Source organism: Rosa chinensis, chromosome 5 (assembly GCF_002994745.2).
Source record: "Rosa chinensis cultivar Old Blush chromosome 5, RchiOBHm-V2, whole genome shotgun sequence".
Taxonomy (NCBI): Eukaryota; Viridiplantae; Streptophyta; class Magnoliopsida; order Rosales; family Rosaceae; genus Rosa; species Rosa chinensis.
The window spans coordinates 72,403,901-72,473,110 of record NC_037092.1 but is presented as its reverse complement, the minus strand read 5'-3'; the positions used below and the strand labels follow the sequence as shown (position 1 = coordinate 72,473,110).

The 69,210-nt window shown below is 38.6% G+C and overlaps 7 protein-coding genes and 1 long non-coding RNA gene across 12 annotated transcripts; 4 read left to right on the top strand and 4 right to left on the bottom strand.

Moving 5' to 3' along the window:
- Positions 1–9,871: 9,871 nt before the first annotated feature.
- Positions 9,872–12,683, bottom strand: LOC112168224 (protein PLASTID TRANSCRIPTIONALLY ACTIVE 16, chloroplastic). Its single transcript, XM_024305351.2, has 5 exons — positions 12,107–12,683; positions 11,162–11,614; positions 10,979–11,047; positions 10,638–10,696; positions 9,872–10,520 (listed from the first exon to the last, which is right to left on the bottom strand). The coding sequence occupies exons 1-5, from the start codon at positions 12,554–12,556 to the stop codon at positions 9,998–10,000; spliced, it is 1,554 nt and encodes a 517-aa protein (XP_024161119.1). The 5' UTR covers positions 12,557–12,683; the 3' UTR covers positions 9,872–9,997.
- A 1,718-nt stretch (positions 12,684–14,401) lies between these two features.
- Positions 14,402–20,220, bottom strand: LOC112168222 (serine/arginine repetitive matrix protein 1). 3 transcript variants are annotated; one of them, XM_024305349.2, is made up of 14 exons: positions 19,945–20,220; positions 19,695–19,784; positions 19,421–19,543; positions 18,988–19,155; positions 18,828–18,902; positions 18,555–18,691; positions 18,219–18,269; positions 17,131–17,895; positions 16,692–16,874; positions 16,444–16,575; positions 16,140–16,343; positions 15,187–16,041; positions 14,872–14,907; positions 14,402–14,693 (listed from the first exon to the last, which is right to left on the bottom strand). In XM_024305349.2, exons 1-12 carry the CDS (start codon positions 19,963–19,965, stop codon positions 15,417–15,419), a joined length of 2,574 nt encoding a protein of 857 aa, XP_024161117.1. In that variant the 5' UTR covers positions 19,966–20,220; the 3' UTR covers positions 14,402–14,693; positions 14,872–14,907; positions 15,187–15,416. The 3 variants fall into 3 exon arrangements, with proteins under 3 accessions (XP_024161117.1, XP_024161118.1, XP_024161116.1); XM_024305350.2 differs by having other exon boundaries at positions 14,872–14,935; positions 15,187–16,023; XM_024305348.2 differs by having other exon boundaries at positions 14,479–14,693; positions 14,872–14,935.
- A 9,595-nt stretch (positions 20,221–29,815) lies between these two features.
- LOC112165968 (transcription initiation factor IIA large subunit) lies at positions 29,816–34,364 on the top strand. The gene is made up of 11 exons (XM_024302694.2): positions 29,816–30,172; positions 30,421–30,585; positions 30,682–30,861; positions 31,518–31,569; positions 31,644–31,702; positions 31,924–32,049; positions 32,809–32,937; positions 33,313–33,376; positions 33,503–33,666; positions 33,829–33,912; positions 34,004–34,364. Exons 1-11 carry the CDS (start codon positions 30,062–30,064, stop codon positions 34,025–34,027), a joined length of 1,158 nt encoding a protein of 385 aa, XP_024158462.1. The 5' UTR covers positions 29,816–30,061; the 3' UTR covers positions 34,028–34,364.
- Positions 34,365–36,126: 1,762 nt separating this feature from the next.
- LOC112203205 (D-xylose-proton symporter-like 3, chloroplastic) lies at positions 36,127–40,131 on the top strand. Of its 2 annotated transcripts, none has more exons than XM_024344201.2 (14): positions 36,127–36,372; positions 36,578–36,678; positions 37,265–37,343; positions 37,427–37,486; positions 37,602–37,668; positions 37,764–37,888; positions 37,963–38,064; positions 38,149–38,526; positions 38,658–38,705; positions 38,823–38,885; positions 38,981–39,061; positions 39,188–39,286; positions 39,584–39,721; positions 39,824–40,131. In XM_024344201.2, the coding sequence occupies exons 1-14, from the start codon at positions 36,295–36,297 to the stop codon at positions 39,956–39,958; spliced, it is 1,554 nt and encodes a 517-aa protein (XP_024199969.1). In that variant the 5' UTR covers positions 36,127–36,294; the 3' UTR covers positions 39,959–40,131. The 2 variants fall into 2 exon arrangements, with proteins under 2 accessions (XP_024199969.1, XP_024199968.1); XM_024344200.2 differs by having other exon boundaries at positions 36,128–36,492.
- Positions 40,132–40,848: 717 nt separating this feature from the next.
- Positions 40,849–43,689, top strand: LOC112203207 (ribulose bisphosphate carboxylase/oxygenase activase, chloroplastic). The gene is made up of 7 exons (XM_024344202.2): positions 40,849–41,014; positions 41,266–41,588; positions 41,723–41,828; positions 42,091–42,176; positions 42,264–42,736; positions 42,896–43,177; positions 43,393–43,689. The coding sequence occupies exons 1-7, from the start codon at positions 40,970–40,972 to the stop codon at positions 43,506–43,508; spliced, it is 1,431 nt and encodes a 476-aa protein (XP_024199970.1). The 5' UTR covers positions 40,849–40,969; the 3' UTR covers positions 43,509–43,689.
- Positions 43,690–47,291: 3,602 nt separating this feature from the next.
- On the top strand, positions 47,292–48,047 carry LOC121053125. Its single transcript, XR_005810845.1, has 2 exons — positions 47,292–47,381; positions 47,710–48,047. It is a non-coding gene; the product is annotated as an uncharacterized LOC121053125 (long non-coding RNA).
- A 5,413-nt stretch (positions 48,048–53,460) lies between these two features.
- On the bottom strand, positions 53,461–56,552 carry LOC112166855 (flocculation protein FLO11). Its single transcript, XM_024303776.2, has 5 exons — positions 56,274–56,552; positions 55,651–56,000; positions 55,248–55,514; positions 53,986–55,116; positions 53,461–53,684 (listed from the first exon to the last, which is right to left on the bottom strand). The coding sequence occupies exons 2-5, from the start codon at positions 55,754–55,756 to the stop codon at positions 53,641–53,643; spliced, it is 1,548 nt and encodes a 515-aa protein (XP_024159544.1). The 5' UTR covers positions 55,757–56,000; positions 56,274–56,552; the 3' UTR covers positions 53,461–53,640.
- Positions 56,553–56,676: 124 nt separating this feature from the next.
- Positions 56,677–59,322, bottom strand: LOC112166856 (chaperone protein dnaJ 20, chloroplastic). Of its 2 annotated transcripts, XM_024303777.2 has the most exons (5): positions 58,813–59,322; positions 58,032–58,200; positions 57,621–57,653; positions 57,386–57,480; positions 56,721–57,248 (listed from the first exon to the last, which is right to left on the bottom strand). In XM_024303777.2, the coding sequence occupies exons 1-5, from the start codon at positions 59,158–59,160 to the stop codon at positions 57,015–57,017; spliced, it is 879 nt and encodes a 292-aa protein (XP_024159545.1). In that variant the 5' UTR covers positions 59,161–59,322; the 3' UTR covers positions 56,721–57,014. The 2 variants fall into 2 exon arrangements, with proteins under 2 accessions (XP_024159546.1, XP_024159545.1); XM_024303778.2 differs by lacking the exon at positions 57,621–57,653 and having other exon boundaries at positions 56,677–57,248; positions 58,813–59,320.
- Positions 59,323–69,210: the final 9,888 nt, after the last annotated feature.

Sequence of the window (69,210 nt, the reverse complement as noted above, 5' to 3'; positions counted from 1 at the left end):
TAGCTGAACCTTCCTTGTGTTTCTTCATCGAAATGAGTTTAGGATTTCCGCATAATAAATCATCCATATTCATTTTTGAGCAGTTTAGGTAATTGTTGCTAAGTTCATTTATTTGGGTACAACTTGGAGGTAAACTAGATGTTTCAATTTTATTTGCTTTATTAAAAGGATCAGTGGTGTTCAGCTGATTATCAACTTTCCATGTTCAATCACTTTTGGATATAGATCTAAGGATGAAAAATAAAACAACTCAACATAAAAATATCTATTTCCACCATTGGGCTTGGATGTAAAGCCAATGATGGTTGAGCATAACTTTCTTGATCAGTTACTGACCAATGAACATTATTGAAAACTGAATGAGAGAGCAATTCGGTATTTCACTCAATTACTTCTCCGCCATTTTTGTTTTGGGTGAGGCTATTTCCACCCTACCAAATGCTTTGTTTACCCTACAATTAAACTTTTACCCTGAAACTTCCAATTTCACCATCAAATAATTTAGAAATAGATATATATATATATATATATATATATCACTATTGAAAATGTAAAACAGGAAAAGAAAAAAGAATAAAAAGAAAAACACACGATCGTGGTGCAACCCCATGCCTTCTAGTTTTTTTTTTTTTTTTGACTTTTTCTTTTTTTTTTCCTCTTCTCTATCTTCTCCCTTCATCAGCTATTGTGACGTAGAATTAAACATGCACGAGTCACATGAAGTAGAACAAAATAATACTAACCAACAATTCTTTTCACTTGCTGCTATAGCTTGAAAATTTCATCTAACTAATTAATTGTTTGGTAGACTAGCGATAAAGAAGCTGATATAACAATTTTTTTTTTTGGTATAGAAAGCTGAGATGATAATTGGAATGTTTGTTGGGTAAAATTTTATTTATCCATAAAATTGTGCTTAACTACAATTATTTTTTCTGTTAATAATTGTACTTAAGGACAATTTTGAAATTTTAAAGAAAAAAATTAATTGTAGGGTGAACAAAGCATTTAGTAGGGTGGAAATAGTCGCACGCTTTTGTTTTTTGTTCAAGTACTACTATTGTGTCTTAGAAGGACTTAACTTTCTGAATTCTTGATGCATGTTACTTAATAGCTCAAGTGATTGAAGCAAAACAATTATTCTTTACTTTCAAAAACAAAAAAAAAAACAAAAAAACAATTATTCTTACAGATATCTGGCCAGAGTGTGGAAAATGAATCCCAAAGTGTGGAGCTAAGGCAGGTTTTTATATAGCAGATATCTGGCCATATTGTTCATAAGTAGCTAGGTGGAACAAAATATAAATATGTAAAATCAGTTTATATTAAGAACTCAAGGTATTTCTGAATATTGTTGTCTCTACGATTAATGTACAAGAGGTTTTACATCTCTCAGTTCTTTTCTTCATAAGGAAGAAATAATATTAGAAATTATGCCGTACCCCTTAATATTATTTGATCGACAGCTAGCTTTGGTAAGACTGTCATCCCAACTCTTTTCGTTAATGTCCAAGACTCTAAGCTGACAACAGACGGCAAGAGTCAGAAACTGTGTAGCAATTTGCCATGCCAGCACTAGTATACCAAAATTAAGTACTCTACCTTTGACATTTTCAATCAGAATTTAATTTTGTTTAATTTAGGACTGCATACAAGTGGCAAAGATTTAGAAGAACAGTAAATAAGTAACTAAATAGATTTAGATTAGTCATTTTAACTTCATTCCGTGTCGATCGGAAGTTCAATACTCATTGTTCTTTAGAAGAGTTAGAAGATCAGAAAAAAGTAAAGGAAAAAAAATATATTTTAAAATTACCACACTGCATGAAAGCTAGAGACTAATTTGAAACAAGAAGTCAGCTGAATGGTAAGTACGTAGTACAATTTAACCAGGTTGGCCATAAGAAAAATACACAGATGGTTAATAGTAAAAAAGAAAAAGAAAAATCATCAACCATTTTATATGGATCGGCCTATTCCAAAGTGAGGAGGGTGTAAATTTACCTCAATTTCATAAAATCTAGACTCTCTGTCTAGTCTAATGGTCTTGACAATTGACACATCACTCTTCCCATAGTTTTTTGTTTTTCATCCAAACGTAACCCTAGTTAATTTGCCGTTAACTCGATCTAGAAAAAAAATATTAGGAGATTTCTCATCGTCAGTGTTTCTCGTCTGAGACAAGTTCCTTCTTTTTACTTCCATAGTTGTGCACTACTTTTTTGCAGTCCGATTCTTTCCAGCCCCATCATCAATTGCATCTTCATTAATTAAAATCACCAATAAATTTGAAAATAAATCTAGATTACATTACAGTTCCTTCTTCTTCTTTTTTCTGAACAGAAAATCTGAGAGTTTTTTGAAGAATACATGAATAAATAACTAATGTTACATAGTTCTTTTCATGTCGATCTCATCCTATTCTTTGCATTTAGTCGTGTTTGGTCCTGTAGGATTTTTTGTTATTGTTATATTGGCTATGCCTTTTGGTTAATAACTTCAGTCCTTTATTTGTTTGGAATCTGCTTGCTTCATCTTCTTTATTTAATATTCTAGCTTGAATTGTTTGGCCATGGGATCTCTTCATCCTCATGATGAATTTACTTCGTGGGGGTTGAAAATCTGAGATCATGAGTACCTGTTTGTTTTACTTTTTTGTAGAGGCAGTTATTTTGAAATATTATCTCTCACTCTACTTGGGTCTCAATCTCAACCCAAAAAAAAAAAGGGTCAAAAAGTCATTCTATGGTTGGTGCACAGCCATAGAAGAAAAGAGAAATAGAAAAGGAAGTAAAAAGAAGGAACTTGAGTACTTGACGCTGAGGAGAAACGTCTGACAATGAGATTTTCTAGAGTTAAGTAGGGTTTAGATGAAAAACCAAAAATTGGTGAAAAAATAATGTGTCAATTGTCAATACCATTATATTAGACAGAGAGTCCAGATTTTATGAAATTGAAGTAAAATTCACACTCTCCTCACTTTAGAGAAGCTAGCCAGATCTGGCCGTCTTGTGAACTGAAGAATCATCTGATGACTCAATTACATGTTGTCTGCATAGGTACGTATAATCACGACTTTTACTTTATCACCTGAATCCATCGTGCAATATCATGACTTTTACACTGGCCATCATCTCTGATGAGCATATACAGATGCTGAAATCTCCTTCAACGAATTCCAAATCCGCAAAATATATATAGGATCTGCTCAAAACTACATCATGCATGCATTTACAGTACTGATTGGTTAGCTACAGTGTTGGTTACTGAGGTCAGTAAGATCGATTATACAAGCTAGTCTTAAGCTTGTAATCTCAGACCTTGTACAACACACGTACACTAGTCTCTTTTCATTCTATAGCTCTTGCTTTTAATTTGCCTCCCTGGCCGGCCTGTTAGAATTGGATAGTAGACTAAACCACCATTCTCTGTCGTTGGTTATCATTTGCACAAGAATTTAGCCCAAAGTCCCAAACAAACTGTCCAACTATTCCCCATTGGCCGTTAGGATTTCACTTCCAGTCCTTTTTCTAATGCCAAAAAAAATAATAATAATAATAATAATTCCCAGCTGGTCATGATTCCTGAAAATTATGTGTATAAGCCTACATAAAATTAAGACCCTGCAGCCCACTCTTATCGATTTTTCTCCTACAAAATACAGTTAAAAAGTCTGTGTCGGCATGCAGCTTTACATTAAGAGATCACTGTATTGTCGAGCCGTAGGAAGATCAAGGTGGATGAGGGCAACTCTAACAATGAAGTACCATATGGGGGTGTTATAAACTCATTTTGACACCTCATTGGAGCACTAAATGAATATTTTCATTTCAATCTCTAACAACGAAGTGCTATAAAAGTATGCTATTTTCACTATTCTCATTTTTCCTTTCTTATCGTTAATTTTAAAAATTATTATTTGATAAATATTAGAAGAGACAGAAGATGTTTGGTGTGAAGAATTGATGCAGAACGGATGACAGCCCAATTCAAAGAACAGTTTGATCGTGCAAAAGGAGGAAAACAAAAAATTACTAGTAGCTACGTCGTAGCTTGGTGTCCGATTGGAGCGCGCCATAGCTTTCCGAAAAGGGAATCGCGCCAAGAACAAAATTGGTTGCTATGCCACGACGTGTGGGCTTTTCGGGCTTTCGGGGTCGTTTAGGGTCTCAAAACTGCAATTTACTGTTTTTTCGAATTTTCGGTTTCCTAGTTTTTTTTGGGTTTGTTTTATTTTTACCCATGGGCTTTAGGGTTTCATTGTTAGTCGCCCTAGGGTTTCTTTTCTCATATATATGCAACCTTAAACAGCTGCAGAACTATCTTTTATCATTTTAATTGAGATTTATCTCGTTTATCTCTAGTGGACTCCAGAACCTTTGTTTTAGGTTTATTGCTTGTAAACCTAGGTGATCTTTTCCGACTGCGTCAAGAATTAGGAAAAAATGAGTTTAATTCTCCAAAACTTACTCTTCCCACGAGCATATATTTTTTAACAAATTACATATAAGTTATTGACAAAAGATGACTTAACAAATACATCCATTAAAGATTGAATTAAATATATAAGGACTAAATCTTACAAATAAGGACAATATGCTCATGTCATGAGTTAATTTACTTTTTTAACCTTAATTACTTCTTTTGACTTCTAATCTCTTTACAATGATTAAATCTTACAAATAAGGAAAATCTGCTCTCCACTTGCCACATGTCATGATTTAATTTATTTTTAACTACTTTTTTTTACTTTTAATCCCTTTATGTAACTTTTTTTTTCCTGAGAATAATCAATTTATGTTACTTTTTTCTTCTTCTGAGAATAATTCCTTTATGTTACTTTTTTTTTTCCCTGAGAATAATCCATTTATGTTTTTTTTTTTTTTCTTGAGAACAATCTCTTTACGATACTTCACAAAACCTCACTCTCCTACTACTCTCATCTCATCACCAAATCTTACTACTGCACTCATACTCGTCCAGTTTTGCTACTGCACTTGTACTCGTGTTCTACTACTGCACTTGTGATCGCCTAATCCTGCTACTGTACTCGTCCAATCTTGCTATTACACTCATACTCGTCCAGTTCTGTTATTGTACTCGTCATTGCCCAATCCTGCTAATGCACTCGCTACACTCATACTCGTCCAGTTCTGTTACTCGTGTTCTGCTACTGCACTCGTATAATGCTGCTACTGCACTCATACTCGTCCAGTTCTGCTACTCGTATTCTGCTACTGCACTCGTCATTGCCTAATCCTGCTACTGCACTTGTCCAATCCTGCTACTGCACTCATACTCGTCCAATTCTGCTACTCGTGTTCTGCTACTGCACTCGTCCAATCCTGCTACTCGTGTTCTGCTACTGCACTCGTCCAATCCTGCTACTGTACTCATACTCGTCCAGTTCTGCTACTGCACTTGTACTCGTGTTATGTTACTGCACTCGTCATCGTCTAATCCTGCTACTGCAATTGTCCAATCCTGCTACTGTACTTGCTGCACTCATGAGTAGTAGCAGTAACAGGAGCAAGAGCATGAGCAATAGCAATAGTAAGAGTAGAAGCAAGAGCAAGAGCAAGAGCAAGAGCAAGGGCAAGAGCAGTAGTAGTAGTAGTAGTAGTAGTAGCAGGAGCAATTAAATTTGTCAATCCATGAATGAAATAAGCAAAAGGATACCTATCCAGATGTATCACTTGCAGATATTCCACGATATCGCCTCTTAAAGTGACTGCGTACACCAGTGGATATATCACTCCCTGTTATTACACCAGACTCAGAGTTATTTTCCTCCTCCTCTAGAGATGCGGCAACAGACGCAACCCTTTCTCTTGGAGTTTTGAATCCACCCTCAACCTTGGACTCTTCCCGTTTTGCAATAGCAAGGACATCTAAACTTGTTAGATAATACATCAACATCGGAAGAAAGGACACTCCCACATGTATTTGGAGAGAAATTTGGCACTATTTCCACAGATAAAAAATTAAAGAAACACGTGACCAATGGTGTAAACTCAAGGGTTGATTGGGCACAACTCTTAAGATGAGCAAAGCAAAAGTTAACCAACAGAAAGATAACTGAATATTTTTAATATCATTCATTATAATCAAGAAACAGCAAAGTTGAAAGAAACAAAACAAGGTTAAGCCACGAAAATGGGAAACAGTACACAAACTACTAAGGTATGCACAATTGGCGTTTTGGAAAGGGCAACTTGCCAATAACATTGCAGCAAAATGTAATGGCTAGGAGGAGGCCTACGACCTCTACGTAAGAACTATTATCGCCCTAATTGTTTACTTTTCAGCTGGATTTTCAAGTGGATTGGCTCGAATTTCTCTAAATTGACAAGTATCAACACTAGAAATCTAGAATAATAGAAAAATGGTAATGAAAATCTCATCTAAGAGAGATTTCCTCTCGGGAGGTCTATACACGACTCGATCCTTCCCAGGAACAAATAATCCCCCACCACTGTTATTCTCGGGTTCCGATGTCGCCGTCGTCTTGTCTAGCTTAATAGCTTCAGGGTTTCCTCTATTCTGTACATAACAATAAAACAACATCAGCATAATCAAGAAATCACCATAAGAGCAAGAAAATGCTAGCAATCGAAACAAAGCACTAACCTCCATCGCAAACAGTGAAATAAAACGCGCGGGGACGAACACGATCTTATTGAGGGACCAGAAGATCCTGACGATGAAAGCCTCGGTGGAGGTCTCGGAGAGAGAATGGACAGTGGGGATTAAGAGTCCGGCTATCTGAGAACTCGGGATTCGGGAGGTGAGGAGATCGACGATGAGGATGCGGGGGGTGATGAAGAAGGGATTGCCGGAGGAGTAGAGGGAGTTGCGGTGGGTGGCCGGGAGGTCAGCGGTGATTTCAGGGATGGGTTTAGGGTGGAAGTGGTGGAGGAGTTGGGGTTATGAGGAGAGAGGATGGTGCCCTGAGAAGGAATGTGGAGGAGGAGAAGGGAGGAGATGAGTTTGGGGAGGGAGAGGCCGGAGGAGAGGATCACCAGGCCGGTGCCATTGGGCGTAGATTGTGAAATCATCTTTTGTCATGAGTGGCAATGCTCGTAAATTGTGATGAAAATCGAGCATTTATATCATTTTTTATTAAAATAGAGAGTCAGGCTTGCATCATTTAACTTTTGGGTCTGGGCTCATGTCCTTATCTGTATAAATTTTTTCAAAAATGAGTTTTCTATATTTATATCTTTGGTCATGTGTTACTATGTAATTTTCTATATATTTTTCTATAATTTAAGTTAATAAGGCTTGGTTTAATATAAGCCGTTCAATTTTTATTTCAATAAAATCTCAGCCGTCAGATTTCAAATATAACTCTAGGAAACCCAGCCCACTTTCTGTGGGGCTCACGGTTTCATTTTGAGATTGCTCTTGGATTTGGAACAAATTTGGCACCCAGATTAGCACTGGTTCTCAAATTTATGAGACCAACTCCCCCTCAAAAGACTCGTTGGATAGTGCAGGTGCTGTTTTGGTCTCAAAATAAGACCAGCCCCACCTTTGTTGAGATGAAAACGACTCCAGCCAGAAAGAGAAATCATTTCTACACTTGATGATACAAAACCGAATGTATCGTTTAAAAATAATGAATTCTGCATCAAATGGGGTGTTGGTTTGAACTTGTCCATAAATATTTCAGCATGTACAGTAGAAGACTAGAAGTAAGAATAGAACAAATGTTCCCGTCGGAATGCAACATAAAATTGTGGGTTCCAAAATGTATATGTTTCGGCTTTTCATCTCAAACCACCGTGCTGGCAACCTGATCCTCTCTTCATATGTTGAGGCTGCGGAATATTATCATTTTAGTGGTGATAGTGATGATACTGATCAAAAAAATATCCAAAGATGTCCTCGGCTTTCGTCATGCCCCATCGTCTGAATGATCCTGAGATTGGGGGTAAGAAAAGACTGCGCGGACATATTTTACCACATTGTGCTTGATGATATGATGTGCATTTTTCCCGCCTACGTTCTCTTTTGACTATGGCCTCCATAGATGCAGTAACAGCGAGCTTCGCTGCCTCGCTTGCTCTTGCTGATGGGCGTCGTGCCCCAGACCTGGGGAAGATCGGTGGAGGTCCTGTTCGCAAGTCCTCCCAATTTTTTCTCCTTGGCAAGCCTTTGACCCGAAAACCTATCGACCCAAAGGCATTCATGTCTCACTTCAATCGAACTTGGATGGTGGATAAGGAGTTTCGGATCCAAGAACGGGCTGGTGATCTTTTCTTGTTCTCCTTTGCTTCTGCACGTGATCGTAACAAAATTCTTCGGGGGGGGGAGTATGGTGTTTTGATCGTGCCCCTGTCTGTTTTGAAGAATATGATGGCGTTAAGCCATTGCATGAGATTCCTTTTAAGCATCTTCGAATCTGGGCTAAAGTTGCTGGTATACCTCCTCTGTATGAAGAACCCGAGAATCTCATGTTGATTGGCAATCTGTTGGGTGGATTCTTGGACTATGACAAGAAGGAGTTTAAGAAGGGGGTGAATAGGGTTTTGTTCACCCATGACACATCCAAACCGATCCTGCTTGAAAGAAGAGTCTTTCTTGATACCGGAGTTGAACCTATGTTGCAATTCCAGTTCGAGCATCTGCGGGGGAGATGTTCTCAGTGTGGTTTGGTCACGCATGCCGGAATTGCTTGTGAGGAGCCAACTGCAATCAACCCTACTTCTAGGGTTCTTCACTTTCCAGGAGGCTCGACCTCAGGGAACTCTTTTGCCTTTTCTGCCAAGAGCAAAGGAGACCTTCTCTATCCTTCCCCGGTCATTCCAAAGAAGAAGAGACCTGCTTTTCGCCGAGTGGAGCGTCTGAACTCTGATCCTCCTTCTCCCCTTGATCCGGTTCCAACTGAAATCAGTCCTCCTTCTGCGGATAGTCATTTGGAGCACAGGTTGGAGAGTACTGGGGCCTCAGGTGAGGAACTTGTCATGGAAGTTTCTTGTGATCTTGTTGTTCCTACAGGTATGCAGCAGACGCAGATTGATCTGGTTTCCAAGAAACGAGAACGGAGCGGTGCTAACCACCCTTCTCCCAAGAAGTTCAAAACAATCTTGGGTGGCAAGATTCCTACACTGCAGGCGGAGGCACTTGGCCTCATTGAAGAGGATGGTGACCTTACTTTGGTCAATTTGAAAAAGAGGTCTGGTAGGCCTCTTGGAAGCAAGAATAAAGCTCAGAGTGTCAATAAGAAGCTTGGCGGTACTCCTCTGAAGATCACTTATCCTACTAGCATTGGAACAGTTCCCAGCCCTAGCGACAAGGGCAAAGGAAAGATTTAGTCTTTCCAGATTTCTCTGCCTATTACTAGAAGTTTTAATCTTCTACTACTTGCATCTTAGTTTCTCTAGTTGTACACCAATTGAGGTCTCTAGGCAACTAGGTTACTAGCAAACGGAAGTTGGTAGGGAGGATTTTCTTTCTTGTGGTTAGGCTCAATAAGTGAGCGAATGTGTTAACAGTGAAGGTCACATGTCCTTTGTCTGATAGCTTAGACCATTTATGATTTTGGTGTAAAACAGTATTGGATGTACGAGCCTTCTGGCCTTGGATAATTGAATGAAGTTATCTCTTTTTCTCAAAAAAAAAAAAAAAATATGATGTGCATTTTTCCTAGGAAGATATTTAAGGTGTAATAATCAGAGAGGTTAAATGAAATTTACTCTTTTAACTTTTTCTGAAATTAATATTACTTCATCGCTTGATTACTTACGTAGGTGTCGACTGCCATGCTTGCTTTTCATCATGATATGAAAAAATAATTGTACAATAAATCAAAATTGAAATGTTTAAATTCTATGCTGATTTCCAAATTTGCAGTAAGCAGTCCAAATGCTAAATTTCCTTATCCACTGAGAAAAGACTTGAACCAGTGCATAAAATTATTACTTGGTAGAACTCATAAAACCATCTTTTAATAACAACAAAAAAACACAAATAATACTTTGATAGTCATTCTTCAGTCATCATCAACATACACAGTCTCTTGTGTGAACAAGCCACCAAATACCTTCCTCACTTCAGTCTTCGCCTCTGTTTGTTTGGATTTAGGCTTTGCCTCCTCCTTTGGTTTCGGAGTTGCAACTTTCTTAGCAACTGCTTTCAGCGGAGGCAGTTTCTTAGCCTTGGCCCGTCCCCTTACTGTAGCAATCTGAACTTTTGGTGTCTCCATGGATTTTGAAACTGTGTCTGCAAGTTGTGAGCTAAACTTATCCCAAGACAGCCCTGAGCCAAAGTCTTTTGCTTTGCTTACGAGGCCATCAAATGAGGCCCCTGCAGCCTCAGCCTTTACTTGAGCTTCTTCTGCTAAACTTGAGGCTTGAGCTTCTTGTTCGGATAGCTTCTTTACTTCTTCTTCAAGTAACTTTGCTGCCTTGGCTTCTTTGCGAGCTCTCTCAGCAGCTATTATTGCCTCTTCTTCTGCCTTTGCCTTTGCAATCGCTTCTGCATAAGCTTTCCTTCTTCCATCCTCAGGGATTGTACTAAAGGCAAATAAAATATGCACAAAAGTTAAGAGAATTAATTTCAATCAAACTAAACAGCTAGCTAACAAGGATAAAGAGACAATTCTATATATAGATTCATAACTTTGGTTGTACCTGAAAAGTTGATCTACAGGCCTCAAGGGTGCTGATGGATCAGTATATACCTCCACAACCTGGAGTCACAAATAAACATCCAATTCATAGTTAAGCCAACTGCAAAAACAAGATATTGGAAACCAGAAAATACATGAAGCTTTTGAGTACTTCCCAAGAAAAAGGAAAAATACCCAATACACTAGGGCGGTCAAATTGTTGATCACATCTTTGGCCAAGGCGAAACCCCCCGGATTTCATATTGGTTATAAATTGTCAAATCCGATCATAAAATGTAGTAGAAAGCGGTCCATTTTTTATAGGCAAAAACTTTGAACTTAGCAGGAGCAAGAACGATGTACCTTATTTTCTGCCACAGAAGTGTTTGAGAAAACATCTGCCACCAGGGAAGCAATCTGAGACTTGGCTACCTAATAGTGTCATGTTGAATATCATCAGCAAACACTGAAACTTCAATGACCAAAAATAGGAAAGTAAAATGAAGAGAATGAAAGCATTACATATTACTGCATACATTACATTACTTTGTAGTCGTTAGCACCTCCGTTTCCTTCAGCTGACACAACAACATTATACGAGCTCTCGGGCGAAAAATCATCCGTCAAACTTGTTTTTATGAAAGTGTAGCTAACGTCTGTTTGAATGACTTTTTGCAACAATTCAGTAATGCTCAAAGGCTGAGATCGGGAGAAGATGTTGCTAAAGAATGAAGATACGCCATCTAGTACATTGTAAGTCGATGCACCTGCTAAGTTCCCATCATAGACGATGGCCACATGACCGACACCGGCGAGCTGAGCAGCTTGGATTACTTGTAAGGCGTCTGATGGTGTGACTTCAGTCGTTGGACCATTCTCGAAGGGGCCAATTGTGACAACAACTTTGCTGGCATTTCCGATGGCTTTGGCGATAGTCTCAGCATCTTCGAAGGTAGACCCGACAGCATTGAGGCGTTTGGATTCCTCATTTGATAGGATCTACAGTGTTGAGGGAAATTGGAGTAGAAGTATAAGGCTTTGTGCTGCAAAACGATCATGTAATAGGATGTACCCGTTTTGGATAATTTTTCTATGACAGTGTACTTAAAAAATCAATCTTACTAGTTGCATGAGGTTACATAATACAGTAAATCATCACAGTTTCCCAAAGAAAAAACCTCCTTTTTTTTATTTTTTTTTTTAAGAAAAAACCCCTGAATAAGTGGACAAATTGTGGGGAATGTTACTTGTATCACATATACTTGCTATATCGTTATTTTTACTAGGTGAAAGAGTGGGAATGGTTGCAATACAGTCGATAAGTATGATGCAAAGAGTTTGAATAATGAATTAGATAAATTGGGGTAATTTCCTTATTTCTTCATGTTTCATATGATTTTCATTTTCTTCTATGCACAAAGTAGGCTAATCCCACCATCAATATTCCCTACCAGATTCACATTGTTCATTAGTTTGGTTTGAGAAGCTAACCTTGTATTTAGAAGCAACAAGAGCCAATTCTTGGGCATCACCCAGTTCAGGCACACCAGCCCTCACTCTAAAACCTTCACGCAGAAGGGTCTGTGCTATTCGGACCCCAGCCTGCCCTGTTGCACCAGCAACAAACACAGTCCCAGGGTCCTTGCTTCTGGAGGTCCCAAATGAAAAAGAAGGCCTACTCGCAACGGGGATCAAAGACTTGACATCGGGTAATTTCCCGAAATTAAACCTGAATGGACTTGAATTGGAGTCATCGGCTTCGCCTTCGCCGGAGGACGATGAACCAACATCCCCTGATGACTTGCCAAGCCGAAATGTAGAGAAGGGTCCAGCCTTCTTGGCAAAGACGGTGAACCTTCGGGGGTTCCTCAGAGTGGTTGTTGCTCTTGAATTGGGTGAGGAAGTTAGAACGAATGAATTGGAAGTGAGAGTTGCAGCCATTGGAACTGCCGCTCAGAATTTCTCTCCCTTCACAACTCAGTTTTTGTGCATATTCATGAATCATGACTGCTGTACTTCTCGACTGGGTAAGTGGCATTCTGGATGGGAAGGTATGGGAGCAGCCGAGCAGGCAAATGAAATGGTGCCACGCGGCGCATTCTATCTACTGCGGATAAATTGGACACCAGAGAAATTTAATGGGGCCGTTGAACCACCAGAAAATGACGTACGAAGATATTTGAGCATTTCCAAATCATACATGTTCTAGTTCAACAAAATTTTATCCACTCATGCAACCACAGAAATAATCCGATAGGCATGGCCCATATTGGCTCCTGTCAATAATATTGCCAAGCTAACTGAAGCACACACCATGCCACGGTTTGAAATTTCTAAACATGAACACAGTAAATAGTAAAAACAAATAAAATTCACACTTTTTATTTTATAATCCACACTTTTATTTTTATTTTTTTAGTTTATTAACATCACATGTTTTACAATCCACACTTTTATTTTTATTTTTTTAGTTTATTAACATCACATGTTTTACAATCCATTTTATAAAAAGACAATTTAAGATACTAAAAAAAAAAACATAATGTGCATTGTAAATTAAGGAGTGAATTTCACTTCCCATACTAAATAATGCATACAAAACCTCACTAGATAAATAGCAATATTGGCAAAACTTGTAAACAAAGCACAAAAAATTGCAGACAACCATAGTAAATCTGACTCATGGCACGTCAGGAAAACGATGGTATTCAAATACAAGCACATGGATCCCGGGAGAATTTATAAACAAGGCAAAATGAAAGCTAGTCTTCACTTTCATCTCTCATGGAAAGTAAAGGTCCCCAGGCTGAATGGCGGATACAAATGAGCCAGATTATCAGCAAGCCTTGAAAGGCATGGCTGTGTAAGATTCAGGAAACTCTTTAACAATTCCAAACAAAAAGAGGGGGCGAAACTGGCCCATACCAAGCAATTTCATGCTGATAGTAACTAAAAATGTATCACTAATGTTATTCCTATTGAAACTAATTGTGAGAACCTGCTATTAAAAGGAGAGAGAGCATTCTCGTCACACAACATAACTCATGTTTGTCACTGAGAAGTTTCCAAAGATAGCCAAAACATAACCAGGAAGGAAATATAGAAGAACGAGAATTTGAAGTTATACAAGAGATTTTTCATCACAACAGGTAAGCTTTGCTAGAGCAAACCCATCTAATGAAGGAAGATGATGGAAAAACAGGTGAGGATAGGAGTAATTTATGATGCCAAATTTTTTTTTTGAATTAGAAGTAACATAAGATACAAAATCTAAAGTCTAAACACACCAAATATAGCAGGCAAAATAAAGAATAGATCAACCCTCCTTCTCACTGAGATCTGAAACAAGAAATAGATCGGTCCTCGAGTCAACAAAACAGGAAGCTGATGCCTATCTAAATTCAATTTCTCTGCCCATCTCTTCATTGAGAAATTTATCAAGGAACCAGCATCAAAGTCAGCAAGCCTAACTTGCATACTTTAGCCATGTCAAACAGATTATGATCATGTTTCACATCTTTAACAAAACTCTCAGAGAATCATTTGCTACATGCAAATGCCTAAGCATATGCAGAAACATCCAGCCTCCATTCAGAGGAAGAATTACTATCACTAGCAGCCTAAACTTACTAACCTTAAAGTTAAGGCATATAGAGCACAAAAGTTTTTATCTAAAACCGGGTGATGACTCCTCAAATTGGATGTAATTTTCAAGTATGGAAAATGAAAAGAAATACATTGCAAGCTTATTCATGCAAGGTACACCATCTACATCTAAACAGTAGATTGAAATCAAAATATTCATCAATACTGCAAGAGGATGAAGTAAATAAGGTTATAAATGATCCAACCAACAAACTCTCTCTATCAAAGTTGAATGCTTCACAAAAGATGTGGAGCCCGGTAAGAAAGCAAGCTCCATCGTCACACAGCATTAATATTTCATATACATACATGATATACTATCCATGTTAACCTTACAGCTGATATCAACATCAGGACCAGAAAAATCCATGAACCAATCACCATGGAGAATTTTAGAAAATAAAGTCCCAGGAAGAACTCTCAAGCTGCCAACCTTAAAATTTAAACAAAAATAAAGTAAGAAAGCAGCAACAAAATACAGATTGAGAGAGACAGAAAGACATGGAGAGAGAGAGAGAGACAGAGACATAGACAGAGACATGGGGAAAGGATCCACCTAGGACACTGAGTTGTTCCGCTAAAATAGCCTGTAAAAGCATAGAAGACTTTACCTGAATCAATGGTCAAAATGCGAATCTGCACATGATCTGCTCAAGTAGTTGACATAAATTTCATCTATCAATTAACCAGAAAGCTAAATTTAGTTAATCCGCATCAATGAAACACACAAGACCTTTAGGTTCTTTTTGGCGTAAGAAACAAAGAATATGAGCCATTCATAAAGAATGTCTACCTAATCAATTTAAACTAAAGCCCAATTCAGAAACCCCAATCAGACAACCATATATTGATATATATAAAGGCAAATTAAGAGCTTCACACCCATGTGATCAATGAAACAACAAATCAAATTCACAGATTATTACCAGAAAATCTAGGAGCAAGGTCTGCTTAAAGTTGAACTCAAGAGAATAGCTCAGGAAATCCTCATTTATCCACTTAAGCTGCCAGCAGTAAACACAGACTACATCAAACAGTAACCAAAACATAGAAACACTATTCATAGAAAATATATTCCTAACAAATCTGAAATGTTACTACTTGATAAGATTAAAAAGATTAAATGACATCAGCATATTTAAACAAAGTAACAAATTTATTGACTGATGCCCTTTTTTGCTTTGAGTGATTCGATAGCCTTCTTGCGCAATTCAATCTCAAGTTTCTTCTGAACAGCCTCTTCTTCATTGTCACTTGAATGAAACCCCCTTCCGGTGACATGTTCACCATCTGAACCAGAAGCATCACTGGAGTTCTTCACTTTCTGCTTCTCTGCACGACGTTCTTCTCTTCTGCGTCGTCGCTCCTCACGTCTTCGGCGCTTCTTCTCCTTCCGCAACCTCTTTTCCTCTTTCCTCCTCCTTTTAGCCTCCTTTCTGTCCTCAATTGCAGAATCATAACTGTAATCATCATCTGAAGTCACTTCTTGCCTCTCTGATCTCTTATTCTTTCTCTTTTCCTTGTCTTCGCTTCTGCCTTTGTCACTGTCCTCAGAACCAGAATCCAAACCGCCACTCTGATTACTATGATCAATCATTTCAACAGATGAGCGTAAAGATCCAGGTTTACGATGTTCGCTGTCCTTGGTATTCTTTAAATGAGAGCGGTTCTTATCATCAGCTTTTTTACCTTCACCAGGATTTGATGCCCGTTGTGTCTCACCTGGCAGAGAGTCTTTATGGACAATTGGTACATTTGACCCCCTCCCAGAGGATTTTCCACTGTCAGAAATGTTATAATATCAGCCCCTCAAACTGTATCATGCAAGTAATCATAATTCATAAATGTGATAATAAATCGTGTCACAGGCTATGTTTACCTCTTCATTTCCTGCTCTTTGTTTCTGCTTTCAGTATTATCCACATAGCTTTTAGATTCAGTAAACCTTTGACCAGATGCTACTCTTTCAGGAGAGTACTCTTCCTTATTAGGAATCTTAGCAGGAGAAATTATCTGCTTACTGATCCGTGATGTGTCTCTTGATCTTCTCTCTAAGGACTGGGGTCTGCGACCCGCATCCTCCCTACAACAAAACATCCAGATTACTTGGGAACATTTTTAAAAGTATCAAATAAATTCAAACAAAATTTCAAAAGATGAAACTAGTATAATTTATTCCTTACTCTTCTTCACTTTCTTTGGGACTGTCACAACGAAGTTTTTGTTCTCTTGGTTTCCTTGAAGGACTTGAGCTACCATAATGAGCAATTTGCTCCCTTGGTCGTTTCACAGGACTTTCATATGGACTGGACAATCTTTTAGAGGCAAAAAAAATTTTAAAAAAAATAGTAAGCATAGACTAAAATAACAAAATCATCAGAAGACTAGCAAATAATTTTATATGAAAGAGTAATGCAGCAAAGATGAATACCTCCTCTTTTCCCTCACACTCCTTGCACCTGGTGGAGATTCTGACATTGGAGGAGACTTCTCTGGTGATGGTGACAAAGCTGCAACTCTTTTGCGGTAATCATTTCCATTCTTCGATTCCCTCTGCAGTGACCCCTCAGAACCAGAAGATTGTTGTGGCGCTGGAGACAGGTTCTCAATGGACCTGCAAATGATTATTTATATTAGGAATTATAATATTGTCCAAAAGTCTTACTTAAAATAAACAAATAAAACAATCTAGATAAGTTGCTGAGAACTAAATGCCTCCGCAACAGGGACGCTGCACGGAGAGCTTGTCATATAACATGTCACTTGCACAATCTCCTTTTTTCATGCAGCCAAATACATGAAAAACCTACTGGAGAAGAAAAATAAAGAAAAGTCTAACAGCTAATACAAAATCAAGTGAAAAAATAAACCTTGTTCTTTCTTGGTGGGATTGCAGGGGAGATCTCTGCTGCTTTGTTGTTCTCCTGATTGGTGAAGGGGAATCACGCCGAATAGGAGATGAAGAACTTCGATCAGAAGGCGAAGGAGACCTACGTCGAAGAGGTGGGGACCTTCTGCCACCACGAACTGGTGACCTCCGTTGCAATGGAGATGCATACCTGTTCCGTGGAGATCTTCGATATGATGATCGAACAGGAGAGGGTGATCTGCGACGTGCGGGTGAGGGGGACCTGCGACGCCGTACAAGAGGTGACGTCCGTCGCCGCAGAGGGGAGGGTGATCTGCGACGTCGGATAGGTGATGGTGATCTGCGATTACGAATAGGTGAGGGTAATCTGCGGCGGCGGGGAGGCGAGGGTGATCTTCGGCGCCGATAGGGTGATCTACGGCCTCGAAAAGGTGAGGGTGATCTGCGGCTTCGGAAAGGAGGAGGTGACCTGCGACGTCCAGGAGATCGTGACCTACGATGATAGGGAGAACGAGCTCGACGCACTATAGGAGAGCGCGATCTGCGTGGTGATTTTGATCTTGATCCTCGCCTGGAATAAGGTGATCTTCCTTTTGGGGAGAGTGATCTTCCTTTTGGGGAGAGTGATCCCTCAGGTGAACGCCTCCTAGGCGTAATCGGTCGTCTTTGTGGAGAGCGATAACCCCTTCCCCTTTCAGAAGAAATGGACCGTCCTCGTGCTTTTGGTGAAATGGATACACTTCTTGACCTGTCTCGTTCACCAAACCTGTATAATTATAGTGACTCAACAATTTAGGATCCGAACTCAAATGATTGGTGTATAGAAAAGAAATTCATTATAAATGCATCTTGTTAAGTCTTTACTTAACAAACCGACTCCTTTTCCAAAAGAACATTTATGATAATAAAATAAAATAAAGTGAATAAAAAAATCAATAGTGTAATTTTTTATCTAACGAGTAACAAAGCATGCTCAGCATTACTTCAGGTACCACTAAAATATGACTACCCAGAAGCTGGACCTAAAATAGAGAATGAAACCAAGCAGTATATTTAAGATTTAAGGCACCAAAGGGTTCAAGATTGTACCGAGGGGACAAAGATGAATCTGAATCTGCTGAATCTGGAGATCTAGAAACCCTGCGGAAGGTTTAACATAAAACATTTAGGGAAAAAATATCACATGTAAAATAATAAAAGAAAAGGCTATAGAAACTTTCACACCAACTGGTGTATAAATTTAAAATATAACCTTCTGGTGTATAAATTTAAAATATATCCTTCTGGTGTACAAATTTAAAATATACTTGTGGCTACACTATCTCAATATGAATGACATCCCACACATACCAACAGTGTTAACACAGATAGACTGCAGACTTGCAGTAATACTACTGAATTGTAAAACAAATTGCAATGGCTTACTTGTTACTTGGCTTCACACCATTCCTCTTGCCATTCCCTCTTTCATCATCAGGACGATCACTTGAAGCCATTGGTGACACACGATTTGAGTTTGGCTCCAAAGCAGCATTGCTTGATTTTTTATCAACCCCTCCATCCTACAGTAGTTTGAGGAAAAGGCATGAACCCAAATAATTGCAGAAGCTAGCTGAATGCATGAAAACACAAACGGAAGTTAAAACCAAAAACCCTGGTCTAGAGAATGCAACTCCAGCATGAATAAAATGCTATTACCATCTTCTTCGATCTCTCTAGTTCAAGCGTCTCCTTATCTTTCTTCCTCTGAGTTTCAATTGCGTCTGCCTCCTCCTGGAAATCCATTGCACAACTTCTTTAATAAAGCTGTATTATCTCAACAGACTAGGACCACAATGCAACAACAATAAAAACTGACCTTCTTTTTTCGTGCTTCCTCTTGTTTGGCATCCAAGAACTGTTGAGGGACACCACTGGCATTGTTTTGCGCACTGAGAAGAAGTGTCCAAAGCTCTCTCATAAACTTCACCGTATTTTTCTCCATAAAGCCAGTCAGTGAAATTTGAATCTCCTTTCCATTCACTTCCTGCAAATTGAAAAAAAAGCCATGTACCATTCATAAAAATATATATTAACAACACAAATTCATGGCCCTCACACCAAGAAATCTTAACAATATATATCATCAAAAATAAGCTTTAGTTTAGCTGACAACTGAGTGACGTTTGGATAAGTCACTAACACATGTATATAGAACGAGCAGATCAAATTTGTCCACTCAAAACAAAACAGAAATATTTGTAAGAAGAAGGTCATGAACAAAAAAGGATTCAGATTATGCATCACACTACCTTCACATCCAAAAGACCATAAATGAAGTTGATAAGAACTTCATCTTCGAACCCAAGAAGCTCAGTTACCCTATTAGCAATCCATGGACGGAGCACATCCATATTCACCTTCCTCATGTCCACCTAAAACACATAATTCATACACAATTAATCACACTAACTGCGCATACCCGATTCTGTCAGTTAACCAATACCCCAATTCTCACCCATTAATTAACATACAAGGCGACAAATGTAAACTAAATTGGAGAACAAATAGGGATCGAAAACGAACCAAATGTTCCAATTCAGGTGCAAATTTCTGCGACTTCAGCAGCTTGGCTTGCTTATTAGAAAACCTCGTGTCCTGATCAGCCGAAGTACCCTGATGAACACAATTCAGAAGAAAACATCACCGACCTAATCAGATACTAAATCAAACGAAATTAAGAATTTCGGAGAAGATCTGAGTAACAACAGATATTTAAATCGAATCAAAAAAACAAGGAATCAAAAGCAATTCAGAATTATCAAAACAAACTAACCCTAAAAAACCCGCCCGACATGATTTAGGATTTGCGATGAAAGCTGAGATTGACTTCGGCGATCAATAAGAAGAAGAAGAAGAAGGTTTGAGACGATTGAGAGAACACCGAGGCGTGTAGTTTTGAATTTCAGAGCACGTATGAGGGCATTGGGTGTAGTTATTGGGTTACTGTGAAGCTTTGAAGAGACTCAAGAGGGGTCGAATCTGTAGTTGTGGCTCAAATCCAGACCTGATTAGTATGAGCATCCAGTACCCTCTCACAAAGCCTGCGACTCTGAAACTGTGCGTGCCTACTTTATTGCTATTCGGCTAGGCCCTGCCCTAATTGTGAGACGGGAATTACGACTTTACCCCTGACCTGTAATTTACTCGAAATATCTGTTTTTTTTTTTTTTTTGAAATAACTAAATTTCTGTCTTTTTTGAAACGAAATATCTGTCTTTTAAACGCATAGATATTTTTTTTTTTTAAAGAATATTATCCAGTCATGGATTCGATTATCACTAATTTGTTGACTTTTACAGTATTGAAATTATAACTTATCAACAGATCACAGCTCACAGGCAAAATGGAGAATAGTCCGTAAACAAACAAAATAAGAAATTTTATAAATAATTTTTTTCTTTATGAAAAAGATAATATATTAATGGTATTAGATGTGATAACTTAATATAGCGTAAGATAAATAAACATTACAAGCACACATGAGTTGAAGGGGGGTGTATTGTATATGGAATTAGTTGAACTTTTAAAGAAATCTATGGAATTTAAAAGTCTGAGTATATTTAATATAGACTTTTAACAGTCCATGAAAGTCTTGAGGTATTCAATTATGATTTTTAAAGACTTCATGAATTCCACCAAAATCTAGGAGTATTCAATTAGGACTTTTAAAAATGAATAAAAGTACAGATGTATTCAAAATATTATTCATACTTATGGAATTAGAAAATCATGGATAATCATGGACTTTGTAGTGTTAACTATACATACCAAACTCCAATAATTTTCCAGCCTCCAGACCAAAGATTTCAAAAAGTCTATCAAAGTTTCCTCTTCAAAAAAAAAAAAATCTATCAAAATCCTTCTCTCTACGCACGAAGAAGTTTGTCTTTCATCATCTCTCTTTCTTAATTTTTTGTCTTTTCTCTAATTTTTTTATGATATCAACCTTTTTGATACCCAACATGTTCATTGTAGTTGTTGAATGTGATTTTTTTTTTTTTTTCAATTGTGATACTTCGAACCCTAATAGCAATAAAAATGATTTATGAAACCCTAAAACTCAAATATTGTGGTCAAACCCTAAAACCTTGAACCATGCTAAATTTTATCTTATTAATTAATTATTCTCATTAATTTGAATTTATATTATGGTTCAAAAAAAGGTTAAACAATTGAATTTCAATTGATTGATTATAGATCAAGACATTGACCAATATTGCTACAATATATGTTAATCGGCAAAAACAAAATTGATGAGAATAATTAACCATAAACATCAAGTGATCTATATTGTATATTTATGTTGTTGGGAGATTAGGAATAAGAACAAACTCGCTGGACAGACTAACAATCATTTATTTGAGTCAATTTCTATTAGAAGACACTGGAGCATTGAAGAGACAACAAGTTATTATTTTGTTTTGTGTTTGGGCTGCATTTGTTTTATTATTTTTTGTTTTTTTTTTTTAATATTTTGTACATTCTAGGAAATCTGTAGAAGTCATTCATAATAAAGTATATAGATTTTCATGAATCAATAAAAGTCTGTTGCTAAAATCAATGGTTTTAAGAAATCCATAACAGTCTATCAACTTTTTAAAGAGTCTGTGGACTTTTCAAAAAGTCTGTCATTTAAAAAAAATCTACACAAATCCAAATACAATACACTCCCTGAAGTTTATTCAAAGCTTAGTATTGAACTATTGATTGTGTCAGTAACTATTGTAAAGTTCTATGGTGTCTTCTTAAAATACTATCAGAGATATTAAGCACTTAGCAAGACTATTTGAAGTAATTTTCTTGTCCTTCATTCCCCAATTAAAGCAACTCCAGCAGCTTCCCTATATATTGATTTTTTTCTTATTTTAGAGAAAAACGAGCCTCTTTCGCTCCAACAAATTCCTTATAATTATCTCTATTTTAGAGATAATGAGGAAAGAGAAAACCAAATTTCCTAAATTTACAGCAAATCTCTGAAATTTAAGGAAGAATTATGGAGATCTGTAAAATAAGGAATCTGTTGGAGTTGAAGAAGAAGAAAAGGCTAAAGCTTTGACTTTTGTTTCCCTATAATGCATAAATTATAAGGAAACTGTTATAGTTGCTCTTACCAATTTTAGTGCTGACACTATTGCTTTCTTGGGTCATAATCTTCAAGCCTCTAGAGTTTGCCAACATGGCCTATCTCAATCGACTTCTTCGGTGTATAATTTTGATAGTTTGATGTTGCTATCAAGACTTTATATTCTAATCTCTCTTTCTTGATATAAAAATAAATATAAATAAAATAAAATCTTGAACTCACAATATGATGATTTTGTCATCGATTCAGTTTTCCACATAATATAAACTAGGGAAAACATCACCAATGGTCACTGAATTATGACTTATTCGACACTTAACTCACTGTATTTTCAACAATATCACTTAACTCACTCAGTTTTACATCCGTATTTCACTTAACTCATTGTCATTAATTCTGCCGTTAAAAGCTATTAAAATTGAGGGTAAATTTGTCTAAACACTAAAAAAATGCATTTCTAACTTTTTATTTTATTTTTAAAAGACAATTTTTTTTTCAAATTACATTTAAGTTTAAAAAATCATTTTTTATTAGAAATCTCAAAAATTTTAAAAATTTAAAAAGTCTAATAAATATAAATTGAGGGCATATTTGTCTAAACACTAAAGAAATGCATTTCTAACTTTTTTAAGACAATTTTTTTTTCAAATGATATTTAAGTTAAAAAAATCATTTTTTATTAGAAATTTCAGAAATTTTAAAAAATTGAAAAAAAGTCTAATAAATGTAGTTTTTTTAAGTTAAAAATGATTTTTAAATGTTTTGACAAATATATCCTCAATTTTAACGGCTTCTAACGGTAGAATTAACGGCAGTGAGTTAAGTGAAAGACGAATGTAAAACTGAGTGAGTTCAATGATATTGTTGAAAATACAGTGAGTTAAGTGTCGAATAAGTCATAACTCAGTGATCATCGGTAATATTTCCCCTATAAACTAAAATAGCATCTCTTTTCGATTTAGGTTCAAATTCAACAATTTGACTATTCAAGTAAGCCATACTATTAAGACAAACTTGAAAGGTAGAAGTACAAATCCCTGTACTCTAATATCAGTAATATGAATGGTTTGATTCATAACACGGGCATATCGAGGGGAATCAATGGATTGGGCTAACGCCTATAGGGACATCCGTACTCAAATTAAACCATGTGGATAACTGGATATCGTAATATCACACTCAAACTAAGATTTACAAAGTAGTCTTCTTTGCTGCTGTAAGCGATGATACTTTTCCTTCAAGAGATATCTTAGGTTTCAACTCAGAGAAGTTTTTGACTGGAAGACCCCTCTTCTTCGTACATGAGAATTCAGTCGAGATTGATATGGCTTCAAGGTACCTGCTACGATTTTAAGGGTTTGACCTACATTATATAGATGGTTCAATATACATTATAGATGTGATTATGCCATTCCAACCTCCCATTTTCGCTAAGGGAATGTTGGGTGATATACTAACCTTTTTGTAAGTTAAGGATGGTTGATGATCAGTTGAACAATGGGAGACCGAAATACATGTTATAATGGGTATGCGCGAGTGTGAAGACCCGAAATTCTCAATTACATATTTTGTAATTCGATATTGGTTCAATTATATGAAATATGAATTGTGGGCATGATTCGTATGTCATTGTATGGGAAATTTGGTTTCGAATGAGTTTATTTTCGAAACAATCGTTATTTAGGGGGGGTCACTAAAATCGACTTTTTGTACATACGGAATTTGGGAAAACTTACTTCACGAAAGTTGCAGAGCTCGTCGATACGAGTTCGTGCATATGCGGAACGCAAGAATCGGAGTTCTTACGAAGAAGTTATCGCGTTTGGAAAAGTTTCTATTTTGGGTATATAGACCTAGCTATTTTTGGGAATTTCCAAAAATAGCTAGGGTTTCCATTTTTGGCAGCCGCACAGTTTTTTTTTTTCTCTCTCTCTCTCTCCCTCTCTCCCGAGCCTGAGCCCGAAAACAGAGCAAGGAGTCTCCGGCTCCGTTCTCCCTCCTTCGGCCACCAAACCACACCAAACCACCTCCCACGGCTTCGTCTCAACCTTGCGCAGCTGCCAATGGCAGCCTTGCGCCGTGGCACGGCTTGTAGCAGCGGAGGAAGCTTGTTTCCATTTCCAGCCGTTTTGAGTGCGAAGTGAATATCTCGAGCTACCGGCCACCAAAACTCGAGGTTCTTGGCTTGTTGAACTCACCTTGAGTTGCTAGACAAGAACCAAGAAGGAAAGAACCTGAAGTGATCGATTTCACGCTCGTCGGAGGCCTTGTCGTTTTTTGCAGATTTTCCGGTCAAACCGGACTGTTTTGGTAATTTTCGACCACTTCCACTCGTTTTCTGACTTCGTGATAGTTATGAAAGTTGCTCAAAATGATTAAACGAAGAGGAAAAGCCAGGCCTCGACTGACAGAACCCGCCCCAGATTTCACCTTGAAATCCGGAGTGGCCATGCGGGGTCCACCTTAGAAGAAATTCTACCAAAAATTTGGCGGAACTCCCTCTAAAAGTGGACAACCCAAAACTTGTAGAAAGACATTTACACTTCTAAAATATTCCATCCTTAATCTTCTGGAGCCACCATGCTCCCTAAATCACAACATCTCTCATTTCACAACAATTCTGAACTTAAGAATATTAATATCATGGGTTATCAGAGCAATCTAATGTACAGATGTACAAGATGATAAAATATAAGATAAAGAACCGATACTTTTATAAGGCGGAAGCTATGACAGCAATGCCTCAACTCCATGTATGCTTGACCTCCAGCTAAACTGGCCTGCAAACTGGGCATTTAAAACCGAAGGGCCCGGGGGAAAGCATTTAAAATCCGTTAGAGTGAGTGGACGAAAATTAAGTAATTTCGAATGAATAAGTAAAACTTAATGCTTTCCCAAGTTATTCTCTAAAACCTCGCATGCAGTAACAATCTTGAAAAATAATTTTAAATAATCATCTTTACTGCAATCTCTTAAGATCTCATCCTCAATCCTCTCTGAAACATCCTTTTTTCAAGCGGTTTGTTTGATGACTAGAAAGGACTGCTGTCTAGTCATCTCATGTCATCTGGGAGGGACTGCCACCTAGATGACGCATCGGAAGGGACTGCTAACCGGAATAAGAGGCGGTGGATAGAAAGGACTGCCAACTAGCTACCTCATGTCATCTGGAAGGGACTGCCAACCAGGTGACGCATCGGAAGGGAGTGCCAACAGGGATGTAGTCTAGAAGGGACTGCCAATTAGGTAATGCATGAATGCGCTGACTGATAGCCTCCTCAATAAACTGGAAATAACCTCTTACAATTACTTGCTTTCGGAAAGAAACTCGATATTACTTCAATAAGTCATTAATAATTCACCGAAAGCATAACTCAAACCTCAATATCTCAATAAATCCTCAAAAGCATAAATCAAATACTCTGTAAATCAATAAATGCTTTCGGAAAGAAATCCCAATCTAGCTTCAAGGCTGATAAGTGCGGAGCTCAAAGCTCAATAAATCTCGATAATTCAATCATGCTCAAATATTCGATGAAACATTCGTACTCGTGAATCCTCATAAAAACCGATATTCGAAATCCATAATTGTCATAATATTTTATTAATCAGTCACTTCCCGAAAATCATTTCCCAACTCAATAACTCATAAATAAATAGCTTGAAAAAATCTATTGAAAGCCCTCGGGAAGGAAATCCACTAAAAAATCCCGTAACTCATAGAGCATAATAAATCTCAAGAAATCAACCTCATAAAATCATAATACTCAATAATCCAAATAATAAATTAAACCTCAATCGGAAAAATAATAATATACTGCATGCACATTTAATTTAAAATAAATGTCCACTCACAGTACTATTTAGGCGATCACGCATATGAGTTCCTTCATCGAGCAATAGCTCGGTATATCCCCTTGTATACAATTATAATTCGTGGATAACGATTCGGCAATTAAATACGATTCTAATATCTTATTCTCCTAAATCAAACTTCCAATTTCTTTTCCAATTTAATCCAACTTCACCCTTAATACCCACTCATTAGTTTAAAGGTTCTAGGGCATAACCGAGAGAAATCCGACGGTTGGATTCTCGTAAATCGATAATCGAAATCCTAAATCTTTGGAAATTAGAAATCGATTCAAAACTTCTTCAATTCCAACCAAATTCACATTTACGAGCTCTACATCAATTATAGGATTTAACTGGCTCAAAAATCGAAACAAGAAAACTGTCCTACGTGCCTCCACGAGCCACCTATGCCCCACGCGCCGGCGGCCACCACCTCTGATGGTCACCAAATTTTGGGAGCAGCAACATCACAACAGACCCAACAAGTTTCTCAACTACAGCACATTCTAATTTTACCTTTAAGTGCTCGAAATTGGCCGGTGAAGAAAACCCAGAAAATCCAAGAACCCTAGGATCGGGTTTTGATCGATTCTCCTTCTACATTGCAAATCGTGTCTCAAGGCTAGGGGGAAAATGATCCTTGGCGAAACCCCACCTTCGACACCGATTAGGTGGCCGGAGACGGTCGGAATAGCCGGAAATCGACTGAACTTCCAAACTGCTACAGTGAGCTTCACGGCTCAAATCCGAGCTCCTCTGGCCGATTCGTTGAAAAACACCACCGTAGGTGTGACAAGGAGGAGGAGGCGAGCTTGCCGGTGCCCGGATTCAGTCGTGGGGTGGCCGGAGGAGGAAGAAATCGGTGGAGGAAAAATCGGGCGGAAGAGGAGTAAGGGATCGGGGGAGAGGAGAGAGAAAACTCGGTAAGTTTCTTACCACAGTAATTTTCACCTTTTATAGAAACTTACTATGAATAGTAACTTTCGTATTTCGCTTATAACTTTCGCATACGAACTCTAATTTTTACGTACCACATATGCACTCGCTCGGTTTAACGCCCACTACAACTTTCATGAAGAACATTTTCTCAAATTTTGACCCAACCAAAAAGTCAACTTTTAGGGCCACTAAAAGTACTGAAACGACAGTAAAAGTGAAAGTAAATGTCGTTTACCGTCCACATGACTAGTAAACAGGTGAATTCAGGTTCGGGACGTTACACCGACACCACTGGCGGTGGTCGGCGGCGGATCTGTCCCTAACTCCGGCGGCCTTTTCCGGCCACCTCCGGGGGTCCCAAGGGCAGTTTCTGCCCATTTTTATGTTCTACGTGTTCATACAATCATTTCGATATATAACATGTGAATTTTGGAGATCGTATGATTAAGTTATGAATTTTACTATTTCGATTGATTTCGATCGTTTGATTTGTGATCTGTGAAGATCGGACCGTCCGTTGGACTTGTAGTTTGATATGATGATCGTAGGACTGTCCCGATGACTTTGTGTGGTCACGGGTGAAGATCCGACTGTTGGATCTTCATATAAGTGCGTTTTTGAATTGTACGCTAAGTTAATTATCGTATTTGGTTAGGTGATTGACGGTTTGAGTTGGTGGACGATTGTGAACCGTATTTTAAGCTGTTGAGAAGACGCAGCGGGATTGGAGGTGAGTAAATCTCGCATGGTTCACTTACGAACCAAATTTCCTTATTGCACAATTAATTGTTATGTGTGAGAAAATGGTTTTAAGAAAATGAAATTTAAAGTATATAAGAAAATGAATTTCTTGGTTTTATTACGTGTGAACTATAGTTGGTATTAGTAGTCATTCCTGAGTGGATGATTACGTATATATATATTTATGTGATTTTATACGGAATGGTGTGACATTGAAATATGTGGTTTTTTGATGATTTCATTTATATACTTGAATGAAAGATTTATTTGCCATGAATATTTTGATAATTGGTATTGTTGTGAGTATGATTTGGGTGGAGACGTGATATTGTGAATCGGGTGGGATTCTGTTTATATTTTGTTCTGCGGACTTAAATGTCCAAAGTTCGATGGTTATAATAACCAGAGTGTTTTGTTATGAGGGCACTGCAGAAATGTCCAAAGTTCGACGGTTATCATTGTGATAAACGAAGTATTTTTGTTCTGCAGGCAGAAATGCCCAAATTTCGACGGTTATAGTAGTAACCGAAGTATATCGGATGCTTGCACCTGGGCCAAGGTGACAGGTAACGATTCAGATAGAGCTCTAGTCTGTTGTGGGAGTACGGTCATGGTGGTAACTAGGTTATTGCATTGTGATTACTTTGTGCCACGTGAGTTGGGTTGGTGATGAAATTGTTGGGGTTGTTGTGTGTGTTCGGATTGTTGGATTGTTTTACTTGAATTAAAAGAATTGTGATTTAATAAATCAACTGTTCATTTCTTATTTACTCACGAGCTTTGCAAAAAGCTTACCGGGTTTTGTGTTTGCAATCCCGGTAAACTATTCAAACGGTGTAGCGGATAACCCTGCAGGTCAGGAGTATTAGAGTGGAGATCGAGCGAAGTAGGCTATCGGTGTTAAGTGCTGCACTTAACCTATTTTGGTGTGTTGTAGACTCTTTCGGACTTAAACATTTTATCTTTGTTGGTATTGTAATAATTGACTCGATAGATAGTTTGCTACGAGGTTTGCATGATGGTTTGTGAGACGCTGGTTAAGAAAAAAAATTCAGGACATTATTTGTATTAGTTATTATTCATGTTTCAGATTTGAATTTGTTATTCAAAATTCAGGGCATGACAGCGAGGCTCACCCACCGAAACAAAAGAGGGGTCCAACCCTCCAAGAGGTAAACATATGCATGTATCAAGCTTGAGGAGCATGCTTAAAACTTATAATTGGGTCTCAAAAGAACCCCACGTTGAAGCAAATGTAAATTTGGTGTGTGATACTAGGGGGCATATCCCTCTGCCTCGTGCCTTAGGCATTGACCAATCTTGCATATCCTGTTAAATTGCAACTTAGGAAAAACTGAATTAGAGGGAATTACATGTTATATACTGGGAGGAGTCGATCTACATTCAAAATGAGGTAAACACGAATGATCTCTCATTTGAGGCAGTGCCAATCAATGTTGACGTAGCACTCAAAGGACGAACCATTCGTTGTGATGTCCCTAGTTCGGTAAAGTTTAAGGCAATCCATTGATCTAAACCCCATGGCAAGAAGATTAGGGGTCCAACATTTATCACTCACCCATTGTAATCCACTACGCTTCGGCATTATGGAAATCCATATCAAATTGTATTTCTCTCTAATGAATTTGAGTACATTATTATTGTTATTTTTCATATATATTTTTTTCAATTTTATTGTTAATTTACGTAATTTTAAAGATAAAATATCAAAACCAACTTGCAACAAAAAAAAAAAACCACACTATTTTTTTGGAAAAAAAAAAAACCACAATTTGATGGAAGAAAATCAGCTCAAGTAACTTTTCATTCAGCTATAAGTTTCCCCCACTGTCCAAACAATCATGGAAGAACAAAAATCTACGCCTGGTACAAAATCCACATACATAATCCGTCAGAATCATGCAGACTTCGCCACGTGGCACCACCAAAAAAGAAATATAAATATACTTTTTACCCACCGCCCAACCCACTCATATAATCGGATGCAAACCTATTTATATTCCACTCTTTATTCTGCACTTCTCGTCCGCCCTTCTCTCTCTCTCTCTCTCTGCGCTCCCATCCTCCGCCCTTCTCTTTCTCTCTCTCTCCTCTCTTCTCTCACTCTCACACACCCCCTACACCCAAACCCTAACTCTAATCGATTGGCTGGGCTCGATTTTACCTCTCAATTTTCCGGTCAAATCTCCGATTCGGTTACCTTGTTCTTGACGAGGGAATCTGGAGGCGGACGGGGGCTGAGGATCGGAGAATGGCGACGACGAGCGCTGTCTACATCAGTGTCATCGAGGACGTCATCAACAAGGTCAAAGAAGAGTTCGTCAATGGCGCCGGAGAAGACGTTCTCAAGGAGCTTCAAGGAGTAATTTCAATTTCCCTTATCTTCATTTTTCTCATCATTTCTGTCTTGATTGTTCGAGTTTTTGGTATCGGAATCGGAAATTCTGTAGGTTAATTAATTGTGTCTGTAGATTTGGGGTTATATGACGGACTGGTTATTAGAGGCTCGATCTGGTTAATTTCTAGGGTTTTGGATTTTAAGGGGATTAATTGCTTTTATTGCAACGCTGTAAGTATGGTTTAGTTGATGTTTGTTCAAATTTTGGGCAGACTTGGGAGGCGAAGATGATGCAAGCTGGTGTTGTAAATGCTCCGATTGAGAGGTCTGCGGCTGCAAAGCCCACACCTGGAGTTACTCCAGTTCATGATCTCAACGTACCGTATGAGGGGACTGAGGAGTATGAAACTCCTACTGCTGATTTACTCTTCCCTCCAGTGAGTTCTTTTTCGTGTGATTTTCTGTATTTGCGATGAAAATCTCTGCCTGGTTTGTCACATCATGTTGATTTTGTGTGTGCTTTGGAATGTCAGACCCCGTTACAAACTCCAATGCCACAAACTCCTATTCCAACTCCCATCCCACAAACTCCAATTCAAACACCAGGAACTGCGGAGAATTATAATATTCCTACTGGAGCTAGTGACGATTCTGGTGGCGGCAACGCAGGTGGAAATACAGAGTTGAAACCAGGAAGACCTAGCCCATACATGGTAAACACTTCATTACGCGTGTTTAAGTTGTATGCATGGATGAAATAAAAATCCATAGAATAAGCCACTCCACTGATATTGGGTGGAATGATAGTAAATATGTCATTGAGAATGGATTACTGTTAATCATCAAGACTCAAGAAATTTTCTACGGAGTATCTTTGGTATGAAAACCTTTAAGAATAAAATCTCACTATATAATGTATGTTTGGAATATCTGCCATGTTCTGCATACCAGAATTCAAATTTCAATGACATGTGCCAGGGAGTGAGAGTAGCACAGACTGGATTCATCCTAGATTGTACGAGTTTATGAAACATACTTGTTCAATTCATGCAATATTAATTTGCATAAAATTTCAATTTCTTAAAAATTGCTGCAAAATTCCCTAAAATAGGCCTATAGGATTTTTACACGTATTTTTTCATAATATGAATGCTGATGTTTCCCCAAATATGAATACTGATATTTCTGTAAATATGACTACCAATTTGAATGATATTCCATGGATAGCAATAATTTTATTAGTGCTATATAAATGCAAAGGTGAAGAGGACATTGCGTATATAGTTACCATAAAAGTAGATTTAAATTTAGTTCTTTGGGTTGTTTGATAAGTATAAGAAAACCTAACTATTCTTTGTTTTGCCTGCAGCAACCTCCTTCTCCGTGGATGACTCAGCGGCCCCCACTTGATGTTAATATTGGTATGTTGAATACTATTTAGGATATAGTTTTTTCCCTCCTTGGTCGGGTATTGATTCACAATTTATTTGTGTAGCTTACGTGGAAGGGCGGGATGAGGTGGACAGAGGAACCTCTCATCAACCCCCGACACAGGTAATGCTGTTAATAACTACTACATTGAAATTGCAGAAAGAAAAACTGGGTATGAAGAAAAACTCATGATTAAACATCTTCTGAATGGATTTGGTTTGTATACCTTCTTTTTTGTTGCTTCTTTTACTTCATCCTAGTCAAGGACACGCAATCTGTTTTATGATGATATAATTTTGTTACTAGTATAGCTAACTAATGATATTATGTTGGAGAAATTTCAGGACTTTTTCACAATGTCTGCTGGAAAGCGAAAACGTGAAGAAATCCCCCCACAATATCAAGCTGGTGAGTTTATACCCCAGCAAGATGGAGCCGGAGATGCTATACCTGAACTTTTTGAGATTGAGGTTTGTTCCTTTTGTTCTTTTTTATGGCCCAAGTGCCATACTTCATCAAGTTTTAAGTGGAAAGATGAAAGGTGGAAAGATCAGAGATATACTTATGGGAATGTGCTGAAAGATGGATAGATTTAAAGTCAGTGTGTCCTTTAAGGCATATTTGTTAAGCAGTTAGGGAAGGAATGTTCCTTCAGTGCAATACATCTTAACTGGTCTGGAGCTCTGTACAGAGTGTTTTGTTTGCTTCATTTGGTTTGGTCCAAAGAGTCTTGTACTGATTGTATCTTGTTTTCTTCTCTCCATAACATTCTTAGAGTGAAGTATTGTTTCTGCTCATATAGGCCTTCTTTTTTTGGCATCTTTTGGCTGTTGCCATATGCCAACCCTCATTGGTGGTGGACCAATTGTTTTCTCCGATGTTAAGTATATGTGTGTTTTGTTTGTACTAATTCATTGGAAGTGGGGCAGTTCTTTCTATAACCTACTTAGGATGTACTAGGAGTTTATAGTTTCTGCTCATGTTGGTTTATAGTTTCTGCTCATGTTGGCCTTTGTTTATTGGTACCTTTGTAGAAAGCTCTCCATTAATTGGAAGCGGACCAGTTGTTTTCTTTGATGTTAACTTTCTGGATTTTTTTTTTCTTCTCTACTAGTTCAAGCAGTAAGCTTGCTGATCTCTTCTAGACCAGCATGAGTCATGGATATGCCACATTATCTTTATTGATTTCAGACAAATCTCTGAATCACATTATGTTACTGATCTTTCAGATTTGTGGAGGGAGCACTTCTATTGGTGGTGGTGGACGTGCGTATGGTAAGATGTCTGCTTGTGCACCCAAGATTCCTCAACTCGATGGGCCCATCCCTGATCCCTATGAAGAGCTTTCTACTCCCAATGTAAAGACAATTCTTAAAATTCTGCATGTAGCGCATAATTATGCTTCTTTTTATTGTGCGTCAGCAATAATGCCTGGACTTGATGATGTCTGACACACACATGTATATTGGTATTTACTTTGGGTAAATGAGGTTCAGAGTGGTATCAAATTTGTTAGGTTAAGCAGGTTGTTCAGATATTGAATTCTGACTCATTAAAGCTTTTAGTTTTTGAACAATTATCTTGATGATCTAACTTCTTTGAAGTATGAACTCCGGATCTTTAAAGAACATACTTATCCTGCTTGGAATCTAAAGACTGAGTGTTCCTGTATCTCCTTTTCTCTCTCCCTAAAGTGAAAATATTTGTTGACCCACTAAATGATGCTTATACAGATATACAATTATCAAGGAGTTTTCAATGAAGACTACAACATTGCCAACACACCAGCTCCCAATGGTAATTGTGATTCATTGTGATACAGTTTTGAACATCATGATTATGGTAGAATATTTTCTACAAGGATAACTTTTGTTTGTTAAAATTTGTCGCTGCTTCTTCTCATATGATTTATTTATACTCCAGATGTACCAGTCAGCACTCCAGCTCCTGTTGTTCAGAATGATGTTGGAGATGATGATGAGGACGATGAGCCCCCATTGAATGAAAATGACGATGATGATCTGGATGATGTGGACCAAGGAGAGGAACTGAACACACAGCATTTGGTATTGGCTCAGTTTGACAAGGTCTCTCTATCTTCCCCCCCCCCCAATTGATATTTTCCTCTTCTGATGTATAATGGAAAATACTTAAATTTCTTTACATGTATCTGGTTTGTATTCTCAATCAGATCACATCTGGTATGCTGCTGCAATATGTTTATTCTTCTCATGTTTTTGGTTTGATAGGTGACACGCACCAAGAGCAGGTGGAAGTGCACACTGAAGGATGGCATTATGCACATAAACAATAAGGATGTCCTTTTTAATAAGGTGAAGTGTTCGCTTTAAAGAATTGATGTTCTTGCATGCTTTTTGCTCCTTTTCTAACGCTCATGAGTTCACTTTTAAATACTCATTGCAGGCGACGGGAGAATTCGACTTCTGATTAGTTGGAGAAATGTCTATTCTGGCAATCAGCGGCTGTTGCATTAGCAGAGCAAGTCCACAGTTACCATTGGCCCATTGGTGTTTTGTAATTTTTCTTTATGAACTTAATTATGAAAGCTATGAGGAGAAGAGAAACATTCTAGATATCTTTTTAAGATTGGGACCGATGATGTTGGCCTTTGTACATAAAGGATGAATTTTTTTTCGGCCTTTACAATGGGAGGGCTACTGAGGCGCGTTTCTGAAGTTTAAATATTCTGCAATGGAATGTGATTCCATTGACTTTGTATACTTGGATTTATTGGTTTAATTTAAGAATTGCATCGTTTAGTAACTAGGCATTCTAGATAATGATAGTTTGTATCGGTGATGTAGCTGTGGTTTATGGAGTTTACAAACCTACTGAAACCATATATTCTGAAATGTCGTGGTTAGTTTAATAAATTTCTATATATATTTACTGATTTCTGAAATGTTCAGATTTATTAGATAGTCCATGGACGTGCACATTTGAAGTTTTGGACAGATAACAGTTGAGGTGAAGCAGATTAGGAACTATGAAGTCTGGTATGTGTTATGAAACGAAACTAAAAATAGAGTGATTAAGTCTCCCTTTTATGCTTCAATACTTGAAATACCTTATATTGTAGTTATTTGGAGTGTTCTTTAGATTCAAAAAAGTTCACCGATACACGATATATATATTGAAGACAGGCCTTCATACATTGCCAATTTAAGGTCGTAGCATCAAAAAACAAGCACAAACAAAAATCGATCAACACAGATCATTACAGACCGAAGCTAGTATATGTATCAGAAACCTTAGAGAAGCATTGATGGTTGATGTGTACGTATTCTGTACCATACAATGAAGTAGGCCTTTCTCTACATCAAAAATGAAACCGGCCTATTCATAAACTCAAAACGGAAGTCCGACGCTTAAACCTCACTCTGCGTGGTTTGTGATCATGCATTGAGATTGAAAGACAGTAAGCAACGACGAGGGATCCGCGAAAGCAGACACAGCCGGATGCTGCCATCCAGCTCCACTCTGAAAGGGTGATTCTGTTGCAGTAATATTCCTTCTTCTACTCATGCCTTGGTCACAATCTTTCTCCATTTTCTCTGCCATTGACTCCGGGGATCGAATGACTACTGGAGAAAGTAATGGGATTGCATTGGGAGTATCCGAAAAAGGGTTTGCTGGGGCAGTGCTTGTAATTTGATCAAGATGAAGAGATGCCGGCGCTCGCTCTTGTAGCCTACTTGAGAGCCTCCCTTCTTTCGCTTTGATGTTGCATGCATTGTGAACCTCCATTGTTAAATAAACTTGGTATGATTTCAATGGAAATGGCTTTTCAAAATTTTGTACAGTTTTCGATCCCTCACTTGGCTTGCTTGTAGAGGTTTTGAAAGGGTATATATGCAAGTTAACCAAAAGGGTATACATAGAAATGGTGCTAATTATTATGACTAATTATTTTTTGGCTCTAAAATTAAGGGGTTGGTTATAGAGGTGAACGGTCAGAAAACGCAAAAGTTACTTAAATGGGACTACGACAGTTTGAATAAACGGTCATTTGCTCTGTTCCAGCTATCAGTTTGTTTCAGATGTTGCCTTGTACCCCTACTTGATTAGTGGAGGAAATTAACAACGAAGAGATGATCTCATGGAGATAAGGATGAGAATAGGCCGTGCCAAGATTATGTTTAGTACTACTAACTCATATGGTCCATCCCTTTAATATATATATTTTTTTAAAATTGTTTACGTTATTTGACATTTTATTTGTCACATATCTTGCAATTCAAAATTATTTTATTTGACACATGTTTCACGATTTAGAATTTTTAAGACTTGTATGATTTTTTTTTTTTTTTGTGTGTGTATATTTTACCCAACTCTTTTGCTAACTAATAAGTTACGTCCATTTTCAAATGTAATTATTAAATTTTTTTTTTTTAGCCTTATTGAGTTTATTATCAGTTTATCACCACGTGTGACCCACCCTCGTATTCTTTACTTTATTGGATGCTTGGATGCTTGGAACAACTCCCATTCTAAACAAATTACAAACGCACACGCATTGTTCAGAGGAACAGATGGATCAGAGATTGAAGAAGAAGCCAAGTGCTAAAAATCATCAAACGTCATTAGTCAAACAAAATATCTCACTCACTCTCACTCAGAGAGAGAGAGAGAGAGAGTGAAGCGGGAAATATCAACGACCAATTAACAACCTTGTGGCAGATCAGTTCCCAAAAATGGCTTTCTCAACTCGGCCACTGTTCAACCACACACTATACGCACCACCACTTCGTCAACCCAAGAAGCAGAAACCTGTAATCCCACTTTTCTCTAATGCCCACTCTACCCCTCCTCCCCTCCGTTCTTCTGCTTGTTTCAGGGCCAAGTTTGGCACTTTCACAAACCCATCATCAAAACTCGGATTCAGTGTCAAGGCACACAAAACTGACCACAACCCATTTCAGATTCTGCTTTTTTTCTATCTTGGTTTTGAGTTCATTTTGCATTTGGTTTGTGTAGGTTGGATCTCAGAATGGCTATTCTTCAGGGGATGAGGCTCAGTCTCTTATTCCTGAGGCAACTCCGCAAGAGGATTATTCTTGGGTTTCTGTGATTATTCCGTACGTTTCTACCCAGTTTAGTTGTTTATATGAGTTCTTCTCATGTTTTGAGTAATTGGGTGTTCTTTAAACCTCAATTCTAGAATGGGGGTAACATTTTGTGAGCCAATGTAATGGAGGACCTTATTGGGGGTAAAGTTACATGCTTTAGTTTTTGTACTGAAGCAAATTGAGTAATGTTTGAAGGATAGCAAACTATGCCTTGTGAGTGAATGTTTGTTTAAACTAAAGAAAGAAGCAGCTTTTTAGATGAACTAACATACTGCATTGTGATTATGTTTATGCTTGAAAAGCTCTCTACTTTTTGGTACTTGTGATAAGGGTAACATGTTGGAAACCAATGTAATGGAGGATCTGAATTGGACCTTAATGGGGGTAAGGTGTCATGCTTTAGTTTTGGTACTGAAGCAAGTTGAGTGCTTTTCGAAGAGTAGCAAACTCTGCCATGTAGTTTAATATAAAATTAAAGAAAGAAGCAGCTTTTAGATGAAAGTAGAGACTGCAATCTGCTGAAATTTGTGTTTGAATAGTTCTCTATTTTCTGGTACTTGTAATTGTGTTAATAACCAACTTCTTGGAATTCTAGTTTTGTGTTTCCGGCATTGGGTGGTCTGTTATTTGGGTACGACATTGGTGCCACTTCTGGTGCTACCATCTCATTAACGGTATACCTTCATTTTTAGTGGTTTGCTTTTGTGGTTTTGATGATTAAGTGTGACCAAGGTGTTTCTATGTTGATATGTCACAGTCCGCTGAGCTTAGTGGCACAACTTGGTTTAATCTAACAGCTGTTCAGCTTGGTCTTGTGGTATGGGTTATTGGATCTTAGTTAACTTGCTTATGTTATTTGAAATTCTTCTGCTCTTGTCTGCCAACAAACCAAAAGGACATCAGTAATCATAAAGTACATTGTTTTGATGCAGGTTAGTGGTTCCCTCTATGGAGCTCTTTTTGGTTCTCTCCTTGTCTACCCAATTGCTGATTTCCTTGGTATGTGCTTTGCTTTGCCCATTTACTTTACTCTGAGGTTTTGGAGCTTCATGATATATCTTTTCTAACTCAAAACTATTAAATGGACTATAAAGGAAGGAGGAGAGAACTCATCACAGCAGCTGCACTTTATCTCCTTGGGGGTCTGATCACCGGATGTGCTCCGGGCCTTGGTGTTCTCTTAGTAGGGCGTCTTTTATATGGCATTGGTATTGGAATGGTAAGCTTCTTTTCAGTTTTATGTAGCTTCTAACAAAGCAAAAGGAGAAAACCTTTAACGATTTGTTTTGACAGGCCATGCATGGGGCTCCACTCTATATTGCTGAAACATGTCCATCTCAAATTCGTGGAACTCTAGTGTCATTGAAGGAGCTCTTCATAGTTTTGGGGATCCTGGTATTGTTTAAATAACCATTTTTTTTCATGTTGATGTTTAATTTTATTCACTTTCTAGACTAAAGTGAGATGTTCTGTATGCAGTTGGGTTATTTAGTAGGAAGCTTTCAGATTGATGCAATTGGGGGGTGGCGTTACATGTATGGAATAAGTGCTCCCATTGCTTTACTTATGGGAATAGGCATGTGGATTCTCCCACCCTCTCCTCGCTGGTTGCTTCTCAAGGCAGCTCAAGGTAAAGGGTCTGTGAAAGAATACAAAGAAAAAGCCGTTCTTGCCTTGAGCAAGTTGAGAGGCCGGCCTCCTGGTGACAAAGTGTCTGAAAAGCAAATAGAAGAGACATTTGTTACTTTGAAGTCAGCCTATGCAGATCAGGAATCAGAGGGGAGTTTGATGGAGGTCTTTCAAGGCCCTAGTTTGAAGGCCTTCATAATTGCTGGGGGTTTGGTCCTTTTTCAACAAGTAATTTTTCCTCATCTCTGCAATGAAATGAATTTATTGCTTTCTCGTTTTTTATTTTTATTTATTTACAAAAATATGTATCGGAGAGAATATAAAGAATTAGTAAGCCAATCTGCTACCTGATTTGACAGATAACAGGGCAACCAAGTGTCCTATATTATGCAGGTCCAATTCTTCAGGTATCAAATCATCAAATCATCAAATCATTGTAACTTTTTCTGGGTGTGTAAAGTTCGTTTTCTTTCATGTCAGTTTGCCTTAACTATGTGATACTCTTTGTCATCTTGTTAATCAAGAGCGCAGGATTCTCCGCTGCCGCTGATGCTACCAAAGTATCGGTTATAATTGGGTTGTTCAAGGTGCATATGATATTCATTTCATAGATAATTTTGATTTACGAGGGAATGCTGTAGGAAGCTCCACTTTTTGGTCTGACTATTCTCTGTGTCTGCAGTTCGTGATGACAGGGATAGCTGTGCTGAAAGTTGATGATCTAGGAAGAAGACCTTTGCTGATAGTAGGAGTCAGTGGACTTGTATGCTTCCTAACTATTCAATATTTTAGTTCGTCATTTTTTTTGTTCATTTGACTACTCCGTGACATGTTAGCTGGTAATGATGATGATGCAATGTTTATTTCTTCTTTCTTCTCTTTACCTCAGGCTCTTTCCTTGTTCCTCCTCTCTGCTTACTACAAATTTCTTGGAGGGTTCCCACTTGTTGCTGTAGCTTCTCTTCTTCTCTATGTTGGTTGCTACCAGGTATTTTTTTCCTTTGGCTCTTGGCATTTGTTAGTCAATCTTCTTATAATGTTTTATTTAAATGGAACAGTCTAATAGCACCACAACTTTGTTTTTGTCGTACGGAAAAGTCACACCTGTAAACCAGAATCTTAAAACTTGACATAAACTCCTCCCCCGCCGGCACCACAGCTCTCTTTCCAACTTCCCCGAAAAGAATGGATGGAGTTTGCTATCTTAACTGTCATATTTTTTGGCTTTGATATTAAGACAGAGGTTTTGACATTATTGAATATTTGTGCTCAAATGCCTTTTCAGATATCTTTTGGTCCTATAAGTTGGCTTATGGTATCGGAAATATTCCCGCTTCAGACAAGAGGAAAAGGGATTAGTCTTGCAGTTCTTACTAACTTTGGTTCAAATGCTCTTGTGACATTTGCATTCTCACCATTGAAGGTATATACTGTCATCTATTAGCATAATTAGTTTCACACTTCATGATTAAGCTTTCAGAGGACTGGTACAGAATTGGTGCACTAAGATTTGATAATTCTGCAGGAGGCACTAGGAGCAGACAACCTTTTCCTCCTTTTTGGGGCTATCGCCTTGATATCTCTTCTGTTCGTTGTACTAATTGTCCCAGAAACCAAAGGTTTGAGTTTGGAAGAAATAGAATCCAAAATCTTGAAATAGCTGCTAATCCATGTCCAGAGCCTGTCATTGTAAGTTTTCCCACTTGACATGTATTCACAAATCTGTAACCGTGTTTGTTACTAATACTATATTCACAGAATCATGTAAAATTTGTTCCACAACTATGTAAATCACTATATGATTCAATTTCACGACGCTTCAGTGACATTTCATTCTAAAGAGCAAGTAGTTTACTCGAAGCAAAATTAGCTGCACACTAAACACTTGAACTTGAATCCGGTTATCAGTAAAACTGTGCTCAACTAATCATGATATGGACATGAAACTTTTCAGGTGTTTTCTTCAACTTATGAACTGAAACTCGTAATTCATTTGGTGTTTTAGTGAATGACAGTAATCTTGCAACGTTTGGTCACTTGGAGGTGACCAAAGAGGGACTAGGAAATTCATGGTCAATCACAAATGAAGCGAAAGTCAGCACCAGAGAATAACAACTAGAGGAAAAAAAAAAAATGGAAATCCATGAAGTCTTTAGTTTACTTCCAACTTCCAAGACTCGGATGATATAGTGAGTGACCATAAATTCGTAAGCTACTATGTAAGCAAGAGAACAGCACTCTTCATTAGATTCAATACAGGACACCCAAGTGAAAACTGTGAAACAAACCCTATCCAGACCTAGTCCAACACATTCTGGACCAGAATCTAAGAGTCCCTAGATATTTTTCCACGATAAAAATCAGTTTGGAGACTAAATAGATAATTACAAAAATCTATTCTGCTCTAAAGCCTTGAAATGATCCTCAATAGTGTTTTTCCAATTTTGTCAAGTGGGGTGCCATATCCTACACTGTTCAGAGAAAGCCATGTGTCACTCAGCCAATCTCATTTGTGTGGCTTTCAGGGACTTCATAACCACACCACAGATTTTTCAATCAATCCACACTTAAAGCTCTTACTCATCTTAATATCCATCCCACTAACACTTCACCATCTTCAGCTTTATTGCATCACTCACACGCTCTCAGGAAATCAGCACCACTTTGATCCATGGCTTCCACAGTCTCAACTGTTGGAGCTGTTAGCAGAACACCCGTACTTTCCCGCCAAATTATCTCTCAACTGTTTACATTTTGTTTTCTTTTAATCTATTGCAGAACACCCAAAAGTGTTTTTCTATTGTTATTTTTTATGTGATTCTTAAAGTACAAGAGTTTTGATCAGAGTTATATATATATTTTTTTTATCAAGTGGTTTTTGCTCGATCAAAAGAGAAACCAAGTGAAAAGTTTGTAATGTTTTTTATTTGAATTATTGCCTTGTTTGTTGGTCTATATTTAATGCAGTTGAGCTTGAACAGCTCTGGTGCTGGAAGCTCAATCCCAAGCTCAGCTTTCTTGGGCAGCAGTTTGAAGAAGGTCAACAACACCAGACTTCCCTACCACAAATCTGTATCTGCAGGTAGCTTGAGAATCACAGCAGAAATCGATGAGGGAAAGCAGTCGAAATCAGACAAGTGGAAAGGCCTTGCTTATGACATTTCTGATGACCAACAAGACATTACAAGAGGAAAGGGAATGGTTGATTCTGTGTTCCAAGCTCCCACTGGGAGTGGGACTCACAATGCCATCATGAGCTCATATGATTACATCAGCACCGGACTTCGCACGTAAGCTAGAAAACATGTAGAATTAATTTGTTTGCTAATTTATTCGTTGATATGTGGAACATAATCGTATTGTTAGAAGAGAACTGAGACTTTGGTCATGATCGATAAGAGGACTGCTGAATTGTGTGTTTCAGGTACAACTTGGATAACAACATGGATGGGTTTTACATAGCTCCAGCTTTCATGGACAAGCTTGTGGTTCATATCACCAAGAACTTCATGAGCCTGCCTAACATTAAGGTAAGAGACAATCTTACATACATGAAAATGAATCCGGAGTAGACTTTGGATCCCAACTGATGTGACAGTGTCTCATTTATTTATGCCTTAGCCTATTTTGAACTGTTATTTTTTTCTAAGTAAGATATTGTCATTTCATATGCGAAATCTGTTGTTGCCTCTATTATTATTATCATTAACGTAAGTTTTTCCACAAAATACTGTTTGTGATTATCAATTTTTGATAGCTCGGATGATTTATTTATATTTGTATCATGATTAGGTTCCCCTTATTCTTGGTATATGGGGAGGAAAAGGTCAGGGAAAATCATTCCAGTGTGAGCTTGTGTTTGCCAAGATGGGAATTACGTGAGTTTCATTTGAATTTGCTGCTATTATTTCTTCATAAGATATGTTTCTTTTGTTTGTATTAATTACACAGTGATTAAATTTCAGCCCCATCATGATGAGTGCTGGAGAATTAGAAAGTGGGAATGCAGGAGAGCCAGCAAAGTTGATCAGACAAAGGTATCGGGAGGCTTCAGACATCATCCGAAAAGGAAAAATGTGTGCCCTCTTCATCAATGATCTCGATGCAGGTGCTGGTAGGATGGGTGGAACCACACAGTACACTGTGAACAACCAGATGGTCAACGCAACCCTCATGAACATTGCTGATAACCCAACAAATGTGCAGCTTCCCGGTATGTACAACAAGGAGGACAATGCTAGAGTGCCGGTTATTGTCACTGGTAATGACTTCTCTACACTCTATGCGCCTCTTATCCGTGATGGTCGTATGGAGAAGTTTTACTGGGCTCCCACAAGGGAAGACCGGATTGGTGTTTGCATCGGAATCTTCAAGACTGACAATATTCCTGAGGAGGCTGTTGTTAAGATTGTAGACTCATTCCCTGGTCAATCTATTGGTAAGCATAGATTAAATATTGAGACAAGTATGAAGCAAGAAATTAGAAATGATTTGTGGAGAGTGTTTGACATATCATATATATCGATTAACATTCACATGAAAATGAAGATGTGTGTAAATTAGGATCGTCATAACTTGTCATATGCCATTCTTGCAGATTTCTTTGGTGCCCTTCGAGCTCGTGTCTACGATGATGAAGTGAGGAAGTGGATATCCGGTGTTGGAGTAGACGGCATTGGGAAAAAGCTTGTGAACTCAAAAGAAGGTCTCCCAACTTTTGAGCAGCCTAGGATGACACTGGAGAAGCTTCTTGAGTATGGTAACATGCTTGTTCAAGAGCAGGACAATGTCAAGAGAGTTCAACTTGCTGACACTTACTTGAGTCAAGCAGCACTTGGAGATGCTAACCGGGATTCTATTAAAAGAGGAGATTTCTATGGTTAGCACCCTCTATCCTTACAGACTTCAATGGGTGATTTTAATCAACTCTCTTCTCCTTGATTAATCATTATCAGTACGCATATATATTACCTTAAGTAGAGTAGTGATTTGGATCAAAGTTTTCAACGAATGATTAATCAGTACGTATATAGATGTCATCTTAAGTAGAGTAGTGATTTTGATCGAAGTTTTCAATGAACTTATGTGATGCAGGCCAGGCAGCCCAGCAAGTTCATGTACCAGTTCCTGAAGGATGTACTGATCGAACAGCCTCAAACTTTGACCCAACAGCTAGGAGTGACGATGGTAGCTGTGAGTACCAACTCTAAGCTGTATAAACAGATTGATGGGGGTGGGAGATGAAGAAATGAAGATATTGCTTTCTTGGTCTTTTTATTATGGACTGATATTCCTAATTTTGTTGTAATTACCCTCAATTCTCATGGAATTTCGTGCTTTGCTTTCGTTCTCATGAATAAATTAGCTATTGATGTTACTACCTTTTTCTCATACCAAGCGAGTTGAACCTAAAAATTAGGGCTGGCCTGGCGAACCGTAAAACCGAAGGAACCGCACCGAAAAACTCGGTTCGGTTCGGTTTTAGAGCATATGTATTTGCATTTTTCTCGGTTCGGTTCCTGATGGAGTGTTATAGGTTCGGTTTCGGTTCTTGTTTTTAAAACCCCTTTGGAACCGAAATACAGATGTCAGTGTATAAGTGGATGTTAGGGCCGAGCTTATTTTTGTAAAATAGACTCATTCTCATTTGATCCGGTGCCAACATCTGATCTGTCTAATTCCTATCCATTCGATCAAAGTCATCAAACCCTAACATTTCTTTAGTTCTCTAGTGTCTAACCCTCTATCGCAGTATCGCTCAGAGCCTCAGACGCTCACTGCCTCACTCTCTGCCTCACTCCATTCTCTGCCTCAGAGCCTCAGACGAGCAAGACGATCGAAAGATTCAAAACCCAGACGAGCAAGACGATCGCACTCAAAGATCGGACGATCGCCCCGACGAACAAGACCATTGCGTCTTCGATTTGCGATTTGGTTGATGCGTCTTCGATTTGCGATTTGCGTCTTCGATTTGCGATTTGCGATTTGGACCCCAGTCTTCGACCACCATCAATGTAAGTCTGGACCCCAGTCTCATGCTTTTCTTTCACTCCCTCTCTTCTCCTTCTCCTTCATCTTCTTCTTCTACTATCTTTCAATTATTTTCCATAGCCGTTGACTTCAGGCATTTGACTATTGATGACATCTTCAGCCGTCTTCTTGAAGTCAGAGGCCGACCCGGAAAGCAGGTGCAGGTGTGCAGCTATCGGAGTCCGAGATTCGACAACTATAGGAGTCCGGAAAGCAGGTGCAGGTGCAGTCTCTGCCTCTAAAGATTTGTGGTATAAAAATTCAAACTTTGTTCTTGTTTGTTTCAAACTTTCAATTTTTGATGGTTTTTGCTTACTCGGTTTTGTTTACTTGGTGCGATTTGGAATCCTATGTGGTTAATTTGGCAACCAATTTATTCGATTTGATTAGGCAATTACTTGGTCATGGTTGGTACTTTGATAATTCACAAAGATCATATAACAATTGTGGCGGGTAGGGATGTAATATGATATGCATTTGGGGGATGTGCATCACGAGCTGGAAATCATGAGGAAAAACACCAGTTAGCTTGCATCAAATCAAATTAGAATCAAAAACCACTTTGAGGAGTATCAATTACTTTTTATGTAAATAGAATTATGAACTTATATGTTATGCATCAGATGTATTCAAACACCCACTTATGGAAAAACACCAAGTCTTTGAAAGACACACACTGCATTATTGCTTTCTCTCGAGGCAGCTTGTCATTTATCATCACAAAGTTCACTTGCTTTATGAACCAGAAATAACCACATCTCACATTTTATTTGTTTAGTATTTTGGGATGTGGAAGACTCCCATTGTTTTGATTAAACATAGGCCATAGGCTATAGCCCATTACTGTGGGTGCTTAACAATTAAGGTAGGGTTTTTTTGCATAAGTTAGAAACCTGATAGATCACAGAGTGGATTTTATTTTCAAACTTTGATAAAATAGTTTGCATTTTTCTAACATTAGATTTGCATAAGTTAGAAAAACTTGATAATTGATGGAGAATGAGTAAGGAATTTTGCATAAATTGATTGCTACCTGACATGTGAATATAGAAGAACCTAATTTGTTTTTTTTTTTTAGATTCTGTGCAGCCAAAACTCTGAGACACTTGACTTTCATTCTTCCGCCATGGCTTCAACAAGAAGAAGCATGTACCTAGAGCAGTAAACCCAGTTTTTACAGGTAGTTTTCTCTCTATCCATTTCTGGTCTTCTCAAATTGTATAGGATTTGATATTCATTTTCTGTGGGATTGATTGGACTGTGTGGGATTGATGGTTTGAGAATTGCGAACTGGGCATTTTTGTATTTACTATGCATTTGAGGTGAACTGGTAAATGGGTTTTCTTTTGAGTGCTCTGTTGTGGTATAGATTATAGAAGAACCTACTGCTACTATATGACTGCTACTACTGCTAGTGCTCTGTTGCTCTGTTTTGTTTGTGCTTTGTTAACTGTTAATGAAAAAAAGATATTTGCATCTGTTTTGAGGCTAATGAATGCAGATTTGTTATTTTGTATGCAGATTTGGTATTGAATATGGAAGGTTGGAAGCCTTGTTGCATTGATGAAGAGGAACTGAGGAAGCCATGCTGGAAATGTTTGATTGTTTGCAGTAATGCACTTTGATGAAATATTGAATCATTCATGAACTATTTCAATTTTAGTTGGTTTGTTTCAGTTTGAGACTTTGAATTGCTCAGTTTGATGTTGATTGTTGATTGTTGATGTTGATGTTGATGTTGATTGTTGATGTTGAATGTTGATGTTGATGTTGAACTATTTCAATTTTAGGTTTGTTTCAGTAGGAGACTTTGAATTTCTAATTTGTTATATTGGTGTTGATTGTTGAATATGTAGATTATAGATTGAGTTTTATGAGTGAATGGTATTTGCAATATTGAATCATTTGAATGTATGTATGGAAATCAGGAAAACTAGAAGCTGGAGACTAAAAAAGGCTGAAAAAGAGTTTGTCTATATGGAAAAACCGAGGAACCGAAAGTAGAACCGAACCGAACTTGGTGCCAAAAACCGAAAAACCGAGTGTGAAACCAAAAAACCGTAAAACCGACTAGAACCGAAAAACCGAGGAACCGACCCGAGAATGGTCGGTTCGGTTCTATTTCGGTTCTTGATACAAAAATCACCATACCCGAACCGATTATCTCTTCTCGGTTCCGGTTCCGGGTTCTGATTTCAAAATCGTAGAACCGACTCAGGCCAGCCCTACTAAAAATTCACCCTCACTTCACTTCACTTCTATCTTATGCATTAAATAAAAAAATAAAATAAAAAGAAGAAGAAGAATCGGTCCTTAACAGTGCTTCTCAGTTCTCCATTCCATGTCTGCTGTATTGGTGGCTGACTATAGTATGTGAGGTTTTCAGCGCAACATCAGACTAATGACCTTATGTTGAAGGATGTTGAATTCTAGTGTGCCTCTTCCAATTAGGGTTTAGTTCTAGAGTTGTAATAGGAGAATGTTCTAGATTTCCTAGTTATATTCAGATTCTATTACCTTGTATGTACTCTGTAAATCCATATATAAAGGGCTTCTATTATCAATAATAGAATACACACAATTCTCTCGAATCATATTTTCCTATAACACGTTATCAGCACTAGCCCTAAAAATCAAAACCCTAAAACTAAAAACCTGAAAACACTTCTCACCAAAATCTGCCTCCAGCCCTAGCCCGAGCTAGCCACACCTCTGCTACAACCCTGTGCCTGCTGCCCCCGCAGCCCCTACTCACCCGTGTGCCTGCTGCCTCCGCAGCCCCTGCGCAACATCTGCTAGCCCACGCTAACGTCTGCGCACTTGCAATCCGCAGCCCTGCAGCCTGCCCCCCGCGCGCACCGTCTGCCCCCCTGCAACCCGCGCGCCTGCCTTCAGCAACCTGCCTGCCTGCCTCACTCGCACACTGCTGCCTGCCTCAAGCGCACGCTGCTGCCTTGCTGCCTGCCCCTCACATGCTGCTTTGCTGCTGCCCCGCATTGCTGTTGCTGCCTTGTTGCATCAACACCACGTGTCCTCAAGTCCCGAATCATCAAGTAAGTTTTTACAATTAAGGTTCCTGCTTTCTTGTCTTTTAAATTTCTTTATTTTATTCGGGGATTTGCAACTCTATAACGTGGGTTCGATTATTTAATAAGCGGAATTGTGGGGATTCATGCTATATACGAACTAAGAGCATTCGTGATCGTAGGACTAAGAGCGTCCTCAAGCATCGATCTTTGACCATATTAAACATCATTGTTTCGGTCTAATCCAAATAAACTTGAAAATTGATTTCTTGGTAGCATAGCTCGGAAATCTTATTATTAGTGATCATGGAAGTTTTTACTCCGATACTAATCTATTTCTTCTTCTTATTTTCAGGATGTCGAATGAACCAAGAATCGACTTTCCATGCTTGACTCAACGGGTTCAGAATACCATAGTTGGGTGACTGACGTTGAGAACCACCTCACTTCTTTGGAGATATTACCTATAATCCGGCCACCAAACCCGGATCTTGTTTTCGAGCCTACAACCACTAAGCATGCTCCAACAGTCATCCTGATGCAACGACACATGGATAAATCACTTCGTTTGGAGTACATGTCGATCAGAGATGCAAGAGAATTATGGGTAGCGCTAGAAGAGCATTTTGGCAATGTCCAAGATTCCCTCCTCCCTGATTTGAAGGTCCAATGGAGCAATCTGCGTGTTGCGGACTTCAAAACTGTTGCTGAATATAATTCAGAAGCTCTTCGCCTCAAATCATGTTGAGGTTTTGTGGACAGCCTGTCACAGAGTAAGAGCTAATTGAGAAAACTCTCTCCACATTCCCCGTCTCAGCAATCTTGGTATCAAAGCAATATCGAAACGAATGCAATGCTGGACGGATCATGAGTTTAATTAGCTTATCAATGTTATGTCTGTAGCTGAGAAACATGATAATATACTCGTGAAAAATTATAATTCAAGGTCCGTTGGAACTAAGAGCGTTCATGAGGCTAATTATAATGCACCCAAAGGAGGGCGCAAGGAGCGGAACCCTAATAATAAGGGACATGATAGACGTGTGGGTCCATACAATCGCCCTAACAAGGAAGGTAACCGCCAAACTGGAGCGGGTACACGTGGTGGCAACGCCACACGTGGGAGAGGTGGCCGTGGCGTCACTGGCCGTGGTGGTGGCACTATGGGCCATGGTGGTGGCGCCAACCCTCCTAGGGAACGTCCACAACGTGCACCTCAATTGAAGGGAGGCAACCACAATGACGTGTGTCATCGATGTGGATCAAGTGAGCATTGTTTCAAGCAATGCAAGGCAAGCGAGCAACTAGCTGCAAGATACAAGGCGTACAGGGACTTGAGAGAGCAAGAAGTCTACCTTGCAGAAGAAGAAGAAGAAGATGGTGAAGACGTCAGTCTCACCATAGAGGACTTCAAAGCTGGAGATGAAGTGCACAAGGATGCCGCAGACTTTCATTAGATTAGTCCTTTTTATTTTCCAAGTATTATGTAATGGCAACTATGCCTTAGTCAATAAATGACATTTTATATTAACTCTTTCTCACTAGGCTCACCCAATTAATTGTGATGTCTAGGAAAGGTTTGAACTGAGAGAACGGTTTTAAAAGAGAGCCTTGCTCCACCAAAATCTCGCCTTACCTTACCTGGTCACAACTAAATTGGAGTACGTTACCAAATGGATTGAGTGACTACAATTTGTCTAAGTTTGATTTTTATTTTGGATTAGACTTTGGTTAAGAAACATTGATGTAATCATTGGCTATTTTTATTAATAAAGTATCATTTTATTATTTAATGTCTTGGACATATTTTAGTTCTGAACTTTATTATTTTCAGTATGTTTCCCGAAGAGCTAGAATGTCTCGTGGATAGTGCAACCACACATACTATTCTTCGAAATAGGCAACTTTTTCTATGGATGACGCCTACTCAATCTGTTGTGACTACAATGGCTGGATCATCTAAATTGATTCATGGTAGAGGACTAGCCCAATTTATGTTGCCAAATGGCACAAATATTAATGTCACAGAAGCTCTATATGCTCCTAGGGCTGGAAGAACCCTATTGAGTTTCAAAGATATTAGAGCCAATGGTTTTCATGTAGAAACACATTGTGAGAATGGACAAGAGTTTCTTTGCATCACCTCTAATGACTACAGACATAAACGAGTATTAGAGAAGCTTATGTGTCGCTCTAGTGGGTTGTATGCAACCACTATCCGAATAATTGAATTCAACCATGTCATGAGAGATGACTTATGGGGTTCTGACACATATAGGCTTTGGCATGACCGTTTGGGACACCCAGGTTGTGATATGATGATCCGTATACTAAAGACTTCACACGGACATCCATTTTTCAAAATGAAAAGAAGTCAAACCCGAAATTCGGTCCAAGGAAGGGCACTGGCGCCACATGGCACCATTCCTATGAAAAACCGGCCGTCATTGGCCGGAGCCGCCTACCCCTTGAGGCCCAAAGTTGACCTTGACGCCACTACTACCTCCTTGGCCCAATTTTCTGCTTTTAAAGCTTATCTTTCGTTTTGCAAAGCCTGCTCTTTAGCAAAGTTAGGATCTAAACCATCCTATGCAAAAGACACTAAAGAAAATATCTCATTCTTACAAGAAATCCAAGATGATATTTGTGGACCTATTCAACCATCGTGCGGACCATTTAGATATTTTATGGTGTTGGTTGATGAATTGACACGCTGGTCACATGTCATGCTCTTGTCCACCAGAAATGCTGCATTTGCTAAACTCCTAGCACAAACCATCAAATTACGGGCTCACCACCCTGATCATTCTATTAAGTCAATACGTCTTGACAATGCTGGGGAGTTTACATAAAAAACTTTTGATGATTATTGCATGTCCATTGGGATTGAGGTCGAACATCCTGTTCCTCATGTTCACACCCAATACAGCAGCCGCCATTAAAAGACTTCAAATGGTTGCTAGAGCATTAGTCATGCGCACCAATCTCCCTGTTTCTGCTTGGGGTTATGCAATATTGCATGCAACCATGCTTATTTGTCTGAGGCCTACTGCCACTCAACCTTTTTCTACGTCCCAGATGGTTACTGGATATGAGCTTGATGTCTCACACTTACGCATATTTGGGTGTGCAGTTTATCTGCCAATAGCGCCGCCACAGCGCATCAAAATGAGACCTCAAAGACGATTAGGCATTTATGTTGGATATGACTCTCCAACGATCATCTGCTATTTAGAACCCTTGACAGGCGATCTCTTTACCGCTAGATTTGCAGATTGTCACTTTGATGAGACAGTCTTCCCGTCGTTAGGGGAGATAAGAACACTAATGTTCAAAATGAATGATAGAAATTGTCATGGTCTATCCCCACTTTGTCTCATCTTGATCCCCGAACCGCACAGTCCAAAATTGAAGTGCGGAGAATACTCAATCTTCAGAACGTAGCAGATTCGATGCCTGATGCGTTTTCTGATATCGCTAAACTGACGAGATCACACATACCTACTACAAACGTGCCTGCAAGGATTGATATCCCCAAAAGTGGGGGATATGATGCCATACCTAGGGGAGATAGTCATGGCACCGCCGTCCCTAGTAGAGATGGCACTGTGGTTAAGGCCAACCTCCCTGCAAGAAAACGAGGGAGGCCCAAGAAAGAAAGCGAGTTTGGCACAAAAAGATCCATTAATCATCGATATAGATAATCTGTCTCATGAAGATATTCCGAATTATGGTTATGTCTAATAGACATCATTGGGGGACGCTCCAATTACAGAACCAATTCCAGAGAATAGAGAGATCTCCATGCATTACACTAATGTACATGAGACGTTGAAGAGAAACTCTATTATACTTGATGATGCGTTTGCATATTCTATTGCTCAAGGCATCATAGAACATGATGATATCGAACCTCGCTCTGTTGAAGAATGTTAACGGAGAGCGGATTGGCCTAAATGGAAAGATGCGATCCAGGCTTAATTGGATTCACTAACAAAGAGACAAGTATTTGGGCCTATAACGCTGACACCCCCAAATATAAACCTTGTTGGCCATAAATGGGTCTTTGTTAGAAAGCGTAATGAGAAAAATGAGGTTGTTAGGTACAAAGCCCGCCTTGTGGCTCAAGGTTTCTCACAACGCCCTAGAATCGATTACGAGGAGACTTATTCTCCTGTAATGGACATTATAACGTTCCGCTACCTTATCAGTTTGGTGGTTTTCGAAAAACTTGACATGCAGCTAATGGATGTGGTTACAGTATATCTTTATGGGGATCTAGATTCAGATATATATATATATATATATATATATATGAAGGTTCTAGATGGACTTTAATTACCTAAATCAAGTGGCTCTAAACTACGGAACGCGTTTTCTATAAGATTGAAACGCTCACTATATGGATTGAAACAATCCGGACGGATGTGGTATAACCGTCTAAGTGACTACTTGATTGGAAATGGATATGTAAATAACGAAATATGCCCATGCGTGTTTATTAAAAGGACAAGTTCCGGATTTGCAATCGTAGCAGTTTATGTCGATGACATGAATCTAATTGGAACACTAGATGAGTTAAGAGAAACTGTTAAGTACTTGAAATCCGAATTTGAGATGAAAGATCTTGGGAAGACACGGTTTTGTCTCGGATTAGAAATCGAGCACCGTAGTGATGAGATTATGATCCATCAGTCAGCATACACTCAGAAATTACTAAGGCGCTTTAATGAAGATAAAGCAAAGCCTGTGAGTACTCCTATGATTGGTCGAAGTCTTGAGCCCGGAAAAGATCCGTTTAGTCCAAAGGATGAGGATGCAGAGTTGTTAGAGGTGCCCTACCTAAGTGCAATAGACGCATTATTGTACTTAGCTCAATGCACAAGACTGGACATCTCAATCGCAGTAAACTTGTTAGCTCGACATAGTTCCGTGCCAACAAGACGCCATTGGATTGGTGTAAAGACAATCTTTCAATACTTAAAAGATACGATTGATATGAGTCTATTTTATCCCTACAGAGAGAAAAGAAATGACGAAAGTTTGGGATCGGACCCTATAAGGCAAAAAGCCAATTTCCGTGACACAGCCGCTGACGCCACTGCACATAGTGGCTGGCGTCCTACTCCTCCTCCCCTCTATCAAAATGATAGTAATGTCTTGATGAGTTTTGCTGATGCAGAGTATCTCTCTAACCCATGCAGGGTATCATTCCCAAAAGGGTTATGTTTTTACCATGGGAAGCACTGCGATATATTGGAGGTCTACAAAACAGACCATTGTTGCTACTTCCTAGAATGATGCGGAGATTATTGCTCTACATGAAGTCGTGTGTGAATGCATATGGCTAAGGTATGTAATTAGACACATTCGAGGAACTTGTGGTTTAAAGTTTACCACAAATGAACCTACAAGCATTTATGAAGATAATGCAGCTTGTATTGAGCAAATAAAATTAGGTTTCATCAAGGGCGACAACACCAAGCATATATCGCCTAAGCTCTTTTACAGTCAGCAACAACAATCACTTCTAAAAATTGAAGTAAATCAAATCCAATCAGAGGATAATGTAGAGGACTTAAATTACCTAAATCCACATTCGAGAAACATGTAAAGAGTATTGGATTGAGAAGGCTATCCGAACTCCCGTGATTGTAGCAATCAAGGAGAGACATTGACATCAAGGGGAGGGATGATGTCTACATGTTTGATTTCAGAGAGTGAAGGACGTGTTATGCTCTTTTTGTCCTTCGACCAGGGTTATTTTTGTCCCACTAGGTTTTTGTTACTTGACAAGGTTTTTAGTGAGGCAACAATCAAAGCGTCATCACCAAGTTTGAGCGGCACAAGGGGCAGTGTTGAAGGATGTTGAATTCTAGTGTGCCTCTTCAAACTAGGGTTTAGTTCTAGAGTTGTAATAGGAGAAAGTTCTAGATTTCCTAGTTATATTCAGATTCTATTACCTTGTATGTACTCTGTAAATCCCTATATAAAGAGCTCCTATCATCAATAATAGAACACATACAATCTCTCGAATCATATTTTCCTATAACACGTTAATTAATGTGTAAAAAAAAAAAATAGTATCAAAGATTGCTCATAGGGATTCAGTTCAAATATTTGATGTACATCTTTAAACTTCCAGAGCCGGAAAAATGGTTTATTGTCCACAATACAAAGCTTACACAAACATTCTAAATGATGTTTGTTAACTACTTATTCATGTATAGAAACTTGTACAAATTAAACTCTAGAGGATTAATTATCAACAGTTGCATTTCACCTTTCAATTAGCCTGAAGTATTCTTCCCTGATTTTCTTCCTCAACGACTGCAATACATTGAAAAAGGACTATGAGAATGAATCATCACTTCAACAATAGTTTAAGATACATTGTACCAAAAACAAAAGTTTAATATACAGCTCGATACTCAGTTTCACGTAGAGAATCTATAGTTGAAGTTTAATTGTTAGACTATCAATCTGGACTATGGATCAATAAAATTGTTGATTTCAGATTAACTGACAGTGTAATATGCCAAATATTTATCAAGTGAGCCTTAGTTTTATAAAGACCACTTTGCACTTTGTATCATTGTATGGTTGAATGAAGGAAAGAACATGGAGTTACCTTCATAAGCATTGGTAGAGATTGGAATGCGTGGTGATGAGGACAAGGCTGACTGCGATGGGGACAAGGCTGACTGTGAAGTAGTAGTTCTGGGGGATTCGTCATTCCGAAGCAATGAAGTTATAGCCCCTTTCACCTTCTCCACCACACCCGCTTCACCAGGACTTTTCCTCGGACTCATTGCATCAGATATCACTTGTGAAAGTGCTCTCTCATCTTCCCCGGGCTCAAACTTTTGAATCAAATACTCCTTTACAGATACACCCTTATCCCATCTTTGTTCGGCAGTAGTCTTTCCAGGAGCTGCTGGGGCTGACGAAGGTTGTGGATCCTCTAGAGCTCCACGAGTCGAAGACTTATGCTCGACTGCTGATGCTGACAAGGGTTGTGGAGCTTCCTGAGCTGTAATGCTCTGTGAAGGTGGTGGGGCTGTAACAGTGAGACCATGTATTTTTGTGAGATCTGGGTGTGAAGAAATGAAATTTTCTCTCGTTGTGGTAACTGGTGGTGAAACAGTGAGACTTTCTATCTTGGAGGCAATTGCATGTGTTGCATCTGTAACTGTGGCATAAGCTGGTCCTAACTTCTCTGATGCTGCATTGTAGCCTGTTCCCAACTTTTCTGATGCTGTGTTGTAGCCTGTTCCCAACTTCTCTGATACGGTGGCATAGCCTGTTCCCAACTTCTCCGATACGGTGGCATAGCCTGCTCCCAACTTCTCGGTCACAGTCTCAGTTATTGTCTTCTTAGGACTAGGAGTCTTTGTGGCGCCAGTTTCGGTTACTGTCTTGCTGGGACTGTGAGGCTTGTTAGGCGAAGTACTGTGAGACTTGTTAGGAGAAGTTTCACTCGCTGTCTTCTTAGGACTATGAGGCTTTGTGGCTGTGGTGCCTGTTGCTGTCTCGTTAGTACTAAGAGTTCTCGTGAGAACAATTCCAGTAAATATCTCATTGGGAAGCTTCGTGATCACACTTTCGGCTACTATCTGGTTAGAACTAGGAGAATTCAGCTCCTTATTTTGTCCAGAGCTCTGACTGACACTGCTCGACAAAACACGCTTCTCAGAAACCACAGGAGTTGCTAACTTTGCGGTCTCCCTGTATCCTTCAGGTGCCATCTCTGATTTGTACACTGAAAATAACACAAAACTATTAGAAAGGAGAACAATGGAGCATCAAGAAGACACTGATGCATTATACTTCTGAAAGGGTGAACAAGCATAGGAAAATAATTAATAAAGTTTTGTATATATTGACTATTACTTGGGGCTCCTAGGTATTCAGCATCTTCTTCTTCCTCTTCATTATCATTCAAGTTTGCACTCCATGAAGGGGTGATGTTATCGGTCTCATGGCTATCATTGTCATGATGTTTCTTCTTGTAGCTGAGTGAGTGCTTCAGTTTCTTAGCTTTCTCTTTCACCTTGGTGAGGACTGATTTCTTGGGATGGTGGTTATGATCTTCTTCTGCATCATGGCTTCCAACTGGAGATGATAAGGATGTTGGTGACGACCTTGAAAATTCAGTTCCTGGGTACAAAAAAAGAGTAAGCACACAATTATCATAAACGAATTCCACAATTAGTTATTTATTTTATCAGGTGTAATGGACAAATTAGGATCGTCTTCTAAGTATGATTCTATTGAGATTATGGCATGGGGATACCTCGAAGATAGTGTTCCATAGTAGGGTTGACAGCAAGTTTTTTGTGATCAGAGGTCATTGTAGTTTCAGCATCACCATGTCTTTGCGGACGTTCGAGTTGAGCCATTGTTCTCTAATTCACAAATTAGAAGGGTTTCTTGGACTGCCTCCGCTGTCGAAATAATTCAGGTCTCTGAATGTCCTCTACTTATTATGGGGTTCTGCCATTTTCTTCCGGGGTTCTTGTCTAGACGACCAACAAGATCCACAAGTCAATTAGCTGGTTTGTTTACGGGCTCCATTTTCACACGTGGCCTGAGAAGTCATTAAGTTTAGCTTGCTGCTACTTGCAACACAAGAATGGTTATTTCCTGGAATAGAAATTGACCAAGTCAGCTTTAACCATCTTCCTTTGCCTTTGCCTTATGCTTGGGAACACTTTGGATTGTAAGAGATGCATGAAACACACAATTGCTTTCCATCATAAATGGATTTTCTTCTTTTAGGATCCTCCTTCTAATACGCACAATTGGAAACAAAAATTAGAAAATGAAAAGCCTGGGTCAGATACTGTTTGTGAAAAAAGTAGTTTCACTTCCCTGGTCCTAAGCAACATAGCTTCTTGCAAGTCAACGACATCATACCTTTGTGGCTCTAGAAGGTTAAAGAAAACACTTCTTTTGTTGACTCAAATCCAACCATAACAGATATACATGAACTTCATAATCCTGCAGCATTATCGCACTCCCTGTTGTCAACAACACATTTGATAGCAGTATGTAATTGCAGGATCGTTTGGGCACAGTTGTTGGAAAACCAAGGCAAGTTCCTACTCCACTCAACCATATATAGCACTGCCCAACCAGTGATTAAAACCAAAAGGCAACAAAATTTTCGTACTTGGAAGGAACAAAACCGAGTAGGAAATAGAAAAATTGACTCCTTCGCGAATCCTAGATTTGTAATACAAGGTTAGAAACTTAAAAGAGTTGATTAATCACGTTCAAGCATGGAATCTAGGTACAGGGACCAGGATATATACAAGTATATCAAGGACCAAGCCTTCACGGCAACAATCCTTAGGACAGCACTTGATTTTCACATGTCCACATCTGAATACAAGAGAAATTGTAATCATACGCTTCAATACAAGCCTAAACACTCTTGGAGACAAAACACTAGTAATCTTACTCTACATAATGCTTTCATATGAAATTAAAGAATGCTGTAAGTAATTTTATATTTTGACTTGAGAACCTTCTATCATTCGTCCAAGATTGAAAGGATTAGCTAAATCCTCTACCTCTACTTTTTCTTATCCTATTTTCTTCCCCTCCACCTTATCAAAATGTTTCCCTAAAGAATTCAAAAGCTGCATTTCTGTGCTACAATCCCAATTCCCTTTTCAGCTGAGCAAGAGTAGCTTCTATCTCATCAATATTCTCTTCAATACTAGCCCCCATACTGGCTTCCTTTTTACTTGCACTTTCCGTTGTCTCTTTCCCAGAATTTCTGAATGGACCCTTCTCAGGCCCTTCATTGATGTTATCTGATCCAACCTCTGGATCTGTTATGTTGAGTTCTTTCTCAAGAAATTCTACAAATTCTTCTCCAATTTCCTGCAAAGCATAAATACAGAATATAAGTGAGGTTTTCCTGCTAACTTGGCATTTGCAAATATGTATCATAAAACAACAAGGAGAAGGATTAACATAGTCATGTTTTCAAGTTCAGCAAGAACTTAATAATATCGCACCGACAATTCCTCCCACAAACTCCTTGGCTTTCCTTGTGTAGAAGCACTTTCTTCCCAGTTCTGGAATTCTGCTTGAATATCTTTAAAGAAGTCCTCTGTAGCACCAAAAAGGCTTGTCACACTATAATCTTACTTAAGATAAAAAGGATAAATGAAATTGATGCTTGCTGAGACAAGAGGCAATGCAAGCAAACATTAAGGCCTGTCTGATGTCTCACAGAGAGGACATATCTACCTATTGTTATTTGAACATCCCTCACAAAATTACCTGCACAATGAAGGGCTTAATAATAAGAACACACTAAAATTTACCTATATTATAGACTGGTCCAAGGTACAATATCTTGGTCTATCTAGACACGTTACTCCACAGTCTCCAAAGAAGCCAGTTATTTGGATATATAGTACAGATTTGAATGGCCATTAGCCCAAAAGATAGTTTAATGACTGATCCAATTATTAACATCTTCCCCCATGCTTATTCATCAAAATAATAAAGATAATTGCCAAGGTTGATACTTGAATAGTAGCATGTCATTTTTCACCGAAACATATTTATTATTGAACTAGACTGATTCACAACGAAAATAGTTGTGTAAAACAGCAGACAGGTTTTCATGTGCACTTAAGTTTACTAATCACTTACCGAATCCATAAAACTCTTCTTCATCTTGAGCCTTCTTACTTTGGCTCTTTTGAGAATCAGAATAGGAATAGTCAGATCCATAATTAGAGTCATAATTCCCCCGAGATTTTGAATTCAGCAATGTACTATAGGCATGTTTAATCCTCATAAATTTCTCCTGCGCATTTGGCTGTACAGCATAGAAAAGTTAGGAATGGTGAAACCATTACTAGAAGTTCGAATCACTACATATAGAAGACATGTGGTAAACCACAGAATCAGAAAACCAATTCATATCCACTACACTACCCGGCAATACAAAAGAGGGAAATTGGAAATTCCGAAGAGCACAACACACAATTAAAAGTACAGCTCCGACAGTTGGTGCCATAAACACAAAATTAGTTTGGCATTATTAGACCATCTGTTATCGAGACACTTTCTATCCACACAATCAATCAAGCACCCCTCAACGTACCTCTCATCATTAGCCTGGTTATAGGCTTATGGCCTCAACAATGTCAAAAGGGCAATCACCCTTAGAATGTAATTGCTTTTCCTAATCAACACTAACATCCTCTTTCTTCCTCCTTAGTTTCTACAACTGGCCAACATTTTGCATGTATTTTACGACCAGAACTCCAACAAAGACAAACCACTTGTTTCAATTTTCCGATAAATTCAGTTACGAAAGAGCTTACTAGATAAAACTAATTCAATCAAATTCTTTCTATTTTCAGTAAACCAAACAAGAAAACAAAGAACTACCCAGAAATTAAAAATTTGAACTTTAAACTCGAACCTCTTTATTAACATCTGGGTGATACTTGAGGGCAAGTTTCCGATACGCCTTTTTGATCTCGACATCAGTAGCAGAAGGAGACACCCCCAAAACTTGGTACGGGGACTCCCTGCGGCTCGCTCTCGTAACAAAGCGTCGTCGTTTGCTACTGAAATTCGAGAAACTCGAAGAGTGGGAGGAGAACACGACGAGATTCAGGTTGGTTTTTGAGGGGTACCCCAGAATGGGTGTTGAAGATTTGGGTCTGATTTGCAGGTAAAGAAGAGATCTTGAAGAAGAAGAAGAAGAGAGGTTGAAGAAATAGAGGTGTGGTGGTGTTAGAGGCAGTAGAGCCAGAAAACCATGCATGTTCTTGGTGAACTAGTTTCTGGAGTGGTTAAATTACTGTCATGTCCCTTGGAGATTGCTGAGACATATGGCTCTGTATTTGAGGTATGGCGGTCTGGGAAATCGATGATGATGATATGGGTGTGTCCGGGTGTCCGTATCTGTTAAGGCCAATGAACGACTAGATTTTATTAGGTGGAAAATAGTTTCTTTTCTGTTTTCCAAATCTCTCAATTTTCTTTGGTTGGATTATTTGGGAATTTTCACAAATTTTCTCTATTTCCTAACTTGAAATATAAATTTTTTTAAAAAAAGTTATTTTCGCATGATATTTATTAGAGGTCTCGAAAGCCGAGTTGAGTGAAGGGTTAAGATCAAGGGGAAATGATCATTTACTCAATTTTAGCTTAAAATTTGCCCATTTACTCCAGTAACAGTTTTTTAACCTCATTTACCCAAAACACTCTAAGAGATTATTTCCCCTTTACCCAATTAATTCTTTTATTTATTTTTGGGACTTTTTTGCCCTCTCCTTCTTTCTCATTTAGAGAGAAAAGTCATCCTCTACCTTGCTGTGCTCCGGTGACCAGCGACCGGTGACCGGAATCCGGTGACTAATGATAGGAATCCGGCCACCGTACTGTTGACCGGATTCCGGTGTCTGAATTTATTGCCCCTAATAATACCTAGTAACCATATTATTACCTCCCAGTAATTATATTATTGCCCCCCAATAATTATATTATTGCCCTCTCAGTGAATTGCATAATCTCCCAAAACCAAAATGAATACACTACAAGCACAATTGATCAATTAATAACCATATTATTACCTCCCAGTAATCATATTATTGCCCCCCAATAATCATATTATTGCCCTCTCAGTGAATTGCATAATCTCCCAAAACCAAAATGAATACACTACAGGCACAATTGATCAATTAATATGCATATTATTGCCCCCAAGAATCATATTATTGCCCTCCAAGAATCATATTATTGCATTATTGATTAGATAGTAGATCATTGGCCTCCAATACAAAGTCCAATGTCTCTACTGCCCCCCAATAGACCACCAAAAATGCACCATTTTGTAGAATTCACAGATAATTTGATTTTAATACACAGAAAACAACAGGTAACTTATCAAAACACCACACTATAGTGATCCCTGTCCCTCATATCAAAGTCTACTGGGGGCCAATAATGTGTCTATATATTGCCCCCCAGTAGACCATCAAACAAACCCCACAGTTACATTGCAATTCCTTCCTCATTCTCGGGGTTCACAGTGTACAAAAAAAAAAAAAGTGCTATGGGCACCCAAGAGTGTGAAGCTGGCTCGTTTCCTCCAGCAGCATCAAAACCCCCATTTCCTCAACCCTAGAGTCGCCAGCCCCGCCCGTCCAGCCACTCGCAGCAACGGCAACCCTAACGCCCCTCCTCCTCCTCCGCCGGACGACGACGACGAGCGCGCCAAGAAGAAGCACAAGCTCATCCTCGGAATCAAACACCAACAGCAAAATCGCAAACCGACATTGTCGCCATTCAATTCCGGCCCGTTCTGCTCCGATTTCAATGCCAACGACGACGATCCGAACAAGATCGGATCCAATCATACGGTGATCATCGATCTCTGATTGATTGTTTTGATTTTTTGTTCTCCGTGTGAAAACCGGCGCACCAGAGAGAGAGAGAGAGTCTGGAAGGAGAAAGAGTCTTAGAGGAGAGAGAGAGAGAGAGTCTGGAAGGAGAAAGAGTCTTAGAGGAGAGAGAGAGAGAGAGAGTCTGGCTGTCGACCGGAGGTAGAAAGAGAGAGAAACTGAAGGTGGAGATCAGGGAGAGAGAGAGATAGAGTCGGGGAGGAGAGAGTCTGAGAGATGAGTTTCAATTTAATTAAAAGATAGGGGCAAGACTGTCAGTAGATGTTAGAATGGATAAATGGGGTTAAAAAACTCTTAGTGGAGTAAGTGGGCAATTTTTAAGCTGAAATTGGGTAAGTGGTCACGACCCCTAAGATTAATACACACTCCTGAATGATCTATCTTGTTCCACTCAAGTTATGAATTATGTCACTTACTAATTAAAACTAATTTCAAATGACATGCTCTGCATGTGTAAGAAAATTTTCTTATTAGAGAAACATAAGAAAAATTATTTAAGGAAAAAAAAAAACAAAAGATGAAATGTTTTATGTAGATAGAGAAATTTTATTCACGCAAGAATGGGAGTGTGAAGGGGAAGAATTTGACTGTATTTCAAATTTGTCATCTTTATGGACCTCAATTTCTTCAGGATTCAGAAAAAAGAGAACTCCAAGTAAAGTATAATTGTAAAGCAACTCATTGGCTTTTTCTCTCTCTGCTAGGGTTTCCTCTAGCTGAGAAACTGACCGAGATTGGCAATGTGATGGCAGCGTCGTCCAGACTGTTGCTGTTGGACGGAGTGGAGGAGGTCGTGAACCTGGTCAGGGGCAGCGAAGCAATTCAAGATCCCTTCTTTTATCTGTGCGGCCGGATACTGGCTCCAAAGAAACATGTTAAGATCCCTTTGTTCTCGGCGGCAATCTCTGGAATATGGGGCTCAAGGAAAGGGTGTTGATCCGTGAGGAGGAAGCTAGAGTCTTCGTCTTCCAGTTCAAGGACCAGGAGGAGATGAACCGCGTCTTTAATGGTGGTTCGTGGTTTTATAGCAGTTCGATGCTGGTGCTGGCGGCATACAAAGGAATTGGCTCATTGGCGGCGATGCCTTTGCATGCTCTGGAAATCTGGGTGGCTGTGAAGGGTTTACGGTTTGCTATGCGAAACGAGCGAGCCCTAACTCTACTTGGGAATGCTCTAGGTATCTTTGTTCGGGTAGACCAAGCAGCTGTTCAGTGTAAGGACCAGGTCCAAAGAATCCGTGTGATCCACGACGTGCGCTTGAGAATTTGGGCCCAACGTGTGTATAGCTTCTTGCTGGAGGACTCGGTGTTGCTGGAATTTCTGTATGAAAAATGCCATGGGATTTGGCCGGATTGCGGGTTGTTTGGTCATGGAGGCGGAGTCTGTGATAAGGATTGGTTTCTCCAGCGTTACCTCATTCGAATCCGTTACCAGTGGATGGTTCTCTGGGCTCGGTGGCGGCGGCAGGGGAGTTGGAATCACTTGGGGAGATGGTGGTGCAACCCGAGTTGGTGCAGTCTGGGTCAGTCCAGTTGGGATCGGCGCTGGAGATGCAGGTCGACACAGCGGCAGTTCCAGGGAAGGAGACCCCGAGTTTTTCGACGGGAAACTCTAGGTTTAAACTAGAGTTGACTACAGGGGTGGTTTTGACCGGGCAAGGGGGTAGTGGGCCTGAGGTTGATGGGCCCAATTCTTAGGCCTCATCAAAAAGCCAGCGGATCAAGTGGGCCGATGGAGGTTTGCCGACCTGGAGGGCCAAAAGCCCGGCCCGGCCCTTCAAAAAGCCTGCAAAAGCCCGACCTGGCCCACCAAAAGCCCAATAGGCCCGACCCGTAAAAGCCCGTAAACTATTATATATTATATATATATATGTATGTTGATGTGCTCATATTTTCTTAATTCTTATATTTCTATGCCTCTTTCTCTTGGTATATATGTTTAGTTCTCCTTATTTATGGTTCATTTACATTAGTTTAGTGTCTTTGTAGGTGTGTTTCAAAGAAATAAGAAAAGCAGCTAAGCTAAGCTAACTAACACCGAAATTGTTGTGCATAACACCTAACTTCGTTGAATTATTGGAAACTTCGGATGGAATTAGGAGCTGTACGCTATATGCACGGAAAGTTCCATGTGTCTAGTTTCTGAGGAAATTTACCGTTTGCGATTCCGACTTTTATAGAAGGAGTTATGGCAATTTAATTGAAGGAAGTTCAGCTTGGACTGGAATCTGCAACATCTTTTACAAGTTCATGTCTAGAACCTAACTTCACTGAATTACTGGGAACTGCGATGGAATTAGGAGCTGTACCCTATATGCATGGAAAGCCCCATGTGTATAGTTTCTGAGAAATTTTACGGTTTGCAATTTCGACTGTTTTAGAAGGAGTTATGGCAATTTAAGTGAAGGTAGTTCAGCTTGGACGGGAATCTGCAACATCTTTTACAAGTTCATGTCTAGAACCTAAGTTCGTTGAATTACTGGGAACTGCTCGGATGGAATTAGGAGCTGCACCCTATATCCACGGAAAGCCCCATGTGTCTGTTTCTGAAGAATTTTACGGTTTGAGATTCTGACTTTTCTAGAAGGAGTTATGGCAATTTAAGTGAAGAAAATTCAGCTTGGACGGGAATCTACAACATCTTTTACAATATACACAGAAAGCCCCATCTAGAAGGCCCAACACATATATTTGGAAATCTTCAGTATGCCATGTCATCATTATTGAAGATCCAGGACTTTTAGACATGTTTATATATGTGTGTGTGTTTATATATATATATATATATATATATATATAAAGTGCTGACGTCGATACAGTAGGAGGCTTCAAGGTGGCGGCGGCTCGGGATGGCCGGAGGGAGGCCGAAGGCGTCTCAGACCTCTTCTTGGAGGTGTTCGAGGTCAGAGGAGGTCGGGCTTGCCGGTTTCTAGGCAGCCACCTCACCTGCAGTTGCAGGTTCTGTGCAGCACTGCAGAACCGTCGCCGACGATTCCACCGGACCGCAGACCCCTCTGCACGACCCCCAGCGTCCCTCCGGCAAGCCGCGTCGCACCGTCGCAGCTGGATCAAGGCCGGAGGAGCGACGTCCACACTTTTTCTGGGTTGCGGACGTCTACTCTTGAACGGCTCCGTATGTATGTGTGTGTGTGTGTCTTTGTGTGAGTGAATTTGTTGTAATTTGGTTTATGGTGAAATTGGAAGTTCTCATACTTCTATATAGAATATGTGCAAATATATTCTAGTATTCTACATGTCATGACTACAGTTGACCAATTCGATTGGATTTGAAAGTATGGTGAAATTAGCTAAATTTTTTACCATACTCATAATTTATTATAATAATCTTATCCAACAGTCGGTTTTTCTATTTTATTTGAATTGATAGAGGTTGCCCTTTGGAGTATGTTATATAAATATAGGTTTATAAGAGTACCTAAGTTTTACCTAGTTGATCGAATTCGAAACGAGAACCAAATTGGCTGGATTTTCTACAACCACCATAAAACATTACAATCTCTCCATCGACCGGTTGGTTTCTCTGAATTCATTTTCCACTTCATGGTTGCTTTAGAATGAACCTTAACAATTTAAATGCAATGTATAAGTCATACAACTTTAGAAGGAAAATTGGTATAGGCCAATGTGTTTGTAATTAATTTTTTTTTTTTAATCTTATGTCCACGCACATCCATTGATGGAATATTTACAAACATGATGTGAAAAAATAAGCACGTTTTGCGGTCATCATGCCATCGGTCAACTAAGAAGACATATAAGTGACGACGGTTGACCAATTCGATCGGATTAGAAAATATGGTGAAATTGGCTAAATTTTTTACCACACTCATAATTTATTGTAATAATGTCATCCAACGGTCCATTTTTCTTTTTCTTTTTTTAATTGATAGGGGTTTCTCTTTGAAGTGTATGATATATAAATATATGTTTATAAGAGTAACTAAATTTGACCTAGTTGATCAAATTCGAAACGATAATCAAATTAGCTGAATTTTTTACAATCACTATAAAACATTACAATCTCTCAATCGAGCGGTTGATTTCTCTAAATTCATTTTCCACTTCATGGTTGCTTTAGAATGAACCTCAACAATTTAAATGTAATATACAAGTCATACAATTGTAGGAGGCAAATTAATATAGGCCAACATCTTTGTAATTAAAATTGAAATTTTTATCTTATGTCCACGCACATCCATCGATGAAATATTTACAGACGTGATGTGAAAAAATAAGCACGTTTCGCGGTCGTCATGCCATCGGTCAACCAAGAAAACATACAAGTGACGACGGTTGACCAATTCGATCGGATTAGAAAATATGGTGAAATTGGCTAAATTTTTTAGCACACTCATAATTTATTGTAATAATCTCATCCAACGGTCCATTTTTCCATTTTCTTTGAATTGATAGGGGTTGCTCTTTGGAGTGTATGATATATAGATATAGGTTTATAAGAGTAACTAAATTTGAGCTAATTGATCGAATTCGAAACGATAATCAAATTAGTTAAATTTTTTACAATCACCATAAAACATTACAATCTCTCAATCGAGCGGTTGATTTCTCTAAATTCATTTTCCACTTTATGGTTGCTTTAGAATGAACCTCAACAATTTAAATGCAATATACAAGTCGTGCGACTTTAGGAGGCAAATTGATATAGGCCAACATCTTTGCAATTGAAATTGAAATTTTTATCTTATGTCCACGCACATCCATCGATGGAATATTTACAGACATGATGTGAAAAAATAAGCACGTTTCGCGGTCATCATGCCATCGGTCAACCAAGAAAACATACAAGTGACGACGGTTGACCAATTCGATCGGATTCGAAAATATGGTGAAATTGGTTAAATTTTTTACCACACTCATAATTTATTATAATAATCTCATCCAACGGTCGGTTTTCCCATTTATTTAAGTTGATAGAGGTTTCTCTTTGGAGTGTATGATATATAAATATAAGTTTATAAAAAATATTATCTTTAAAGATTTATTTGTAAATAAAGACCGCTAGGCTCGGCCCGAAAAAGCCCGCAAGGCCCGCATTAAATGGATGGGCTTGGATCCTTCAATTTGCAATAAAGCCCGGCCCGCTACTATTTAAAAATGGAGTAAGGCCTGGCCCGTTGATGAGGCCTACCAATTCTGCTGTTGAGAAGAATGTTGGGCTCAGTTCAGATGTTGGGCTCTTTGAAGGTTCGAATCAGGCTACTGCTTTGGGTGTGCGCAAGATTCGTGAGGATGATCGGGTCACGCACGGGAAGCACCTTTGCTTGGCTCCTATGCCTTTGCAGGAAACTTTTGAGGCGGGTTTGGTGGAGGTTCCCGTTACTACTATTGGGAAGGTGCCGAAGAAAAAGGGTCGTCCTCGTGGTCATCGGAACAAACCTAAGCAGGTGATAGTGAGTCCTACTGCTAAGGAGCTAGAGGTGGTTACCCTACCCCAGGAGGGTTAGGGGTGCATTTCTTTTTTATTTATTGCTTTGAATAAGCGAGCTTTGCTCGACTCTTGCTCCATGCTGTCCTTTGTTTTAGCTTTGTGCTGGTTGATGAGTGGCGATGTACACCAAGAGGGTCTTAGGTGTCAAAACTCGTTGATTCGGTGGCTCTGATGAAGGTTAGCTTGGGGTAGGGGTTTCTTTTCCTTTTGCGTTTTTCTAGTTTTGTTTTTGCTTTTCTTCTTGTCTTTTAGGTCTATCTGCTTTGAGTAGCTTTGATTTGAGCATTGATTGTATCATGAGGGTTTTCCGAATCCCTCTAGCTTGACCGAGTGAGGTCGTTGTTATTATTAATGGAACTCGATTCAGTTTCCCTAAAAAAAAAAAAATTTCTTCAGGATTCAGATTCTTTTTATTTTCCCCTTCAAATTCCTTTAAATTGGAATGAGATTGATAGGGTTATATAGCTAAGGATTCAGATTTTTTTTATTTTCCCCTTCAAATTCCTTTAACTTACAAATGAGATTGATAGGGTTATATAGCTAAGGGAATTATAATTACCTCCCATGGAAACATATCGTGATCAAGTTTTGGGGTTATGAGAGAGTCTGATTTGTGCAATTTATGAATACTGTTTATAATCATAGTGTATGGCATGCTATAAAAAACAAACAAGTGTGGATCAAAATGTAATTGAATGAATTATGAAACAAAGAAAAATTAATCAAAGAGAAGCTGGCTAGGTAATAATCAATATGAACAAAGTATCAAAATTTGCTATTTTTGTCTCTGCACCCAATTGTCTGAGTTGGTTCCTTTTGTATGGTTAATGCATGTTTAAAGAAAAGAAAAAGAAAAAAAAAAACCTTGTACACGTTTTGAAGTAATGCTTCTTACCAGAATTATTCCTTATCCCTAGTAGCCAAAATTATTGCTCTTAATATGAATAGATTCAAGCTGATGAAGGATATGTACCAGCAACTCTTCTTTATTTTATTCTTTTGTTGTGTCAGAAAGCAATTATGAACACAAGACATTGGTGCATGTTTATATTGATATACACACCAGATAGTTGTACGTCTTGATAATAGAAGGGTTGTTATTTGGGGTTTAATATCTTTCTTGTTTCTTTGTGGAGCCATGTACCTTGGTCTTGTAATTTATTTTTTCCAGTTTATACTTCCCTTATGTTTATATTATTATTGAAGACTCATTTTCTCATGGCTTCTGGTACTTCAAAGTTGTACATACGTACATTGTTCTGAATTATAATGTTTTGATTGATAAAAGTTGCATGTATGATTACTTTTACACAGTCATATAGATGGGAGACTCACAAGGGAATAGTAAAAGAAAAGATTACAAAACTTGGAATGCTGAAGAGAGCATGTTTTGCTTCAACTTATGGTTGAAGGCGCCAAACTTGGATTGCGTGATATTAATGATGTGATAAGCAAACAAATAGTAGAGGTGAAGCTACTTCCTAAATTGAAGGAAAAACTTGGTTATGAAATAAGTTTTAGTCATTACCAAAGTAGAGTGAAATGGTTTAAGAAACAATACACCAATTACTCTCAGCTTATGCGTCATAGTTCTGGATTTGGGTGGGATCCGATCACAAAGAAATTCACTGCTGATGATGAAGTATGGGCAGATTATTTGAAGGTGAGCTTATTGCTTTTTCATTTTATTCTAATTTAGATTTATAATTATTTCATATAGTTATCATCATATTGACACATGTATTTTTTTTTTCCCTACTAATCACATCCAACGCATGGGCATGTTCGGTCAGAAACTTTTTCAGACTATGAGGACTTGAAAATTGTAGTTGGAAATGGAACTGCAACTAGAATGGTCTCAATCAGTTTAGGTGATGATACAGATGCCACAACATTTGGAGAGGAAGAAAACGGACCTTTGGGTATTGATGGATTAGTTTTTGATCAAAATACTAACATGTTTGTGCAAAGTGAAAATGAGTCATCACACCAAGAAAACTCGCCATCTCTTTCACAATAACCTTCCCAAGGTACCAATTTAGATGCTCCACCACATAGCAGGACTCAAGGAAAACGGAGTAGGGCTGACTATGAAAATAATAGCGGCTCAAAGGGGGCAACTGGTTAGGCTGAGGTTTTAGAAAACTTATCAAGTGGCATTGGTAAAATTGTCACAAGTTTTGATAAAATTTGTGGCTTAATGGAGAAGAGAGAATCAAGAGAGAGTGATTTTTTGGATGCTATGAAGGAGACCCAGGATTAATTGATGAGGCTTGCTTTATGGCTCTTGATTTGCTTAATACTAAAGCAAAGCAAGTTTTCTTCTTGAAGATGACTCCTGAATAACGACATAATTGGATCACTCATGAACAATGCAATAGGTGTGGGTGAATCTCCACTAGCGACACCTAATAAGCAATAGGCTATGTTCTATTATTAATTTTAAGTTATGGAGTTTGATTTTATTTTGTTTGAATTGCAACTTGTTTTGAATGATTTTAAACTGGTGTGTTATGGATTACAATTTGATTTTTTGTTTGAATATTTATGATTTTTTATTTGCTTTTGAATGAATGTTAATATGAATAGTGACATTTAAAAAAAAAATTAAATTTTTTATTTTTTATTTTATTTTTATTTTTTATAAATATGTTTAGGTGCTTTCTATATTAGCAATGTCTGAAATGGACATGTATGGAGCTGATGAAGAGGAAGAGCAGTTTTACGAGGCTGTTAAGATATTATTAATGGCAATACAAGCAGTGATTTATGTGTTATACGACCTTGTGTTCAGCATACGTGGTGAACATATTAGACGTCCGCTGACTCGTGGACCAGTGACATCAAGTGGATACATATATATGCACAAAATTTGGACAGAGACCCTCAAATCTTTAGAGAGTGTATAGAATGTATCCTGACGTGTTTCGAAAATTATG

Bases quoted from the DNA above. Each gene is read 5' to 3' on its own strand.
- LOC112203207 (XM_024344202.2), top strand. From the start codon at position 40,970: ATGGCTTCCACAGTCTCAACTGTTGGAGCTGTTAGCAGAACACCC. The intron at 41,015-41,265 runs GTACTTTCCCGC...TATTTAATGCAG, and splicing joins GAGCTGTTAGCAGAACACCC to TTGAGCTTGAACAGCTCTGG. The intron at 41,589-41,722 runs GTAAGCTAGAAA...TGTGTGTTTCAG, and splicing joins ATCAGCACCGGACTTCGCAC to GTACAACTTGGATAACAACA.
- LOC112203205 (XM_024344200.2), top strand. From the start codon at position 36,295: ATGGCTTTCTCAACTCGGCCACTGTTCAACCACACACTATACGCACCA. The intron at 37,344-37,426 runs GTATACCTTCAT...GATATGTCACAG, and splicing joins GTGCTACCATCTCATTAACG to TCCGCTGAGCTTAGTGGCAC. The intron at 37,889-37,962 runs GTAAGCTTCTTT...TTGTTTTGACAG, and splicing joins ATGGCATTGGTATTGGAATG to GCCATGCATGGGGCTCCACT.
- LOC112166856 (XM_024303777.2), bottom strand. From the start codon at position 59,160: ATGCATGGTTTTCTGGCTCTACTGCCTCTAACACCACCACACCTCTAT. The intron at 57,481-57,620 runs GTAGATATGTCC...TTGGTGCTACAG, and splicing joins GGATGTTCAAATAACAATAG to AGGACTTCTTTAAAGATATT. The intron at 57,249-57,385 runs GTGCGATATTAT...TATGCTTTGCAG, and splicing joins GTTTGTGGGAGGAATTGTCG to GAAATTGGAGAAGAATTTGT.
- LOC112168224 (XM_024305351.2), bottom strand. From the start codon at position 12,556: ATGGCTGCAACTCTCACTTCCAATTCATTCGTTCTAACTTCCTCACCC. The intron at 11,048-11,161 runs GTAATGTAATGT...TGACACTATTAG, and splicing joins GAGGTGCTAACGACTACAAA to GTAGCCAAGTCTCAGATTGC. The intron at 10,521-10,637 runs GTACAACCAAAG...ATTTGCCTTTAG, and splicing joins CCTGTAGATCAACTTTTCAG to TACAATCCCTGAGGATGGAA.
- LOC112166855 (XM_024303776.2), bottom strand. From the start codon at position 55,756: ATGGCTCAACTCGAACGTCCGCAAAGACATGGTGATGCTGAAACTACA. The intron at 55,515-55,650 runs GTATCCCCATGC...TTTTGTACCCAG, and splicing joins TATGGAACACTATCTTCGAG to GAACTGAATTTTCAAGGTCG. The intron at 53,685-53,985 runs GTAACTCCATGT...AATGTATTGCAG, and splicing joins CTCTACCAATGCTTATGAAG to TCGTTGAGGAAGAAAATCAG.
- LOC112168222 (XM_024305349.2), bottom strand. From the start codon at position 19,965: ATGTCGGGCGGGTTTTTTAGG. The intron at 17,896-18,218 runs GTACAATCTTGA...ATAATTATACAG, and splicing joins GATTCATCTTTGTCCCCTCG to GTTTGGTGAACGAGACAGGT. The intron at 16,344-16,443 runs GTAAGGAATAAA...GTTTTGTTGTAG, and splicing joins CCCAAAGAAAGTGAAGAAGA to GGAGGATGCGGGTCGCAGAC.
- LOC112165968 (XM_024302694.2), top strand. From the start codon at position 30,062: ATGGCGACGACGAGCGCTGTCTACATCAGTGTCATCGAGGACGTCATC. The intron at 30,862-31,517 runs GTAAACACTTCA...TTTTGCCTGCAG, and splicing joins GAAGACCTAGCCCATACATG to CAACCTCCTTCTCCGTGGAT. The intron at 33,913-34,003 runs GTGAAGTGTTCG...TACTCATTGCAG, and splicing joins AGGATGTCCTTTTTAATAAG to GCGACGGGAGAATTCGACTT.